Raw genomic sequence first — 72089 nt, 5'->3', positions numbered from 1 at the left:
GGTAAATACCTAGGAGTGGAATTGCTGGATCATATGGAAGCTCTATGTTTAGTAGGTCCAGAAATCTCCACACAGCTCTCCATAGTGGTTGGACCAGTTTGCATTCCCACCAACAGTGCAGGAGAGTTCCTTTTTCTCCACACCCTCACCAACATTTGTTGTTGCTAGTTTTTTTAATATGTGCCATTCTCACTGGTGTAAGATGGTATCTCATGGTAGTTTTGATTTGCATTTCCGTGATTACAAGTGATGTTGAACATTTTTTCATATGTCTGTTGGCCATTTGCATTTCCTCTTCAGAGAAGTTTCTTTTTAGCTCTTCTGCCCATTTTTTGACTGGGTTATTTTCTTTCTTGTTGTTGTTGAGTCTCATCAGCTCTTTGCAGATTTTTGTGATCAGTCCTTTATCATTAGTGTTGTGTGCAAAAATGTTCTCCCAGTTGGTGGGGTTTCTCTTTGTTTTTGTTATTGTCTCTTTTGCTTGCAGAAGCTCTTTAATTTGATGTAGTCCCAGCTGTTTATCTTTGCCTTCACTATCACTGCTTTGGGTGATGTGTCTGTAAAGATGTCTTTGATATGCAGATCACGTAGTGTTTCACCTATATTTCCTTCTATGCATTTTATGGTTTCAGGTCTTATGTCTAGCTCTTTAATCCATTTCGAGTTGATTTTTGTGTATGGTGTGAGGTAGTGGTCAAGCTTGATTCTTTTGCATGTAGCAAACCAGTTTTCCCAGCACCATTTATTGAACAAACTTTGTTTGCTCCAATGCATAGTCTTTGCTCCTTTGTCAAAGATTAGTTGACCATAAATCTGTGGGTTTATTTCTGGATTTTCTATTCAATTCCATTGGTCTGTATGTCTATTCTTGTTCCAATACCATGCAGTTTTGATGATTATGGCTTTGTATTATAGTTTGAAGTCTGGGAGTGTGATGACTCCATTTCCTTTTTTTTTTTTTTTTTTTCAGTAGAGCTTTGGCTATTCGGGGTTTTTTGTGATTCCATATGAATTTCATCAATAATTGTTCTATTTCTCTGAAGAATGACATTGAAAGTTTGATTGGAATAGCATTGAATCTGTATATTGCTTTGGGTAGGATGGCCATTTTAATAATGTTTATTCTTCCAATCCATGAGCAGGGGATATCTTTCCATTTCTTTGTGTCTTCTTCTATTTCTTTTAACAGTGTTTTATAATTTTCTTTGTATAGGTCCTTTACCTCTTTTGTTAGATTTATTCCCAAATATTTGATTTTTTTTTGTTTTGATAATAAAAGGGATTTTTTTATTTCTTCCTCTTCAGATTTATTGTTTGTGTATAGGAAGGCTACTGACATTTGCGTGTTTATTTTGTATCCTGCCACTTTACTGAATTGATTGATAAGTTGAATTAGTTTTTCTGTGGAGTTTTTGGGGTTCTCTATGTATATTATCATATCATCTGCAAATAGTGATAGTTTGACTTCTTCTTTTCCTATTTGGATTCCTTGTATGTCTTTCTCTTGTCTTATTGCTCTGGCTGGGACTTCCAGTATTATATTGAAAAGCAGTGGTGAGAGTGGACATCCTTGTCTTGTTCCAGATCTTAATGGAATTGCTTTCAGCTTTTCACCATTGAGGATGATACTGGCTGTTGGCTTGTCATAGATGGCCTTTATGTTGTTGAGGTATGTTCCTTGTATCCCAAGAATTTCAAGGGCTTTTATCATGAATGGGTGTTGCACTTTGTTGAAAGCTTTCTCAGCATCTATTGATATTATCATATGGTTTTTACATTTCTTTTTGTTGATGTGTTGGATAACGTTGATTGATTTTCGGATGTTAAACCATCCTTGTGTCCCTGGAATGAATCCTACTTGGTCGTGGTGAATTATCTTATGGATACATTGTTGGATTCTGATAGCTAAAATTTTATTGAGGATTTTTGCATCCATGTTCATTAGGGAGATTTCCCTGTAGTTTTCCTTTTTTGTGTTGTCCTTATTCGGTTTTGGTATTAGTGTAATGTTGGCTTCATAGAACGTGTTTGTTATTGTCCCTTCCTTCTCAATTTTTTGGAAGAGTTTGTGAAGGATAGGCACTAATTCGTATCTGAATCTTTGATAGAATTCATTTGTAAATCCATCAGGTCCTGGGCTTTTGTTTTTGGGGAGGTATTTGATTACCATTTCAATTTCGCTGCTTGTAATTGGTCTGTTTAGGTGTTCTATTTCTTCTTTATCTAGCTTTGGGTGATTGTAGAGTTGTAGGAATTTGTCCATCTCCTCTAGATTGTTGAACTTGTTTCCATATAACTGTTCATAGTAGTTACTGATTATTCTTTTGATTTCTGCTGTGTCCGTTGTGATTTCTCCTCTTTCATTTATGATCCTGTTTATTTGTGCTTTCTCCCTTTTTTCCTTTGTGAGCCTGGCTAGGGGTTGCTCTATTTTATTGATTTTTTCAAAGAACCAGCTCTTAGTTTCATTGATCTTTTGGATTGTTTTTTTGGTTTCAATTTCATTTATTTCTGCTTTGGTTTTTATTATTTCTTTTCTTCTACTGGTTTTGGGGTTTTTTTGTTGTTCTTTTTCTAGATCTCTGAGCTTCGAGATTAGGTTGTTTCTTTGAGTTCTTTCTTGTTTTTTGATGTGAGCTTCTATTGCTATATATTTTCCTCTTATTACTGCTTTTTCTGCATCCCATACATTTAGGATATTAATGTCCTCCTTGTCATTCAATTCAAAGAATTTTTTAATTTCTTCTTTGATCTCCTCGTTAGTCCAGTGGTCTTCCAGTAGTGTGGTTTTTAATCTCCATGATGTAGGATAGTTCCTTGCCTTCTTTTTATGGTTTATTTCTAGTTTGATGCCTTCATGGTCAGAAAAAATGGTTGGTATGATTTCAATCTTGGTGTATCTGTTGATGTTTGTCTTGTGCCCCAGTATGTGATCGATCCTGGAGAATGATCCATGTGCGCTTGAGAAAAATGTGTACTCCATTTTTTTTTGAGTTTAGTGTTCTATACATGTCTGTTAAGCCCAAATGCTCTAGGTCCTTATTTAGAGCTTTAGTTTCTTTACTTATTTTTTGTCTCGTTGATCTATCCATTGTTGATAGTGGTGTGTTGAAGTCTCCCACTATGTATGTGTATTCTCTGATGTCTGTTTTCAGAGAGGACAACAGTTGTCTGATATATTTTGGTGCTCCTTCGTTTGGTGAGTATATGTTAATGAGTGTTATTTCTTCTTGAAGTATTGTCCCCTTGATCATAATGTAGTGACCATTGGGGTCTCTTTTTATTTTTTGAGTTTGAAGTCTGTTTTATCTGATGTAAGTATAGCTGTTCCTGCTTTCTTTTTTGGTCCATTTGCTTGTAGGATTGTTTTCCATCCTTTAACTTTGAGCCTATTTTTATATTTTGTAGCTAAATGTGTTTCCTGGAGATAGCAAAAGGTTGGGTTTTGTTTCTTAATCCAGGCTGCAACTCTGTGTCTATTTATTGAACAGTTTAGTCCATTTATATTTAGAGTTAATATTGATATGTTAGCATCTTTATTTGCCATTGTGTTTGTCTTTCCTTTGATTTTATTTATTCATTCTTTTAATAACTTTTTTTTTGGTCTTCTTTCATTGTTATTCATCCCTCTGAGGTTCTGGCTTTAGGATTCCTTGTAGTATTTTTTGGAGTAGGGGTTTAGTCGTAATGAAATTCCGGAGTTTCTCTTTGTCTGGGAAGGTCCATATCCTTTCTTCATAGAGGAAGGAGAGCTTTGTGGGATAGAGTATTCTTGGTTGGCATCTGTTTTCTTGGAATCTGTTGACTATGTCCCTCACTCTCTCCTTGCCCGTAGTGTTTCTTCAGAGAAGTCTGATATCAGCCTGATTGGTTTTCCTTTGAATGTTATCTGTTTCTTCCCTCTTGCCAGCTTCATTATTTTTTCCTTGTCCTGGATTCTTGGGAGCCTTACTATTATGTGTCTTGCTGTGTTTTTCCTTTCGTCGTGGAAGTTTGGTGTTCTTCTTGCTTCTTGTATATCAATTTTCAGCTCCTTCTTCACATTTGGGAAGTTCTCTTCAATTATCTCCTGGAATATTTTCTCTGTTCCTACATCTCTCTCCTCTCTTTCTGGAATTCCTATAACTCTTATATTTCCTTTCCTCATGGAGTCAGATAGTTCCCGAAGTCTTTCTTCGTTCTTTTTCCTTCGTACTTCTCTTTCCTTTTCTGTTTTGGTTCTTTTTATTTCTGTGTCTTCAAGAGTACTTATTCGTTCTTCCATTTCATCTATTCTGCTTTCATTGCTTTTCCCAGAGTTCTTTAGTTCCTCCATTAATTCTTTGATCTCTTGCATTTCTTTTACTTCCCTCTTTAGGGACTCAATTTCATTCTTCTGACCATTGTTTTCCCTCTTTAGGGACTCAATTTCATTCTTCTGACCATTGTTTTCCCTCTTTTGGGACTCAATTTCCTTCTTCTGATCGTTGTTTTCCTTTATGACTTCTGCCACTTTTTTAATCAGGGCAATTTTAAATTCTTTTTCTGGAAGGCTCAGAAGTTCTTCCAAGTTACTGTCATTGCAATCTGGAGGGTGGTTTTCTTTTTGTGGTGTGCTTCTTTCCTGAGGCGTTGTTAGGTTGCGTGTGGTTCTTCTACTCCCTACTGTCTGTTTTCTAATTTGTCGTATGCATTGGGACACTGTGTTGCTCAGACTGGCCGTCATCTTGGGTGAACTTCTCCGCTCCCCTCTGGCTCCTCCAGGAACCATATCTGGCTTCTGGGGGAGCTTTCTGCTGGTTTTAGGCAGTCTTTACTGAATAAATGTCCCTGTTTTAAACTGGCGAAGCAGGACGCAGTCCCTGCGCATCTGGTCTCAGGCACACTCTTCTGCGTGCCCGGTCTGCCCCGGACGTGGGTGCCTGCTCCCTCTGTGGGCTCAGACTGTTGGTTGGAAGGGGCCTGGAGTGGGCTAACTTCCCAGCTGGCCACTGGGTCCTCCAGAAACCTTCTGCCCTTTTCAAGAAGTCTTAAGAAATTTCCCTGTTCTATGGGGTGTTAGTGACTTTTTTCTGGTCACTAGGTGGCGCCAGTGATCTTTCCTATTGTCCTTGGGGGGCTGTTTTTCAACCCCCCCACCCCCAAGGGACAGGGAACAGAGAGCGAGAATGGTAGGGTAAACCTCAACGGCTTTGGGGTGCTGTGTCTGCCTTGTGCCCCACCGTCGTGGAGAACCCACGCCCAGAATTTCGTGCCCTGGTCTCAGTTCAAAGCCCTCAGGTCCAGGACGCGGGCTGTAGCCCAGTTCATTGGCACGGGAATGGCGCCTTTTGCACCCAGCTCCTGTGCCTGGGCGCCTGGTTCCTGGTTACTCAGTGAGGGACTTTCACCCCTGTGAGAGTCTCTGCGCTTCTCCCCGCAAGCCTAGGTCGCAGGTGCGGGGACCTGGGCAGCCAGGATCCCGGTCTGCGTTTGCTTTTCAAGCACGCCAAGCGCGCCGCTTTTCCGCACAAGCTTACCAGCAGCCCGGGCCGTGTGCGCGTCTCCTGGGTCTTTGTTCTTATCTAATGGCGCCCAGAGCCCGTTCGCTCACCGCTGCAGCAAATCCTACAGGGTTCTCCACAGCTCCTGTTCACGGGGTGTGGTGGCTGCAATAGTTCCTTTCCACTCACAGTCCCACTTGCTGCGTAGTTTGTTCTTGTTGGTCGTTTTAGTTTGTTGTTTTCCTCCTCTCTGCTGGTCGGAGAGTGCCGATTCTGTGGGTGGGGGAGGGGAGCAGGGTTCTGCACTTCCCTCCCTTCTAGTCCTCTTTTATGGCAACTTTCTTCTTTGGGCAGTTTGCTGGCGTCACCCGTTTATCTTCCGTGTCCCACTTCTCACTGGGACCTGCCGCTTTTCCTCCCTATTAACTTTTTTTTAATGGGAGATCTTACTCGCAGCGTCTCCTTGCTGCCATGTTGCTCCACCGGGAGACCTGCTTATCGTTTTTATTTTAATTCCACACAACACCAGAGCTATATAAAATCTAATTTTGCCAATATAAATATGGATTCCAGACCACTGAAAAAGCTTTTTCCCTAGGCTACAACATTTTTTGAGTTGATTTTTTTCTTGTTCTCATTAAATTAGCTGGAATTGTTTCTCTTATATCTTATAGTAAGTATATACTACTACATTCTCCTAAAAATCTTACAGTCACCAGGACCTGCTCCTCTGTCACCCCCACAGAGGGAGGAGAGGGTGAGATTGGGGGGAGAAGGAGAGAAAGCAGGGCTGCCCCGTGTCCAGACGTCCCCACTAACACACTGTCCTGAACAAACCTGCACATGGAGGGAGAACAGTGGGGCTGGGGCCACAGGGAGAGGCTGTCGCTCGACTATGAGATTCAACCAGAGCAGAATCCTAATATCAGCTGAAATGTCCTTCATTTCCCGATCCCAGATCCTGTGTGATAAAGGTGCGTTTCTGGAGCTGAACACAAAAGTCTCATCAGAGAGCGAGAGACACAGAGCTGCTCAATTCCACACCCTAAGAGTGACCTCTGGGGCACGCCTGTGACTTACCTTGCAGGTGTCATGTTTTATTCTGCTCAATATTTTTATGCAGATGACATCTCCAAGGGTGACCAATCTCACAGCCCTGACAGAAAACGTGCTCCTGGGGTTTCCCACCCAGGGGACCATGGGCTTCTTGCACACGCTGCTCTTCTCCCTGGTCTACCTGTGCACCCTCTGGGGAATGGGATCATCATCCTCATCACCACCCTGGACCGGCACCTCCACCCCCCCATGTACTTCTTCCTGAGGAGTCTGTCTTTCTCAGACCTCTGCCTCATCTCAGCCATGGTCCCCAAGTCCATTGTCAACTCTCTGAGGCACAACAGTTCCATCTAGTTCCCGGGCTCTGTCCTCCAGGTCTTCATGCTGATTCTTTCAGGGGCTGCAGAGTTTCACAACCTTGTAGTGATGAGCCTTGACCGCTATGCTGCCATCTGCCACCCCCTGCACTATGAGGTCATCATGAGCAGGGACAGGTGTTTGCAGCTGACAGCTGTGTTCTGGCTGGGTGGAGGTATCATCTCTTTTTTTAAAATAATAAATTTTATTTTTATATTCCCCATACAATTGCAACCCCCCCATTCTGACCCCAATCCCTACCCTCCCGCCCCCCCACCCCTAAAAAGTGTCTCTGGTTCATAGTTTTTTGTTGATTTTGATTTTCACTTTCTTATAGTTATTCAAGTCAACACGCAGGGGGCGGTGCGAGGCCGAACAAGGAGAGGCGCTTGGGGGAACCAGTGCTGTAGCAGCAGCGCGTGCCACCTGGTGGCGCGGAGGGCCTGGGCGGGATGCTGGCAAGCAGAGGCGCAGCAGTGGCGGAAGGCGCAGCCTGAAGGGTCGTGGGGCGGTCAGGAAGCGGGGTGTGTGTGACGTGAGAGCCCTGAAGATGGGGAGACGGAATGACGTGGAGGCAAGTACCCGCTGAAATAGGGGTTCTCCCTCATTTGGAGAAGAGAACAAGTTGGTGTTGGCCTTCTGCGGGGACTCTGTATTTAGGGGTCAGCATTTGGAAAATTATACATATGTGTGTGTCTGTATTAAAATAAATAGTAATTCAGTTTTTGAGACATGACCTAATGGGCCGCTTTGAACACACACAAAAAAATCTTTATTTGTGAAAATGATAACCAGCACTTTATTATACTAACAAATATTTGGGAACAATCTCAATCAAAACTCCAGGAGACAGTCAAATATAGGACAAATGTAACAATTAGGTACAATAATCCTGAATAGTTTTCAGTGACTTGAAAAACACTTATGTTAGAATGTTAAATGAAAGAGACAATATAAAATTGTAAAGATAGTGTCATTCCAGCCTGGATATAAAATATTTACGAAATAATATACTGTGCAGATAGAGCAGTAGGGAGAACTTACTTTGCATTTGGTGGAATACTATACAACTGAAAATACAGAGACTCTAGCAAATTCCAATATGTGGGTCATCTTGCCTACATATTGTTGAGTGAATGACTCCAGATATAAAATGAACATATTATGACTGATTTAAAATTTGAATACCTGACAAAATTGCTATCATGTGCTAAGTATACAGTTAGTGACACACACTTAGGTGATGAATTCTTATGACGGGCAGGGGAAATACTAATAATGACAGCCACACATTTGTGCTTACTCAGAGTGACAAGATTGTGATAAAGTCTGGGCTTCATGGGCTTTATGTGACCCCATTAGATGGAGACACTTGGTAGGTATTATAAATATTTTCATTTATTTATACTATCCAGGCCGAACTTGCACTGGGCGGGATGCTGGTGTTTGGGGCGTGAGTCTTACGCTGAAATAGGGGTAACCCCTATGGAAGGGCAGCTCCATTAGTAATTTAAAATGATAAAAATGCTAATCCAGTGACTCTCAATCATTTGCTCATATTTACTGACAGTTGCACACATGACTTATGATACAGCCACACATTTGTGCTTACTCAGAGAGGAAGATTGTGATAAAGTCTGGGCATATTTATACTATCCAAACTTGCACACTGGTGTTTCAACAGTGAGTCTTCTCTTAACCCAGGAAGGGCAGCTCATAAATTATAATTACTCTTATTGCCTCAACTAACCATGTGACTCTCGGCCATCAATGCCCTCCTGTTCAATGTGCTATTTACACAGTTGCACACAACAGATACAGCACCCACAGCAAACCTGGAAACTGTCTCTCCTTCTTCACTGACATCCAACCACCTGCCCCTGTCCCATGGGAACTTGTGATCACCCCATAGGAATGGAGGATATTACCACATATGACACAGACACCCACTAATAGAGATGCCCCAGACACACTGAAAGTGATGGAAGGTCTGTCATTATCTTACTGGAATCAGGTTATGTTCAAGTGTGTGAATGTTATAGATCCTTTCTGGTGATTTATTTTTCCTAAATACACTCTAAAAATATAATTTAATAAAAAAGATAGCTAGTTGGATTTTGGAGTTGATTTTGTTTGAAAAATTATGTTTTATTTATCCTTTGTGCTAGGCTATAATTTATAATATTTTTTTAAAGATTCATTTTATTTATTTATGCTATAAGAACTGGGATGTAGGCCAGCATTACAGGGGGTGAGAAGATTCACCAGAGACAGAGTGGGGAGCAGAACAGGCAGATCCACTGAAATACACTGCTGAGGACAGCAGTGGGAAGACAGGAGAGATACGCTGCACCATGGGTCACCTTGCAGAGGTATGCTGTGTCACCTATGGGTCAACTCCCTGTCTGGTGATCAGACCCCTGATGTAGTAGCTATGGATTACATCATAGTGCTGACCTTTAACCCCTTGTGAAACTAGGGAGGCCCCAAACTCACGTTTTCTAAATTGAAGGAGAAACTAAAAAGTAATTTCTTCCAGATCTAATCTGATGGTGTTGCCACAACTCCCAGGGTTTCAATCCTCAGCCCTAATGAGTGGTAAGTGGGGAATTCCTGATGCTGTCACAGAGCCCCCATGAGGTGCACAGGAACCAAGGATGAGGTCATTTGGGCTGTATCAGGACAAAGGAACAGCATGGCCTGATCTGTATGGAGGACACTCACCCCAGCTGGGGTGTCTGCCATTTGAGGGTACGTTATGATGCAAATCTACTCAAGGGAAGACATAGTTTATTTACATTGAAGGCACCTGTTTCCCCAAGGTCTGTGATTGAATGTCTGATGCTTCAGCTAGTGTTTAGTTAGCAGCGTCCCAGATGTTCTTCCTAATTACTTCTCACAATACTGGGTCTCTGGTGTTCCTGCTCCCTGTCCAGTGTGTACCCCCATCCTGCTGTGCAGACCGGAGGCTCCCCCACAGGAAATCTAAAAGCTACTCTCACCTGAGTGCCCCCCGAACCCAACTGGAATCCGGGATCCCAGTGCCCCCGCGGGGTGTCACAGGGAGTGCTCCACAGTCGGTCATTCATTCCAACCTACTCAGGCCACCCACTCTCTAGAATCAGAGAAGGGGAGGAGGGGCGGCTGTATTTGCATTAAGTGCTTGTGAGGTCGGCACATAGAAAAGGTCAGTGAAAGTGCAGACGGGGATAAAAAGACGATATGTGACACTGTTGAGTGGACCCTGGAAGATACTGACACTGGTCGCTCAGGAGCACCTGCCTGCAGAGAGGACCCGGGACTGGTACAGGGACAGGTCTCTCTTGGCGCCCCCCCAGATGAGCACCCCGATCTCTTGCCTATGACAAGTCTGCCTCCTGCACTGTAGCGGAGAGAGAATATTCCTGGGACGACGCGGGATTCCCAGGGCGTCAGGACAGGGTCGCACCTGCCGCTCGCTGACTCGCCGCCCCCCCCCCCGCAGCGGCCCCCTGGTGGGACGGGCCAGAGACCCCAGCGCACACCCGGCCTCAGGGTCCGGCCCTGCCTTTGTCTGCGACGATCCGAGGCGTCCAGGGGGCTCAGGGCAGCCGACGCGGGGTCCCTGGGGTCTCTGAGCAGCGACCGCAGTGGCTGCGGCACCATCCTGCGCCCTGCAAAGGTGCGAAGCAGGTGGGGCTTGGCTCCCCACTAACCTCCACCTCTGGCCCCTCCCCCTCCCCACAGTCGCCCCCCGCCCCCCTCCGTCGACGCCAGGGGGCGCTGCCCCCCTCGCCAGCCTTGGTTGTGCCCAGGCCTTTCCCCTCGCCCCGGCGTCTGCACCCACTGTGCCTGTGGCCTAGTGCGTAGATGGGGCGGCCGTGGGGGGGACCGAGGGCATCGTCGGGGACTGGGTGGGGCGGGGATCGACGGGTTCAGAAGCCATGGGGTGGAGCGGGCGAAGGGGGTTGCTTGCTGTGGGGTGGGGGGCGCCAGAGGGGCGATGGACCAAGGTGTAGAATGAGGCTTGGGGGCGCTGGAAGTCCCCCCTGGACACCCCGCCCCACCCCCGATGCTGACGGGGTGGCAGGGACGGACCCGAGGGCGCCGGCGCGGGGGTTGGGGGGCGAGGGCGGCCGTGGGGACAGGCAGGAGGCCCGGGTGGCCCAGCAGGGCGGGGGCGGGTGGGCGTTAGGTGGGGACAGGTCGTGTCAAACCCGAAGACGCATCTGGAGGGGGCGACATGGCGCGAGGAGTAGCCAGACCCCGGCTCTCCCCATCCCGAGAGAGTCGCTGACCGGAGGGCGGAGTCGACCAGGGTTTGGAGTGCGACTCGGAAGACACACAAACACCTTGATTGGCGAAGATGTTCCTGGCTCTTTACTCACAGTCACCAGCGATGGGAACCTCCTCAGTGACAACCCAGGAAAGTCCACTCCCTCTCACAGACACATCAACTGTGACCGTGTTCAGTGAAGAAAGTGGACTATGTATGGGCATGTGGCTACCTCTGGAGCACAATAATGCACTGTGTGTGTGAGAGCATGTGTGCATGCGCGAGTGTGTATGTGTGAGTGTGTGTTAGAGGGCAGTCAGTTGAGTGAAGGCGGTGATGAGCATGTGGGTGAGAACAGCTGGGAAGAGAAGTGATGTTGGGCATCAGGGAGAGATAAGGTGGGAAATGAGAAAATGTGTGGGCGTGGGTGAGCAGGCAAGGCCCAAAATCCGCACCGTGTTTGCCTGGTTGGCATGCAATGAAGGGACCGATTGTGTGTGAGATTGTCTAGCAAGGGGATGTGATAATAAATTCTCTGTGTGTGTGTGATCTAGTTGATACATGAAGTCATGAAGGCATAAAGTGCTGAGAAAAGGACACTATCAGGGTCATGACTGGAAGGCTGGGCATGGCTGAAAGGCAGATCAGCATGAGTCGGAAGAGGGGCCCATGTACAGATCAAGAAGATCTTTCCTGTGTCAGAGAAACTGTGATGCAGTCACTAATGAACAGTCTCTCAGATAAGCATTAACAAGGTGGTCTCTCCCATATTTCTTGCAATTCCGCCCTTGTTTCACAGGTTTTGCCTTCTTGCATCCCAAGGAGTTGAAAAAAGCAAGCTGGTGCCCACCGGACTCAGTGTGGGCCTTTATCTCTCCCCTTTGCAGACCCTCGCCCATCTCCCCCTTTTCCCCCTTGGTAGAAACACCCCTGCTCTCGGCCCAAGAGCAGGACCGTGGTCTTTCATACATGAGTCTGTTGCCCTCCTCGTTTCTCAACAAATTAAACTACTTTCTGTTTCCTTCTATTGACAGAGGGAAACTGAGGCCATCGTTCACTCACAATTGGGAGGGCCAGAGCCAGGAGCTGGATGCCACCTGGGCTCTGCCAGTCCCAACTCTGCCTTCCCAGGGAGGGAGCAGTAGCCCAAGGCGGCGTGCCAGGCCTTCCCCACCTGCCATCAGAGTGGAGCCTGAGCATCCTGGGTGGCATCTCGGGTGGTGTCCTGACCCCCGTACTCAGAGGGAGCACCCTCTCTCCAGGGAGTGGGAGAGTCCCAGCAGCTGTGGATGTTTTTCCTCCTGCTTCACCCGCTGCTCCTGTCAGCAGTGTAGTTTGATCATTCTGGCTCTCAACCCCCTCACCTCTCACCCCAGCTCTCACCCTCCCATGCCTCTGTCCTGTACCCCAGCTCTTGTATAAATAAATAAATCTTTAAAAAAAAACAATAAAGGAACTTAGGAAACTATAATGGTAAAATCAAAATAATAGCTTGTGGACTGCACAATATTCTAATATTTCCAGGAACAGCTGAGGAACTGCACTCACAACATCACACCGCACTTTATGCATGTGATTATCCACATTTATTTAATTACCTAGAACACCTGGGAATTTGAGGACACTGTCCTTCTTGCACCTTAGTACAGGGATCTCACCCACAGTGTTTGTGTTTCCATGTGGAGTTCTTCAAACAAGAAACTCATCAGATTTGCATATCATGAATGATTTTATCATTTAGTGTAGACGTAAAGACATAAATAATTCGAGGTTTAAATCGGGGCAGTGAAAAGCCCCTGAGTTCACTTACTGTCTGGCCTCAGCTCCTTTCTGCTGACTGCATCCACCTTTGGTTTCCTGTTGTGATGTCCGATGTTTGAAAATTTCACACCAAAATATTTCAATATAAAATGTAGTCCCAATTGGACTTCAGGCCCTTTAACTGTTTCTCAAACAGGTCACCCTCTTAGGGAATCAGGCTGACCTTGCCTTCAGCCCAGGTGAGTCCCACAGGGCACATGGCAAATTTGGAGGCAGCCAGCAATGGATAAAAGATGACATCATCTTGATACATAAACATCTGGGTTGACACCTTGCTACTGTTATTTTAAATCATTGGCATTTTTGGCGCGCAGACCTCTCCTGCCTCCCGCTGCTCCTCTCAGCAGTGTACTTAGGTCCTTCTGTCTGCTCTGCTCCCCTCTCTGGCTCTGGTGAATTCTCTCACCCTCCCGCGCTTCTGACTGTACCCAGTGCATGTATAAACAAAAGAAACAACAAATAAATAAATAAAACATGCCTCTATTAAAAACAAAAAAAAAATCATTGGCATTTTTATTTATCTGATGATAAATAACTTTGTTAAAATTAATTCTTGATACTGTCATTGTTTACTGGTCAATAAAATTTATGGAGTATAATGACAATAAAGTTATGAGATATAAGGAGAATTCAATATGTGTATGGAATTAAGAACCTGAATATGGGTATTATAAGCATATGCTGAGACTACTCATAGCCTACATTTTGCCACTTGTGTATAAAATAAATAAGAATTTAAATGAATAAAATATTAAGTGCCTCAAGATTGTATGAATTTAAACATTTAAGCACATTTTAAACAGTTGTACAACATAATATACAATAAGAACACTAAAGAGTCCACTGAAAACAACAAATTAATTCAATGAGCCACATCATTTTAGTTGTAAGCTGACACAATCAACATACGAAAGTCAATTGCCTTCTATATGCAGAAAATGAACTAGAAGAGAAGTGAAGAAAACAACCCACTTATAATGATGAGACTAATTACCATGGAGTAAATTAACAGGGGAGGTGAAGATAAAAGAAAAGACATTGTTAAAAGAAATAAAAAGACAAAGAAATGGAAAGAAATTCCCTGTCCTTGGCTTGGAAGAATCAACATAACCAAATACACATCTGACCCAAAGCAATTTACAGATCCAACGTAATCCCAATAAGGACTTCAGTGGCATTGTCCAAAGATATATATAAAAAAAAATATACTGAAATGTAAATACCCCAAATACCCAAAACAGCCCTGACAAAAAAAGGAAGAATGGAGGCAGCTCACTCCAGATGCCAGTCCATACGATAAAGCTCTAATTCTTAAAGCAGCATGGCACTGGGACAAAAACAGACAGGCCGGCCACTGGAATATAACGAGGGCCAGGAATCCAACCTCATCAGGACGGTCAGCGACTCTATGGCAGAGGAGCCAGAGCAGGCACTGGAGCAGGAAAGTGAGGAGATGGTGCTGGGAGAAGCAGACAGACACATGCAGCAGAGTGAAGCAGGACCTGCCCCACCTCCTACAGAAGAGTAAACTCAAGCAGATAAATGCCTGTTTCCATGTGTGACGTCACCGTTGTCATGAGGTAAACCTAAGTATATGACATCATGAGCAGAAACCTAAAATTTCCTACAAGATTAAAAGCAAATTATCCCAACAAAAGGACAATTCTAATGTAAGTGCAGGGACGGTGCTGGGGTGGAAAAGAACCACAGGATAAACAATTTCAGAGACAAGTAAAGTTTCTCTTCCCACAGGGCTGGTGACCCCCGTGGTCACTCACTTCTGCTGGATGTTGATTGTCTTTCCGCACCACTCCCCCTCCCTTGGCTCCCTCCTGCATCTCGCCGTGTCATTTCCCTCCCACCTCAGGCCTTCCCGCATCCCCCTCACACCCATCCCCAGGGCCTCTCTGTGAAGGGCACATGGGGGGTGACAGGAGACTGTCCAGCTGTCTAGACAGGGACTCAGGGCACTGTTATGACTGATGGTGCCCACCAAGGCAGACATGACAGGTGGGGAATGGAACATGGAAGTGAGGATTTGCCTGTTCACGTCCATAGAGGCATGAGCCTGATACAAAATCACATCTGCACACCAAGTGTGATAATTACTCGCTGAGACACACTGCAGGACGCTCCAATTAACACAGTCAAGTAAACACGCACTTTCCCTATGGAGGAAGGTGCCTGAGGGCTGGAATGTGGACCGTGTCCAACACTCAGAAAGCAGCTCCGGAGCTCAAATAGCCCAGCCCTGAGGCCCTGCTCTGTCCATGAGGTGGTGCAAGACGGGGTGGAAAATCCTGTGAGTCCTCAGAGGCTCCCCACGACCCCCAACCATGGAGTGAGAGGCCGGGACGCCCTTTGTCCTGCCATGGGGACAACCTCAGGAGAGAGACTCGACCCAGCAGCGGGAACTTCCCCCCAAAATGCAGGTATTCTGTTCTTAGACAGTTTTCAGAGTGGAAATCATTCAGACTTGACTGTTTTTAGATTTCAAGCTTCATGTTAGATTTGAGAAAGCACAGTAAATAAAACTTTTGTTTTACAAATCACAAAAACTAATAAATTCTGAAGGTGCACAAGTTTCTCAGTGCCCCACTGCCTTATCATGCTGGATGAGTCTCACCCAGAGGAAATATTCTCTCCTGGAACTTAAAGTGTTCAAAGGATTGTGATGCATCTTATATGTGACAATTAATGTTTCATAACTGGCATTTGAGCATTCAGCACTCTGAGTGGTTTTGGGCACTATGTAAAAGCACAATTAATGGAATTACATTGTGAAGAAGAAATTCCAGGAAAAAGTTAATATAATACTTATTGTCAGAATGTTGTGCCTTTTGCCTACATATTATGACAGACTAAGAGTTAAATTATGTCACGTCTACGCAACATTGTTTCCCGTTTCAGGCTCTGGCACTAGAGAGAAGATGGGTGTGGACTCCTGTCTCTTCACAGACATGGACTTGGGGTTTTTCCCAACTCCACCACTTAGGTGTCGTGTGACTGATACTGCACAGGAAGAGAATATGTCAGAGCTTCTGTCATCATGACAGAGATGTTTCTTATCAGTCACAAGGTGTCTATATCTTGGACCTCCTCATATTCTGATTTATTTCCTATTTTTATTAAATTATTAGGAAGATTCCACCAATGTGTTGTAATTATATTATGTTACTATGTGACCTTAAAAATCCTGCCTCCCCAGGGCCTGCCTCTGAGTCACTGCACAGAGGGGGGGGGTGAGATTGGGGAGGGGGGAGAGCGGGCAGGGCTACCCCGTGTCCACGCATGGGACTGGGGTGAGGAACAAACCTGCACCCAGGGGACCCGGGGCCCTGGGACCGGCAGTGACAGCCACACGCACAGACCGTCTGGCTCAGTCCGGGAGCGGCCTCCTCCCTGCACAGATGTGCATGAGTCTGAGGGGGACAGAGGGGCCAGGAGGGACCTGGGGTGGACGAGCCCATCCTGCAGGAGGGACGTGTGGTTGTGACCCAGGAGGAGACTATGCGGGAAACGTGGTCTCTGGGTCCTCAGATGTGGGGAGTGAGGGGCAGGGAGATGAGGGGACGAGGGGACAGACCAGGAGGCAGCAGTGAGGCTACAGGGGCAGGAATCTGACAGAGGAGGCATCAGGACACACCGCATGGGGACATCGAGCCCAGATCATTCAGTTCCAGGACAGTGTCAGGTCCTGGCGAGCAGGAAAATGGGGACCTGCACACCCCATCACCCTGCACACCCGTCCCTGTGGGGCCTCCCCAGACCAGGGCTGGAGGAGCAGGGACAGGCTCTCCAGCGTGGGGAGGGGCTGGGCATGGTCACGTGTCCTCTGGGGCTGTGCCCTGGACAACCTCTGGGGGGATTGCTGGGCGGAGACGCTGGGGCCTTTGCAGGACTGGGAGCCGCGGGCCTGGGAATGACTGGGCACTGGTGGTCTGTCAATTCAGTTCACTGAGAGACCTGATATTCAGATTTTATCAAGGCGGTTTAAAATTTTCATTTCTTCATGAATTTATGGACACATGTTAGGACAATGCGTCAATAGCACATTCACATGAGATAAAATATGAATAGATTGTGTGATTGTATATGTTGAGAACCCATTTTGTGTCCAATATTGGAAGATATGACAATGTTTTTTTCCTCTTTTTTATTTATACAGATGACGGCTCCAGGAGTGACCAATCTCATGGCTGTGACAGAATTTGTCCTCCTGGGGTTCCCCACCCAGGGGACCATGGGCTTCTTGCACCCGCTGCTCTTCTCCCTGGTCTACCTGTGTGCCCTGCTGGGGAACGGGCTCATCGTCCTCATCACCACCCTGGACCGGCACCTTCACACCCCCATGTACTTCTTCCTGAGGAGTCTGTCCTTCTCGGACTCTGCCAGCCCTCAGCCACGGTCCCCGAGTCCATTGTCCACTCTCTGAGGCACAGCAGCTCCATCTTCTTCCCGGGATGTGTCCTCCAGGTCTTTATGGTGGATTTTTCAGGAGGTTCAGAGCTGACCCTGCTCTCGGTGATGAGCCTTGACCGCTATGCTGCCATCTGCCACCCCCTGCACTATGATGTCATCATGAACAGGGACAGGTATGTGCAGCTGACAGCTGTGTCCTGGCTGGGTGGCTGTCTTTTGGCTGTGGTGAACACAGCTGGAACCTTCTCCTTGTCCTACTGCGGGTCCAATGTAGTTCTCCAGTTCTTCTGTGACATCCCCCAGTTATTGGCTATTTCCTGCTCAGGAAATTTAATGAACGAACTTGTTCCATTCTCTTTAGTGCGGTGATGGATTCTCCTTGTTTTATTTTCCTCATCATTTCCTATGTGAACATCTTCTCTGCTGTCAGGAAGATCCCATCCACAGAAGGGAAGGCCAGGGCCTACTCCACCAGTCTTCCCCACCTGCTGGTTGTGGTGCTGTTTGTCTCCACTGCATTCTTTGTTTATCTGAAGCTGACCTCAGGGACCTCATCCACGTCTGACCTGGTCATTTCGATGTTCTACACCGTGGTGCCCCCCACCTTTAATCCTGTCATATACAGTCTGAGGAACCAAGCCATGAATGTGGCTGTGGGGAGACAGATGAATGGGAGACACACCAAAATGCAATAGAGAAGATGACTTCATGATTCCATTATGAGACACATATTTTAAAATTTAACATAATACTGGCCTTTATGTTTTTCTAAGTTCATACAATTCCATTGTAAAATTTAAAAATATATGCTCTTTGTTAAAATACATTTACGATGACTTCATATATTCTGCTGCTCATATAGTCTTACTAGCATTGATTGTTCCTCTTTTTAACTTAGTTGCACTTTGATATTCTCTGTACGATGGAGGTCAATGAGCTTCAGCTACTGACTGCTGTTCTCCATTCTGTGCTCCAGCCCGAGAGAGTCGATGGTTGGGTTTCATCACAGTGGTCAGCAGATCTCTCACTGGGGCAGTATTTCCATTCTCTAAAGCGGCTTCTCCTTTCATGTCACTGACCCTCGTGGTCAATGTGGGATCAGGGGCCATGGGTAGGACAGAGGCCCCTGTACTTAGAGGCCTTCACAGCATAAATAAGACCTTTGATCCAAGTTGGAATCTAAGTAGTCACGACCTTATGTGGACAAAGACCCACACGCATGACTGGGTAGAGACACCCCCCCAGAAGCTCTGGTGTTTACCATAAACTCACTGAGTGCATGGTGGACACCAGAAATAAGACAGTGGCTGTGAGAGCTATTACTTTCATGTGCAGTGTAATAACTAAAAATTTACTAAGATACAGTGGGTAGAGTTTTTCAAGAAACAATAAAGGAACTTAGGAAGCTATAATGGTAAAAACAGAATAATAGCTAGTGGACTGAACCAAGTTCTAGTATTTGAAGAAATAGTTGAGGAAGGACACCCACAACATCATGCCACATTTTCCTTGTGTGTTTATCCACATATATTTAATTACCTAGAATTTCTGGGAATTTGAGGACAATGTCCTTTTGGCCACATTATTATGGGATCTCAGAGTGTTTGTGATTCCATGGGGAGTAGGTCAAATGAGAAAACTCATCAGACACACATATCATAAATAACACTATCATTTAGTGTAGACGTAAAGAAAAATAATTTGAAGGAGATTTAAATTGGGAAAGTGAAGTGGCCCCATGATTGTCACTTGCTGTCTGGCCTCAGCTCCTCTCTGCTGACTGCATCCACCTTTGCTGTCCTGTCTGTGAGGACCAATGTTTGAAAATTACACACCAGAATATTTCATGGTAAAATGTAGCTCCCATTGAATATCAGACATTTAACTCATTCTCAAGCATTCACTCTCTGAGGGTGCTAATCTGGCTGACTTTGCCTTTAGCCAGGTGAGGCCCATGTGGGCACAATGTCAATTTGGAGGCAGCCAGGAATGGTTAAAAGTGGCAACATCTCGATCTTTGAAGTTTTGGGTTAACAACATGCTGCTGTTCTTTTAAATTATTGGCATTGTAGTTCTTTCTGATGATAAATAACTTTCTTGATATTAATTCTCGATACTCTCATAGTTTACTGTCAATAAAAGTTATGGGATGGGCCTCCCCGGTTCCGCAGCATTTGAGCATTGGGTTGCGAAGCTGCCCGCAGCCTCTGCGGTGCTGGTTCGATTCCCAGCTGTTCCCCGGCCACCGGCGAGGGTCCCGCATGGCACACAGACCTCTCCTGCTGTCCAGACCTCTCCTGCTGCCCGCTGCTCCCCTCAGCAGTGTACTTCGGTCCTTCTGTGTGCTCTGCGCCCTGCGCTGGCCTGGTGAATTCTCTCACCCTCCTGTGTTTCTGACTGTACCCAGTGCTTGTACAAATAAATAAATAAATCTTAAAAAAAAAGTTATGGGCTATCAAGAGAAGAAGGTTATGGAATATAATGAGAATTCAATGCAAGTATTTAATGAAGAAGCTGAATCAGACTATTATGAACATATCCTGAGACTATTCATTGCCTCCAATTTGTCAGTTTTGTGTAACATAATTAAAATTTTAAAATAATAAAACATTAACTATCTCTCAGTTGTGAGAATTTAAACATTTAAGCACAATTATAACTGTCGCAGACAACATAATATACACTAAGAAAACAAGAGATTCCACTGGAAAAATAAAACAATAAGCCACTTCAGTGTGGTTGGAAACTTAAAAAATCAACATACAAAAATCAGTTGCCTTCTTATATGCAAAAATTGAGCCAAATGAAAAGTTAAGAAAACAATCCACTTATAATCACAACCCTACATACCATGGAGTAGACATAACAAAGGAGGTGAAGACACAAGAAAAGGGTAAGGCATTGCAAAAAGAAATAGAAAGTACAGAGAAATGGAATGAAATTCCCTGCCCATGGCTTGGAAAAATCAACATTACCAAATGTGCATCTGACCCAAAGCAGTTTACAGATTCAATACAATCACAATAAGGACTTCAGTGGCATTCTCCAAGGACATAAAAAAAAAATAATAATGAAATGTAAAAGGCCCCAAACACCCAAAACAACACTGACAAAAGAGGAAGAATGGAGGCAGATAACTCCTGACTCCAGTCCATACGATAAAGCTCTAATATTTAAAGCAGCATGGCACTGGGACAAAAACAGGCCGGACAGTGGAATATAACGACGGTCCAGGAACCCACCCTCATCAGGATGGACAGTGACTCTACGGCAGAGGAGCCAGAGAAGGCACTGGAGCAGGGAAAGTGGGGTGATGGTGCTAGGAGAAGCAGACAGACACACGCAGCAGAGTGAAGCAGGCCCTGCCCCACCCCATACAGAAGAGTAAACTCAAGCAGATAAACGCCTGTTTCCATGTGTGACGTCACCATCGTCATGCAGCAAACCTAAGGATATGACACCATGAGCAGAACCCCTAAAATACTATTTCCTAAAGATTAGAAGCAAATTATCCCAACAAAGGACAATTCTAATGTAAGTGCAGGGACAGGGGCTGGGGTGGAAAAGAACCGCAGGAAACACAATTTCAGAGATGAGTAAAGTGTCTCTTCCCAAAGGACTGGTGATGCCCGTGCCACTCACTTCTGCTGGACGTCCATTGTCTTTCCGTACCACTTCCCCTCCCTGGGCTCCCTCCTGCCTCTCGCCGTGTCCCTTCCCTCCCACCTCAGGCCTTCCCACATCCCCCTCATGCCCATCCCCAGTACCTCTCGGTGAAGGGCACATGGGGGGTGATGGGCGACTGTCCAGCTGTCTAGACAGGGACTCGGGCACTGTTATGATTGATGGTGCCCACCACGGGGGACATGACAGGTGGGGAATGGAACCTGGACATGAGGATTTGTCTATTCACGTCCATAAGTGGTGTGAGCCAGACACAAAATCACATCTGCACACGGAGTGTGATAATTACTCACTGAGACACACTGCAGGACACTCCAATTAAAACAGTCAAGTAAACACAGCACTTTCCCTCTGGAGGAAAGTCCCTGAGGGCTGGAATCTGGATGGTGTCCAACACACGGACACCAGCTCCAGAGCTTAAATAGCCCAGGCCTGAGACCCTGCTCTGTCCATGAGGCGGCGCAGGCTGGGGTGGACCATGCTGTGAGTGCTCAGAGGCTCCCCACGAGCCCCAACCATGGAGTGAGAGGCCGGGACACCCTCTGTCCGTGCCACGGCACAACTTCAGGGCACAGATGGACATGGCAGCTGGAACTTTCCTCCCCAATTTGCAAGTATTAGGTTCTTAGGCAGTTTTCAGAATGGAAATCATTCAGACTTGAATATTTTTACAATGCAAACTTCACGTTAGATGTGAGAAAGCAAGGTAATTAAAATACTCATTTTATAAATCATGAAACTAATAAATTCTGAAGGTGCACAAGTTTCTCAGGGCCCTACTGCCTTATCATGCTGGATGAGTCTCAACCAGAGGAAATATTTCTCCTTGAGTTTAAAGTTTTCAAAAGATTGACTTGTCATACCTTTATATATTAGAAGATTTATTGTACATGACAATTAATGCTTCATAATTGGCATTTGCACATTCAGCACCCTGAGTTGTTTTGGGCACTGTATAAAATACAACAGCTAATGGAAATACATTGTGATGAAGAAATTCTGGGGGGAAATTTAATATAATACTTATTGTTAAAAATCAGAATGTTATGCCTTTTGCCTACATATTATGACAGACCTAAGAGTCAAATATAAATTCTGCAAATTTTACAGCAACATTGTTGATTATTTCATGGCTCTGCACTAAAGAGAAGTTGGGTGTGGACTCATGTCTCTTTAAGGACATGAACTTGGGTATTCTTCCCCAACTCCACCACCCAGGGGTCATGACTGATACTGCACAGGAAGAGAAAATATCAGAGTTTCTGTCATCAATAAATGCATGTTTCATATCACTCGTAAGATGTCGACATCTTGGATCACCTCATATCCTGATTTATTTCCTTGTTTTTATTAAATTATTAGGAAGATTTCTACCAAAGTGTTGCAATTGTTTTACATTACTATGTGAACTTAAAAATCCTGCCTCCCCAGGGCCTGCCCCTCCGCCACCCAATGGAGGGGGGAGAGGATGAGGTTGGGGATGAGGAGAGCGGACAGGGCTGCCCCATGTCCACATGTCCCCACTCACGCACGGACCTGGGGAGGAACAAACCCGCACCCTGTGGACCCCGGGCCCTAGGACCAGTAGGGACAGCCACACGCACAGACCATCCAGCTCAGCCCCAGAGCGGTGTCCTCCCTGCACAGATGGGCAGGAGTCTGAGGGGGACAGAGGGGACGGGAGGGAGGGACCCGGGGTGGACGAGCCCATCCTGCAGGAGGGACGTATGGGTGTGAACCAGGAGGACACTCTGCGGGAAACGTGGTCTCTGGGTCCTCAGATGTGGGGAGTCAGGGACAGGGAGATGAGGAGATGAGAGGATGGACCAGGAGGCAGCAGTAAGGCCACAGGGTCAGGAATCTGACAGAGGAGGTGTCAGGACATGCCGCACGGGGACACCAAGCCCAGATCATTCATTTCCAGGACAGTGTCGTGTCCTGGGGAGCAAGAAAACAGGGACCCGCACACCCCATCTCCCTGTACACCCGTCCCTGTGGGACCTCCCCAGACTAGGGCTGTGCTGGAGGAGCAGGGATGGGATCTCCAGGGTGGGGAGGGGCTGGGCATGGTCACGTGTCCTCTGGGGCTGTGCCCTGGACAACCTCTGGGAGGTGTGCTGGGCGGAGATTCTGGGGCCTGGCAGGAGGACAGAGCAGAGTGACTGGAGCAGTAGGGAGGGGTATAAGTCGGGTTTGTTGAGAGATATGATATTTTAATTTACGCAAGATTTGAAGGGGATAAAGGAAATTTTTAATTTTCACCAATTTTCAGGTCTTCTGTAGAAAAAGTACTAATGCACATTAACATGAAGTGGAAATAAATGGGCTGAATAATGAAGTTTATGCAGATGATGATTTTTGACTCAAAGGACCTAGAAGGAGTAATTATGTAGAAAATACATTGAATCATTACTCTATTATGATAACAATATGCTCCACATTGAAAGTTTGGCATTCTCTTTCCTTCTCCTTTCCCAATACAGATGACGGCTCCAGGGGTGACCAATCTCACGGCCGTGACAGAATTCGTGCTCCTGGGGTTCCCCACCCAGGGGACCATGGGCTTCCTGCACCCTCTGCTCTTCTCCCTGGTCTACCTGTGCGCCCTTCTGGGGAATGGGCTCATTGTCCTCATCACCACCCTGGACCGGCACCTCCACACCCCCATGTACTTCTTCCTGAGGGGTCTGTCCTTCTCGGACCTCTGCCTCATCTCAGCCACAGCCCCCAAATCCATTGCCAACTCTCTGAGGCACAGCAGCTCCATCTCCTTCCCGGGCTGTGTCGTGCAGGTCTTCATGGTGGTGGTTTCAGGAGCTACAGAGCTTTACCTGCTCACAATGATGAGCCTTGACCGCTATGCTGCCATCTGCCACCCCCTGCACTATGAGGTCCTCATGAGCAGGGACAGGTGTGTGCAGCTGTCAGCTGTGTCCTGGCTTGGTGGGGGTCTCTATGCTGTGATGTTCACAGCTGGAACCTTCTCCTTGTCCTACTGTGGGTCCAATGTGGTTCACCAGTTCTTCTGTGACGTCCCCCAGTTACTGGCTATTTCCTGCTCTGGAAATTTGATGAATGAACTTGTCCCCATTCTCATTGGTGTGACATTGGATGTGTGTTGCTTTATTTTCATCATCATTTCCTATTTCCACATCTTCTCTGCTGTCAGGAATATCCCATCCACAGAAGGGAAGGCCAAAGTCTACTCCACCTGCCTTCCCCACCTGCTGGTTGTGGTGCTGTTTCTCTCCACTGCATTCTTTGCTTATCTGAAGCCAACCTCAGAGACCCCATCCATGTCTGACCTGGTCATTTCTATGTTCTATACGATGGTGCCCCCAACCTTCAATCCCCTCATATACAGCTTGAGGAACCAAGCCATGAAGTCGGCTGTGGGGAGACTGTTTAAGGGGAGACTCACCAAAATGTAGTAGAGAAGATGAGTCATGACTCCATTATGAGACACTTATTTTAATTTTCACATCAATCTCCCCTTTATATTTGTATAGTTACATGTAATTCCATTGTATAATTAAAGATATATTCTTATTTTTAAATTATATTTAGGATGACTCCTTATACCCCTATAGCTTTAATTGTTTCTCTTGTTAACACTTAGATGTTCTTTGATATTCTGTGTGTACTGGTGTTTGAATTTCTAGCCACTCTTTGCTATTCTCCATTTCTGTGCTCCTGGCTGAAGTTTTCTCACTGGGGCAGCATCTCCAGTCTCTAAGGCAGCTTCCCCTCTAATGTTACTGACCCGCAGGGTCATATGTGGGATCAGGAGACACGGGTAGGATAGAGTCCCCTTCTGTTGGTGAGTGAGGCCTTTACAGCATAAATAAGGCCCGAAGATACATAGTGAATCAAGTAGTCATGACCTTCTGTCGATAAGGACCACACTTGATGTGGTGGAGGCCCTCCTGGAAGCTCTGGTGTGGGTGCCTCTGGCATTTACCATAAACACGCCAAGCATAGTGGTCCCCAGAAATAAGACAGGGACTTGAAAGCTGTTATTTTCAGGTGCAGTAATTACTAAAAACTGACAATATGTAGTGGGTAGGGATTTTTAAGAAACAGTAAAGGGGGAGTCCCTGGTGGTCCAGTGGGTACAGCACAGTGCTGTAGAGCTGTCTGCAGCCTCTGCAGCACGAGTTTAGTTCCCGGCCAGCCAGGGAGCTACCCACATGGTGCGGCTGACCTCTCCTGCCTTACCTGCTGCTCCCATTAGCAGTGTTTTTCGGTCAATCTGTCTCTCACCCCCTCACACCTCTCACCCCAGCTCTCACCCTCCCATGCCTCTGTCCTGTACCCCCGCTCTTGTATAAATAAATAAATCTTTTTTTTTTAATAGAGGCATGATTATTTATTTATTTATTTTTATTTGTTTGTTTGTTTTGTTTATACATGCACTGGGTACAGTCAGAAGCATGGGAGGGTGAGAGAATCCACCAGAGCCAGAGCGGGGAGCAGAACAGGCAGACCGACGAAATACACTGCTGAGGGGAGCAGTGGGTGGCAGGAAAGGTCTGCACGCCATGTGGGACCCTCCTCCCGTGACCGGGAACAGCCGGGGATCAAACTGGCGCCGCAGAGGCCGCGGGCAGCTTCACAATCCAGCGCTCAACCGCTGCACCGCCGGGGAGGCCCAAACTTTTTTTTTTTAAAAAAACAATAAAGGAACTTAGGAAACTGGTAAAATCAATATAATAGCTCGTTGACTGCAAAATATTCTAATATTTTCAGGAACAGTTGAGGAACGGCACTCACAACTTTACACCACACTTTACATGTGTGATTATCCACATTTATTTAATTACCTAGAACATCTGGGAATTTGAGGACAACGTACTTCTGGGCACCTTATTACAGGAATCTCACACAGAGTGTTTGCGTTTCCATGTGGAGTTCTTCAAACAAGAAAACTCATCAGATTTACATATCATGAATGATATTATCATTTAGTGCAGACGTAAAGACATAAAGAATTTGAGGATTTAAATTGGGGAAGTGAAAAGCCCCTGAGTGCACTTGCTGTCTGGCCTCAGCTCCTCTCTGCTGACTGCATCCATCTTTGGTTTCCTGTCGTGACGTCCAAGGTTTGAAAATTTTGTGCCAAAATATTTCAGTATAAAATGTAGTCCCAATTGGACATCAGACCCTTTAACTGTTTCTCAAACAGGTCACCCTCTGAGGGAATCAGGCTGACCTTGCCTTCAGTCCAGGCGAGTCCCGTAGGGCACATGGCATATTTGGAGGCAGCCAGCAACGGTTAAAAGATGACATCATCTTGGGCCTCCCAAGTGGCTCAGCAGTTCAGCACTGGGTTGCGAAGCTGCCCTCAGCCTCTACAACACCGGTTCGATCCCGGCTGCTCCCCGGCCACTGGAGGAGTGTCCCACATGGCGTGCAGACCTCGCCTGCTGCCCGCTGTTCCCCTCAGAAGTATTTCGGTCCTACTGCCTGCTCTGCTGCCCGCTCTGGCTCTGGTGAATTCTTTCACCCTCGCATGCTTCTGTTTGTAACCAGTGCTTGTATAAATAAATAAATAAATAAATAAATAGATAAATAGATAAACTCCTACAATTAAAAAAAAAAAGATGACATCATCTTGATACATAAACATCTGGATTTTCAACTTGCTACCGTTATTTTAAATCATTGGCATTTTTATTTATCTAATGATAAATAACTTTGTTAAAATTAATTCTTGATACTGTCATAGTTTACTGGTCAATAAAATTTATGGGGTATAATGACAATAAAGTTATGAGATAAAGGAGAATTCAATACGTGTATTGAATTAAGAACTAGTATCAGGTTATTATAATCATATGCTGAGACAATTCGTAGCCTACATTTTGCCACTTGTGTATAAAATAAATAAAAATTAAATTAATTAAATATTAAGTGCCTCAAGATTGTATGAATTTAAACATTTAAGCACATTTTAAACAGTTTTACAACATAATATACACTAAGAACACTAAAGACTCCACTGAAAACAACAAATTAATTCAATGAGCCACATCATTTTAGTTGGAAGCTGACACAATCAACACATGAAAGTCAATTGCCTTCTATATGCAGAAAATGAACTAGAAGAGAAGTGAAGAAAACAACCCACTTATAATGATGAGACTAATTACCATGGAGTAAATTAACAGGGAGGTGAAGATAAAATAAAAGACATTGTTAAAAGAAATAAAAAAGACAAAGAAATGGAAAGAAGTTCCCTGTCCTTGGCTTGGAAGAATCAACATTACCAAATGCACATCTGACCCAAAGCAGTTTACAGATTCAATGCAATCCCAATAAGGACTTCAGTGGCATTCTCCAAGGACATAAGAAAATAAATTACTGAAATGTAAAAGACCCCAAACACCCAAAACAACACTGTCAAAAAGAGGAAGAATGGAGGCAGCTCACTCCAGACTCCAGTCCATATGATAAAGCTCTAATACTTAAAGCAGCATGGCACTGGGACAAAAACAGACAGGCCGGCCACTGGAATATAACGAGGGTCCAGGAACCCACCCTCATCAGGATGGACAGTGACTTTATGACAGAGGAGCCAGAGCAGGCACTGGAGCAGGAAAGTGGGGAGATGGTGCTGGGAGAAGCAGACAGACACACGCAGCAGAGTGAAGCAGGTCCTGCCCCACCCCCTACAGAAGAGTAAACTCAAGCAGACAAATGCCTGTTTCCATGTGTGACAGCACCATCGTCATGCAGCAAACCTAAGGGTATGACACCTTGAGTAGAAACCCTAAAATACTATTTCCTAATGTTTAAAAACAATTTATCCCAACAAAGGACAGTTCTAATGTAAGTGCAGGGACAGGGGCTGGGGTGGAAAAGAACCGCAGGGAACACAATTTCAGAGACGAGTAAAGTTTCTCTTCCTGAAGGGCTGGTGACCCCCGTGTCACTCACATCTGCTGGACGTCCATTGTCTTTCCGCACCACACCCCCTCCCTTGACACCCAGCCCTGACACCCTGCTCTTTCCATGAGGCGGCGCAGGATGGGGTGCAACATCCAGTGAGTTCTCAGAGGCTCCCCATGTGCCCCAGCCATGGACAGGCCATGGCGCCCTCTGTCCTGCCATGGGAACAACCTCAGGAGAGAGACTCGACACGGCAGTTGGAACTCCCCCCCCCAGACTGCAGGTATTCTGTTCTTAAACACTTTTCAGAATGGAAATCATTCAGAAGTGACTGTTTTTAGATTTCAAGCTTCATTTTAGATTTGAGAATTCACAGTAATTAAAATATTTATTTTATAAATCACAAAAACAAATAAATTCTGAAGGTGCACAAGTTTCTCAGTGCCCCACTGCGTTACCATGCTGGATGAGTCTCAGCGAGAGGAAATATTCTCTCCTGGAATTTAAAGTGTTCAAAGGATTGAACAGAACATTGTGCTGCATCATATGTGTGATGATTAATGCTTCATAACTGCCATTTGAGCATTCAGCACCTCTGAGTTTTTCTGGGCACTGTACAAAAGCACAACAATTAACGGAATTACATTGTGATGAAGAATGTCTCTTTACAGACAAGAGATATTTTTTTTTTCCCCAAGTCCACCACTCAGGGGTCATTAGTGACATTGCAAAGGAAGAGAATATGCCCGAGCTTCTGTCATCATTACCAATATCAGTCTAAACATGTCTATATCTTGGACCATCTCATTATATGATTTATTTTCCCATTTTTATTAAATTATTGGGACGATTCCACCAATGTGTTGTAATTATGTTACTATGTGACCTTAAAAATCCTGCCTCCGCAGGACCTGCCCTTCTACTGCCCCACAGAGGGGGGAGAGGGGGACATTGGGGAGGGGAGGAGAAAGGGCAGGGCTGCCACGTGTCCAGACGCCCCCACTCATGTATGGGCCTGGGGGGAGGAACAAACCTGCACCTGGGGGACCCGGGGCCCTGGGACCGGCAGGGACATCCACATGCACAGACAGTCCAGCTCAGCCCCAGAGCGGCCTCTTCCTTGCACAGACGTGCATGAGTCTGAGGGGGACAGAGGGGCCGGGGAGGGACCCAGGGTTGGACGAGCCATCCTGCAGGAGGGACGTGTGGTTGTGACCCAGGAGGAGCCTCTGCGGGAAACGTGGTCTCTGAGTCCTCAGATGTGGGGAGTCAGGGGCAGGGAGATGAGGAGACGAGGGGATGGACCAGGAGGCAGCAGTGAGGCCACAGTGGCAGGAATCAGATAGAGGAGGCGTCAGGACACGTGCAACGGGGACACCGAGCCCAAATCATTCAGTTCCAGGACAGTGTCGGGTCCTGGGGAGCAGGAAAATGGGGACCCACACACCCCATCTCCCTGCAAACCTGTCCCTGTGGGGCCTCCCCAGACCAGGGCTGTGGTAGAGGAACAGGGACAGGCTCTCCAGGATGGGGAGGGACTGGGCATGGTCACGTGTCCTCTGGGGCTGTACCCTGGACAACCTCTGGTTGGTGTGCTGGGCGGAGACGCTGGGGCCTGGGCAGGAGGGGGAGCAACAAGACTGGGGCAGTCGGGAAGGACAGTCAGTCGGGTTTGTTGAGAGCTTTGAGATTTTATTTCTTAAAGTTTTATAGGGTCAATTGAAATCTTCAAGCCTTCACCTTTTTTCAGGACATGTTTGGACGGTGTGATAAAGTCACCTCACATGAGATGGAAATGAAAGTTTGAACACAGCAGCACACGCAGATGAGGGTACTAGATGCCGTGAGATCTAGAAGGATTAATTACCTGGCAGATAGACTGAATCATTATCCTATGATGACAACCTATTTATGTTCAATATTAGAATATTTGACAATGGTTTATTCCTCTTTATTTTTTTAATGCAGATGATGGCCCCAGGGGTGGCCAATCTCACTGCCGTGAAGGAAATCATCCTCCTGGGGTTCCCCACCCAGGGGACCATGGGCTTCTTTCACCCGCTGCTCTTCTCCCTGGTCTACCTGTGTGCCCTGCTGGGGAACGGGCTCATCGTCCTTATCACCACCCTGGACCGGCACCTCCACACCCCCATGTACTTCTTCCTGAGGAGTCTGTCCTTCTCTGACCTCTGCCTCATCTCAGCCACGATCACCAAGTCCATTGTCAACTCTCTGAGGCACAGCAGGTCCATCTACTTCCCGGGCTGTGTCCTCCAGGTCTTCATGATGTTTATTTCAGCAACTGCAGAGCTGACCCTGCTCACAGTGATGAGCCTTGACCGCTATGCTGCCATCTGCCACCCCCTGCACTATGAGGTCCTCATGAGCAGGGACAGGTGTGTGCAGCTGACAGCTGTGTCCTGGCAGGGTGGGGGTAAATTGGCTGTGATGAACACAGCTGGAACCTTCTCCTTGTCCTACTGCGGGTCCAACGTGATCCACCAGTTCTTCTGTGACATCCCCCAGTTATTGGCTATTTCCTGCTCTGGAAATTTAATGAATGAAATTGTCCCCATGCTCATTACTTCAGTTTTGTGTATCTGCTGTTTTATTTTTGTCATCATTTCCTACATCCACATCTTCTCTGCTGTCAGGAAGATCACATCCATAGAAGGGAAGGCCAAGGCCTACTCCACCTGCCTGCCTCACCTGCTGGTTGTGGTGCTGTTTGTCTCTACTGATTTATTTGCTTATTTGAAGCTGACTTTAGAGACTCCGTCCATGTCTGACCTGGTCATTTCTATGTTCTACACAGTGGTGCCCCCCACCTTTAATCCCGTCATATACAGTCTGAGGAACCAAGCCATGAATTTGGCTGTGGGGAGACTCTTGAAGGGGAGACTCACCAAATTATAATAGGGAAGATTAGTTCATTACTATTTACAAGACAATAGTTTTAAAATTCACATTATACTATTCTATATTATTATAATTATAAAATGCATATTAATAATATAATAAATAATAAAATGAATATTAAATAAAATAAATAATAAAATATATATTAAGATAACTTCATATACCCTTGGTTTTAGTTGTTGCTCTTTTTACCTCTTAGGTGCCGTGTGATATTCCGTGTATACTGGGGTAACTGAACTTCCAGCCACTCTCTGCTGTTCTCCATTTCTGTAGCTCCCATCCAAGAGAGGAGATGGTCGGATTTCTTCGCAGTTGTCAGCAGTTGTCAGCAGCAGTTTCATCTGTTGTCATCTCAGTTGTCCCTGGGGCAGCATCTCCAGTCTCTAAGGTGGCTTCCCCTTTAATGTCACTGGCCCTCGCGGTCACGTGTGGGTTCAGGGGTCACAGTAGGACAGAGGCCCCTGTACTTAGTGAGTGAGACCTTCACAGCATAAATAAGGCTGTAGGGTCCAAGTTAGAATCTGAGCAGTCGCGATCCACTGTAGAGAAGGACGCACACACATGATGTGGCAGAGACCCTTCTGGAAGCTCTGGTGTGGGTGCCGCCACATTTACCATAAACACACTCAGCGCTTGGTGGACAGCAGAAATAAGAAAGTTAAGTTCCTGTGCAGTATTATTACTAAAAAATTACAAAAAATATTGGGGAGTAATTTTTGATAAACAATCTGTTCAAAACAAAATGGTAGCTAGTAACCTGCCTTGCATCTAATATTTCCAGAAATGTTTTTGGGATGTCATCCATGACCTCACACCACACTTCACAGTAGTGTTGTCCCCATTTATTTCATCCCCTAGAGTGGGCGGGTGGGAATGGCAGGAAAATGCCCTGGCTGGGCAGGTCATCAAGAGGAATCTCACACAGTGTCTGCATTTTTATGAACAAGTTGAATTAAAAAAGTTGTCAGATTTATGTGCAAAAAGGTAACACTATCATTTGGTGTGTTCATAGACGTGCTAAGGATTTGAAGAAGATCTCATTTGGGAAGTGAAGTGCCCTGTGGGTGAGGCTGCTGTCTGGCCTCAGCTCCTCTCTGCTGACTGCATCGTCCTTTGCTTTCCCGTCTGTGACATTCCATATTTGAAAATTTCACACCAAATATTTCATGATGAAATGCAGTTCCTATCGGATATCTGACATTCGGTCACTCTCAAATACTCACCTGGGAGGGGCTGAGTCAGGCTGACCTTGCATCCAGCCCTGGGGAGTTCCAGGTTGAACCAGGCAAATCCGGAGACCAGCCAGGGGCGGTAGAAGAGGTGGTGGAATCCTGACCTGTGAACTTCTGGGCTGACAATGGCCTCCTGCTCTGTTAAATGATTGGCCTTTTTATTTTTAGTGCTGATAAGTGACTCTGTTAATATTAATTCATGATGCTGTTACACTGGCCAATAAACGTTATGGAATATGACAAGACTCCAGTGTGTGCCTTGAACAAGAAACTGGATCAGACCATTCTAAACGTATGTGCTTCACTGCCAACATTTTTGCCAACCTTGTACAACATAATTAGAATATATACGTTAATAAAACATTAACTGCTCTAAGTTGAATGAATTCAAACTTTTAATCACAATTAAAACCGTTGATTTCTGATTTTTTTTTCCTTACTGGGAGTTACTAAATGATTTATATCACTGTTTCTTTATTTTTTAATAGAGGCATGTTTTATTTATTTGTTTGTTTGTTTGTTTGTTTTGTTTACACAAGCACTGGGTACAGTCAGAAGCACTGGAGGGTGAGAGAATTCACCAGAGCCAGAGCGGGGAGCAGAACAGGCAGAAGGACCGAAGTACACTGCTGAGGGGAGCAGCGGGCGGCAGGATAGTTCTGCGCACCATGTGGGACCCTCCTCCGGTGGCGGGGGGAGCAGCTGGGGATCGAACTGGTGCCGCAGAGGCCGTGGGCATCTTCGCAACCCAGAGCTCAACCACTGCGCCACCGTGGGGGGAGGCCCATTACTGTTTCTTTTTACCATGGTAACCTGCTGCTAGCACAGTTGTGGGGATTCAATAGCAACGGTTTTATAAATTCTCGATGTGCCAGAAGTCGTGCATTCCAACTGTTGATCCAGAAGGTCAAGAAATACATTACGAACTTAAATTCACCAGAAAGTATCAAAGGCCAAAAGGGAAGGAAGATAATCATTGACCACGAGAAGCTGGAACGCGGGAAGCAGAACTCACCTCTGGTTTCCTCACGTGCAGGTGCCCGGGTCACTGCGGAGACTGAGGCTGGAATCCCCTGGAACGCCATGCCACCCACCCCCCAAGGCTCTGCGCCCAGCAGTGCCCACCACCAGCTCCGCCTGCCGGCGTCCTGTGCTGACTCTTCTGCACCCGGTTTAGGAAAGGCCTGCACCCCTCGCCCTCTGCGCCGCCCCAATCCCGGGTCCACCTGAGTTCCAAAGGAAAACATAAGTCAAAATAAAAGTTTGAAAATCAACAAGTAAGTAAATGGGACCCTAAAAATAGCAGAGACAACCATATTATTACCAGAGAAAATAGATTTCTAGCTAAAAAAAGTTAACAAGAGACAGAGAAGGACATAATGTACTGAGTAAGAGTTCAATGCATTAGGAAAACATAGCACACACATACACACATCTGAAGAAGCATCAAAATATCTAAAGCAACTAATACCAAATCTAAAAACAGATATTGGCAGCAGCATAATTGTATTTGGGGCCTACAAGATTCCATTTTTTATCAATGAATGGATCAACCAGACAGAAAATGAACAAGGATGCAATAGCCTTAAAGAAGGAATTAGACCACAATGGGCTTAATAGACACTTACAGGGTGAAATAGCTGAGTACACAGTTTTCTCAAGTGTACATGGAACATTCTTCACGATAGATCATATCTTGAGTCACAAATCAGGAAACATCAATAAATTCACAAAAATATCAAGTATTAGGCCTCCATGGTGGCACAGGGATTAAAGCCTCAGTGCTATCAAACTGCAGCATGAGTTTGATCCCCAGCTGGGAAGCTGACCCAAATGACACTGAAGACCTCCACTATCTCGCCCGCTGCTCCCCTTAGCAGTGTATCTCAGTTTTTCTCCCCACCCTGTCTCTGGTGAATTCTCTCCACCCCCACATCTCTGGCCTATACACTCTAGCATAGATAAATAAATTTAAAAAAAATAAAAATCAAGTATCTTCTCTTATCATAATGGCATCAGACCAGTTTCTCTGGGTCTCTCCCATGAATACTGGAATCATACTAAACTCTTATTGCTAAAGTTTTTGTTTATTGTTCTCCTATCATTCTGCCTTTTGTTATATGTGGTGCCTTAGGCAATACCTTAAAATTGTAGAGGCAAAAATATTTTTCCTCATCTATATTTTTCTAGTCAACTGGGATATAAATAGCCAATAAACTATTTCTGCAAATATTTTCTCCTGCTAATCCAAATTTAGGAAAGTAGTTTAAGACATTTTTACTTTCCTATCCAAACTGGGCATCCACTCTAGAAATTTTATAAAATTACTAGGAATCAATGTTTTGATATCATGTCATTCATTGTAATTCTACTTAATAACCAAATATCCTTCTTAATTGTATGAAATCCAATTTGATCTTTCATGGATCTAATGGGTGTTTTTAAGACTTTCTGTAATTTAGGAAAGCTTCTGTATTACCCTGATTCTTTTGAAAAAGTGATTCATCCCAAATAGACCCATGGAAAGGACAGATTTCTGGTAAGCTGAAGATCATAAAACTGGGACCTCCCCTGGTGGCGCAGGCAGTTGAGCGCTGTACTGTGCAGCTGTCCGTCAGCCTCTGCAGTGCCAGTTCGATCCCTGCCGGCCGGCAAGGGTCCCATGGCACAGCAGATCTCTCCTGTCTCACCCGCTGCTCCCATCAGCAATGTGTTTCGTCAGTCTGCCTGTTCTGTTCCCCGCTCTGTCTCTGTTGAGTCCTATCACCATCCCATGCATCTGGCCTGTACCCAGTTCTTGTGTAAATTAATAAATAAATCTTTTAAAAAATCAAAAAACTGAACAGGGTAGGAATTTGCAGAACTTACAGTAAAACTGAAAAGTAGCAGAACAATAACCAGGATAAGCTGATGTGATTAATAACTTTTAGTTTTTAATAACTTGTCAAAAAATTGAAATTAGATCATTTAATTTCCTTTTTCTTATGAATTACTGTGTAATTTTAATCCATGATGTTCATAACATTGACTGTAAATGTAACAAAATCATACTGGGTCACAAAAGCTGACCACCTCGGGTCAGGTGATCACTCCTAAAATTCTGTGTCTGAGAATTCTGAGCCCAGCAAAGGCTCTTGGCATGGAGTGGAGGCTACAGATATGCTGGGTCTTTGACTCAGTCTTCCATGCTGATTGCTGGGGAATGAAGAGATAGTCACATTTTGATAGCCATTGTGCAAATAACAACACAAATGGAGAGAAGTCATCACCCTTCCCACAAGGGTAAACACAGCAACTTGGCAAGCTTTTCTTCCAAGGGATGCACCTTGGATCAAAAAAATGCATATGCATTCATTCAAGCTTCTCATGCCTTTCAATAACCCCTCATTCAAAGGCCTCCATATCCAAAATGGTAATTCTCACATTATATCAGCTCAGTCTAGTACCTTTGGGGCATCAGAGCCATAATCTTGCCTCTGCTTCTCCTCACTTCTCTCTCCCCCTCTTCCTACCTCTCCCCCCTCTCTCTCTCCTCCTCACTCCTCTCTCTCCCTTCACCTCTCCCATTTCTCTCCTTTCTCCTTCACTCTGTCTTTCCTTTCACTCTCCCCTCTCTGTTCCATTCACAGGAGCATGACAGAGCAGAATAATTTTAGGAGGGAGAGAACCTCATCAGGTCCTGACAAAGCCTTTATGCATTCATGCTTGACCACACAATCCCCTTTCCTCTTACTTGTGAACTCCAGCAGCAGTAATGGCCTCCATCCCTCTGGCCAATATTTTAGGGACCACTCAGCTGTGGCATCTCCCACCATGATCTGAGCAGAGAAGAAGCTGGTGCCCTGGGGCTCAGTTCACTCACCAGCCAGCAGTGGTCAAGCAGGACTCACAGCTTAGTGTGACATTCGTGTGTTGGGGTCACAGTAGGGCAGGCCTTGGTGAGACCCTGACAGTCCCACCATCTGAGCTGGACTCTCCGTGGCTCAGCAAGGGGTTCCCTGGCCTGAGATCGCATGTCTCTGGGTGTCCAGCAGGCACCAGGTTGGCCCTCAGGCGGGAGGAGCCACTTCGCAGGCTCTGGCCTTGAACCCCTCAGGGGTGAACAGGAGCCCCAAGAGCACCCATTCCCCACTCTCCATGTGCATATTGTCAGACTTACTGAGTGACAACAATTTTAACCTCCCTTCACTCCTTTCCAAGCATGCAAACTGGCCCTTTCTGCTCCCTGCCCAGCTCCAGGTGTCACCTCCAGGACTGCCTCTACCTGGGACTCCCTCAACCTGGACTCCCTCTACCTGGACTCCCTCTACCTGGACTCCCTCTACCTGGGACTCCCTCAACCTGGACTCCCTCTACCTGGACTCCCTCTACCTGGGAATCCCTCTACCTGGACTCCCTCTTCCTGGGGCTCCCTCTACCTGGGGCTCCCTCTACCTGGGGCTCCTTCTACCTGGACTCCCTCTACCTGGACTCCCTATACGTGGGGCTCCCTCCACTGGGACTCCCTCTGTGAGTCCTTCCTTCCTTCCTCTCGTCTGACCAGCACAAGTGTCTCAGTGAGACCCCACGGTCTTCATGCCCATTCCGCCCTCTGGCCGTGTCAGCCAATGCGTCTCAAACACAGAACGCGGCACTCTGTGCTGTGTCATCTGGTGTCTTAGTTGTTAGGACGTGGGGCTTCCCTTGGGTGTTTTTTCTTGTCTTTGCTCTTCTTGGTAGAACGTGAGGCCCTACGTGCTGGACACAGAAGACCCGCAGACACAGGCGCCTGCACCTCAGGAGTTGCCGCAACAGCCCACACCCAGGCCGCATGCTGGGTGGTCCCGTGAAGAGTACCTGGCAGGAGGCTGGGCCGGCAGAGCCAGCAGAACCAGTGCCTCTGTGATGGGGAGGGGGTCGGGCAGGGCCCTGGATCCCCCGTCGCTCTATGACTAAGAGGTCAAGCCTAGCATAGGTCCTCAGTTTCCCCAAGCTGCAGTGCTCCCTAGTTAGGCTGCAGTGCTCCCGAGTTAGGCTGCACAGAAAGCCACAGGCACAGAAGACTGGGTGCATTTTCAGATCACAAATCTGATTATTCCCCAGGCCCCCTAGGGGCCCACATGGCCTGCTGGGAGGCAGTGAGGAGGCGCCTAGAGGGAGAGATCTGGGAGGCTGGTGGGCTGCACAAAGCCAAACAGCTCCATTCCAGGAAGACAAAGCAGGCCACGGGGAGTGGGGTTCTACTCTCAGTGTCCCGAGGGTGAGAGAGCAGGCGCCCTGGGCTTTTTTAAATCCACCTGCTCGGAGGCAAACCATCCCTGCACCTCACCTGTGCCTTTCTCTTCCTGTGGATCTTCTGCTCTCGCAACTCAAGGTGACAGGCCGGAGTGGCGCCGTCTGCACATCCACAGCACATATACTCTGTGAACCCACAACTGCTACATGTTCGCTGCACACAAATTTCTCTGCTCCCTGACTCTGCATTTACATCCATTCAGAAGTACCCCAGGAGTCATTCTGATGGATTTCCAGGCCAGTTGATTCAAACTTCTCTAATTCCAACCCCATTGATTCAAAACTTCTCTGCTTTCTCCCTAATGTTGTGCTGCCTTCCCTCTCCTTTCTCTTTGCCTTCAGCTTGTGATGTTTCTTCTGCAAGAACCTAGGGACATTGTCACATGGACATGGTCCAAAAAATCAGGTATGTGTGATGCAAAAACTTGCTATCACTGAGTTTTTGAAGCTAAAGAATAAATTGATATACACTGAAAACTTCCCTGAAAGCCCACAATTAAATGAATTAATAAAGCAAGTAGTTCAGTGCACCATCACCAAGTTTTAATAAAATACTTTCTATCACCCCCCACAGCGAAAAGGCTTCTCCACTGTTCAGGGCAATGGATTTTCTCTTTTGCACACACACATGTCTTGGCTTAAAGAAGTCAAAATTATTTTGCTCTATTTTCAATAGCCCAAATGAGGAAAAAAAAAAAAAAAAAAACCTCCAGCTGTGGGAGGACCGAGCCTGCCTCAATTAATTTTCTCCTCTGGAGACCTGGGGGCTGGCTGCCCTCGGTGACTGTAGCTTCAGGACAGCAGTGGACTGAGCCCTGACCTGATACCCTGAGGTAAGCCTCTTACGGATGTGAGGGATGAATTCTCAGGGGACCCAATTACCCGCGGAGCAGGGCAGGCCCTGGGGAGCGAAGGGAACCTGCCTGGGACACTCCTTAGTGCCGGCAGTGATGACCTGAGGGACCCCAGTGTCCCTGACACCTGGGTCTGCTGACGAGCTCTGACCACCCAGGGCTGCTGCTGTGTCTTCTTAGGAGACCTGCTGACTTCAGCGTCTCGGCACAAATACCAACATCCACCCGATGCCAGGGGAGGCCACTGGGAGAGGTGCCGTCACACCCTCGCACCTGTGCGCCTGCATGACCCCGGGGTGCTCCCAGGAGAAGACGTGTCCAGCCCGGGGGCTCTGCCCGACCTGCACCCAGACCTTGATGGTGACCGCGGGCAGCAGCGGGAGGAGGTGAGCAGGATGCCGGGTGCAGTCAGCTCCAGGGCTGCGCTGCAGGTGGCGGTGACAGCAGCAGCCCACGGGGAGCCCCCAGGACAGGAACAGGGAGGACACGTCTGCACCCCGACAGACTCCCCTGCCGAGGCTGCACCCCTTAGGTGTCGTGGGCCCCGCTACTCCACCCTGAACAGCACCCAGTGCCCACACAGGCCCTCAGCAGGGAGGCACCCGAGGGAAGCCAGGCTCGCGCAGCGAGCACGGCCGTGGGTCAGCGCTGGCCTGGCGAGCCAGGAGAGAGCGGCTCCCCGCAGAAGGCCCGGGAGGGAAGACTCGGTACACACCAGGGCCGGCTCCTGCGGGTGGCCTGGGAGCCGGGGTATGCAGGGGAGCTGGGGCCCACGCCCATGGGGCGCCCGGGCAGTGTGGCCACGACATGTCTCAGCCCCAGGGGGCCTGCGCTGCGGGTGGCTCCTCCTCACCACACGTCAACACAGAATTTCTCTGCCTGGCTCGACTGGACACTTTTCCCAGCCCCTCCCTGGATGGAGGCCAGATTTCATGACACATTCACAGAGATTTCCACATCCACAAACTTTCTCTCACATAAAAAAAATCTCCAACGTATCTGGGAAACAAGGTTCTCTGATGTGCCCCGTTTTCAGAGAGAAAAGCAGGGAAAGGCAGGCGAGCTGTGCAGTCTGCTGGGCGCAGGGCTGGGCTGGGCTGGGGGCTGGGGTCAAGATCTGTGTATCTGTACCTTCCAGTGAGGCAGGGGTGCAGGTCCTCCAACATGTGTTGGTGTGGATGCTGCATGGCAGAGATGGAAGGTGATGGAGGTTCTGTGCACAGCTGTGAATTAATTCAAAAACAAAATCATTTCTATACAAATTTTGCAATTTATTTCTCCTAAGCAATACAGAATATACTGGAAATGTAAATCTAATTTCTCCAATATGATGACTTTTGTGTGTGTGTCGCATGTGAACACTGTGTCTCCTCTGGAACGGGACGGTCACCCCAGTGATGAGGAGGGCATGGACCAGCAGGGCATGCCTGGGGGGAGGGTGAGCAGACAGCATGTCCTGCACCATGGACACAGCCCGCACCTGTGCAGGGATGGCTGGGTTCAGGGGTTGGGGCTCAGAGGAGCTCCAGGACGGAGTCTTGGGAGGGTGGATATCTGGTGGCAGCAGGGGCCTCTCCTGTCACTGGGGCCAGGGCAGTGACGTGTTCCTGGGCTCATGTCAGCTCTGCACCCACCCCCCATTCAACACACCACTGCCTCGGTGTCCCTTGCTGTAAATGGGGTGGAGCAGGGCAGCACCTGTCACAGCAGCCCGGGAGACATGGCCAACATCCAGAAGCATAGAAGCACATCTGACTCGCAGTGAGTGTCCCTCAACTGTGCCACCAGCACCGCGGCCACAGGCCTCAGCCACCACCGAGGGGATGGAGGCAGCCAATGACAGCACCCAGGGCAGCTTCGTCCTCTTGGGCTTTTCCGACCGACCCCGTCTGGAGAGGGTCCTCTTCATGGTCATCCTGATTGCCTATCTGCTGACCCTGCTGGGCAACACCACCATCATCCTGGTGTCCCGGCTCTAACCCCAGCTCCACACCCCCATGTACTTCTTCCTCACCCACCTCTCCTTCCTGGACCTCTGCTTCACCACAACCTCCATCCCGCAGCTGCTGTACAACCTCAGGGGGTGGGACAAGACCATCAGTTACACGGGCTGTGCCATCCAGCTCTGCCTGTTCCTGGGCCTGGGTACTGTGGAGTGCCTGCTGCTGGCCGTCATGGCGTATGACAGGTTTGTTGCGGTCTGCAAGCCCCTGCACTACATGGTGATCATGAACCCCTGGCTCTGCCTGGTCTTAGTGTCCGTGGCCTGGGGCTGTGGGGCAGCCAACTCCTTGGTCATGTCCCCAGTAACCCTGAACTTGCCCCACTGTGGTCACCGAAAATTGGACCACTTCTTATGTGAGATGCCTGCCCTGATCAGGATCGCTTGTGTTGTTACAGCAGCGGTGGAGGCCACGGTCTTTATCCTGGCCATGGTCATCGTGCTGACGCCCCTGATCTTGATCCTCATCTCCTAGGGCTGTATCATGAGGCCTGTGTTAGACATTCGAGCAACATCAGGGTTACAGAAGGTCTTCAACACCTGTGGCTCCCACCTCACTTTTTTCTCTCTTTTCTATGGAAACTTCATCTACATGTACATGCAGCCTGGAAACAGCTCTTCCCAGGACCAGGGCAAGTTCCTCACCCTCTTCTACAACAATGTCACCCCGCTCCTGAACCCCCTGATCTACATGCTCAGAAACAAAGATGTGAAGGGGGCACTGAGGAGGCTTCTGCTGCGTGACAGAGAGGCAGGGCAAGGCTGAGGTGGGGCGCAGCATCCCAGCCTGGGTGTGCTCCCAGGAGGACTCGGATGGCACCTGGCTGGGCCGTGTGAGGACCTGTGCTTCAGCTTGGTGTCCTCCCCGGAACTCACAGACGGCATTGCTTGCAACATGCTGACTGTTGTTGAGTGACCGTCATGAACCAGACCCCCCAGAGCCCCCAGATGTCTGCCACGCTGGCCCAAGGACAACACTAAACAAGGAGCACCAAACAGGCTGCCTCACCGGGACTGGGGTGCCAAATCTACAGCCTCCCTTGATCAATGTTGCCTCTGCGGTTGTTTGTTTTCAAGTTGTTGATTTTCTGGGAACTTCTGCCTACGGTCAGCCCGTGGCAGCCATGTGGGTGGAATCAGCACTGATGTGCCTTTGCTCCAAATCCCACGTCATCTTTCAACAAGTTATATGGGCGTTTCCTTTCCTTTGTCCCAACCTTTATTTATTTTCCCAAAGCCATGATGATTCTGGATGTTGACTGAAGTAAAAACCTCACTGATCCTGGGGCAAACAGTCTTTTCCATAAGCAAAGTAGGACTGCACCCCGGAGGAGTCTAGTGTCTCTTGCACCGTGGAAGCTATTCCAGAAGCCACAGGGTCAGGTCAGTGTGTAGATCCTGCTACAGACTCAGAAGAGAACGAGTCAGTCCTCACGGGGATTTCTGGTTCCTCTATAAGTTTAGAGCTTTTGTTTCCTCAGCTCTCTTGACCTGGAGGAATACCAAGGCTCTCCGTAGGCAGAGCCGGGCAGATGCTGGGCTTCCAACACATCCTGCCATCTGAAGACCCCCAGTGGACCGAGGAGGCTGGGACCCATGGCTCGGGCCTCTTCCACTTCTCTTTCCAGGACAGCCAGGACATTTAATTTTTGTCTCATCTTACTCTTCTTTTGTTTAATCCCCCTGTGCCCCATTGAGCATACTTTTTTCTTGCTCCACTAATGCCCATTCCACTACATTGATGACTAGAGAGAACTTCAAGCAAAATCATCAGCCATCTCACGTGGAAATGAACCCGTATTAAAGAGCCTGTTTTGCGCGCAAGACGGAGTCAGTAAGGAAGACACATCCTACATCGACTCAATGGACACATCAAGCCAATTCAATTTCCTGAGGAAAGGAATGCTGAGCTGGCTTCTCCACTGGAAGTCATCACATCTCTAACAGACCCGGCAGAGCTGTCATGTTCTGAGTGGGCTACAACTTACAAGTTTGTAGGTCACACCCAAAGCAAGGGGTCTGGAACCTGCCAGCATAAGTGCGTGGCAAACGTAACACACAGCTTCCCCGGGAAATGTGGCCTTTGGTCAGCAGTGCTGGGACAGTGCTTTGGTGGTCTTTGGTATGTGCTTGCCACTCTTGGGGTTTTACTTGAATTAACTTGTCCAGGCCTCAAGAATGATGATGGGTGATGACACATTGAGGGGACTAACACGTGACCCCGAAATATACTGTGTCAGCACGTGGACTGTCTTAAACTGATGGTAGTTAACACCCAAAAGACTCAGCAAGAGCTTTTTTTTTTAAGATTTATTTTTTTTATACAAGCACTGGGTACAGTCAGAAGCGTGGGAGGGTGAGAGAATTCACCAGAGCCAGAGCAGGGAGCAGAAGAGGCAGATGGACCAAAGTACATTGCTGAGGAGAGCAAAGGGGAGCAGGAGAGGTCTGCGTGCCATGCGGGACCCTCCTCTGGTGGCCGGGGAGCAGCCGGGGTTCGCACTGGCACTGCAGAGGCTATGGGCAGCTTTGCAACCCAGCTCTCAACCGTTGCGCCACCGGGGAAGCCCTCAGCAAGAGCTTTTTATCCACCCACCCATCCACGACCTAAATAAATTTAGCTAGAAGGCGCTTCCATAAGCAAGCTGTCACCAAGGCTAGTTCCTGTGAATGTGACCATGTGTGTGGACAGAGAGGATCTAGCAAAGCTGCTGCTTACAATCCCTCTGTCCCTCTGTCTTCTGAGGGGCACAGCAGGTATTGTTGGCTGCGGGGGGGGGTGTCTTTTCATCTCCCCATGAGATACCATCCTTCCCTCTGATGTCCCGACTGCTAACTCCTCTCCTTAGTCCACGCTGACACATCCTTCCCAGCTGTCCAGCTGCCTTCGGAGTCTCTGTGCCTGCGCATGGCCCACACACAAGTCAATTGACTTTTGTGCTAATCTGTCTGATGATACCATGATTTTGTCGACCCAGGAGGGGTCAGACTGGCTGGATGGACCCAGGCCCTGGCTGATTAAGAATCAATCTGAACTTGAACATCCTTCCTCTCTTCAGAAGGGAGCCTAGCAGGGAGCCTGCCAACTCCAGAAATCAAAAGCTCTGCAATGCAATTCCTTTCAACACTAAGAATCAAACTCCTTGCGACTGACCAAAGCCCCACCTCTGAGAGAGGACGTGGGCGCGCCCTGGACTAGCTCACATGCAAAAGACCACAGGTTGCCGATGACGGGCAAGCTCAGCTTGCGCAATGCTAACCGGTGTGCGAAGTCCTGCTCACAGCCCGCCCGGAGCCTGCAGGAGGCAAGAGCCCAGCAGAGAGCAGCAGCCATGCCCACCCTGGCTTCCTGCCCAGGCAGCCGCCCACCAGGTCCCCCACAGCTTGGCCGCTCACCCCTTGGCTCAATCGCTGACCGTGGGCACCTCACGGGCACTGCTGTCTGCATGGGGACACCTCTCCATCCCTGCCTAGAGGCCCTCAAGAGCCAAAACCGACAAGGTTCCCACCTTGTCTGATAACAAAGTTGGGTGGAGGCTGCTCCCCCGCAACAAGCCAGGGCTGAGAGATGCTGCACGGGCCTGGAAGTGGGTGCAGGGGTGTGCTGATGGCCTCTCTGCCACATTACGAATCAGAACCCCAGGAAGACTGAGGGGGCCCAGGACGCGCCAACCCAAACCTGGTGCCCAGGCCTGGCGCACGCTGCAAGCTGAGGAGTTGGGGAAGAGGCAGGAGGAAGGTCCCCCCCATGCAGCGCATGGGACCCCACAGCCTCCCAAGGGAATGGAGCCTCCCAGCCCCACAGACGGGGCACAGAGAACAGGGGCCATGCAGGCCCAGCCAGCCCCAAGCTGGCCGCATGAGCCTCGCTCCTGGGCCTGCCCTGTCCCCACATGGCGCGCTGGCCACCGCGCCCAGCATGCAGGGCTATGAGGGAGATAGGCAGTGTGGCTGCCGGATGCCCTGGCCCAGACCCACCATCACTACCACCATCTAGGACCCAGCCGCAGCTGCAGTATCGCCCCGGGTCACCCACAGACATCAGTCGAAAGCATCTTCCTGAGGCTTTAGCTCCCACATTCTTGCCTTTCTCACGTACAAATTACCTACCAGAGAACATAAGCTGCCCGTGCCGCCTCGTGGGGATGCCAACATGCCCTGGAAGATGACAGAAAACCGGCCTATTCCCACCCCACGCCTGTTCCCTCACGCCCTCCTCTCTTGAGACCCGCCGCCTCACCCTGATGTATGTCATGCCCCTGCCCCCCGCCCTGGGAGCTGGAGAAGCCGCTGCCCGACCCCTTTCCACCAGTCTTGCCTTCCAAGGTAATCAGTTTGATTCCAAGACTAGACATCCTCGCCCTGCACAGTGCTGCACAGCGTTCTGTCAGCACCAGTGCTGTACCCAGGCCTCGCTGTGCCCTGGGTCCCGTCCTTTCTGGAAGGTGGGCATGCCTCGCAGAGCATATTAAACACAAGTCCTTACTTTCCTCCCCGGTTCGATTGCAGCCTGAGGCGCCAAGAGGGGCAGGGGAATGACCCTCCTTTTAAAGGCCGAGTCCCAGTAGGTCCTCAGGCCCCAGGACAGAGGAGAAAGGAAGGATTGCTCTGCCTGGGAAGTTGGTGGTCGTTTTCCCTTTTTTAGCCATAAAAATGTTTCCTCCTCTGTTAAAAAAAAAACAAACAAACAAGCAAACAAACAAACAAACAAACAACACAACACAAAGTTCATCTAAATAAAACATTGGCGATCTTACCGGCTTTTTTGAAGAACTCATGAGCAGTCCGAGCAGTGGACCGGGGGAGCTCGGGGGCTGCAGGGCAGGAGAGGCGGCCCCAGCAGTGGGGTTAGAGGCTGCCATACAGGATTGGTGCCTCAAAACTGTTCAGCTACACCTTTCCCTAGCAAATGGGGCTTTGCTCACATGCTGACGGGAACCGGGTTAATCATCTTTTCAACAGGTGGGGGATTTGTGTGAGGCTGAAGCTGTGGTTGGTTCAGAAACAGTATTTTTAGGACATCATTGTTTATTTTGAATCTTTTTTTTTTAAATCCAAGAACACGCATGACCACAGAGGATGAGACACAGACTGCCCTTGTGCATCACTCAGGCCTTCCAGACGGTCAGCCTCTCACGCACCAGGGACGCGGGCTGCTCGAGGGTCTCAGGACAGGCAGAATGACTTCCCGCGCCTGCTGGGCAATCTCTTAGCAACCCCAAGCCCGACAGCATCTATGTTTATTGAAGGGGGAACAGTGAAATTGTTCTTAGTTGAAGTAAATAACGAGCAGGAATAAACTAAGACGGCAGGCTGATAGAAAGAAATGTCTTTGACAGGAATAACTCCTACAAATACTTCCATTATTTTAGTTCTACATTTAGTTCTATATCCAGAGTTTCTCCTTAAATGATCTTTACTCCAGAAAATTCCCACAGGGCTAGGATCTTCCAGTTAACAAGCCATGGGGGTTGTTTGTTAAAAATACAAGCAGGTATAAAGGCAACAGAATATCAGACTACATTATAAGCCCCATACGTGGCAACCCGGGGTGTGACTGCAGACAGCACCACAGGTATCCCAGAGAGGCTGTGGGCCCATCACACTGGGAACTTGGTACCTGACTGACCAGACTGTTCCGAGACGACTTACTCTTTAGTAAGCACCCACTGTGAAACCGCCTCTCACACAGTTTAGCCTTATGTTGGCTAAACTTGGGGTTTTAATTTAAATGCAAAGGGCAAAAAACAACCATTGAAAAGGAGAAATATAAAACAAATGATGTGGCGTGATAAGATTTCCCATACTCGGTCTGCAGAGTGAGGGTCTCAGCAGCTCCCAGCCATGCAACATGACAGCCGGATATGGCAGGTGGACCAACCGGCAGCTTTTCACTCACTGCTGACCTAAGAGATCCCTCAGATAGATACGGAAATGTGAGAGCCAGGACTAATGTGTGTCTGTTGTAATGAAAAACCTCTCAAACAAGAACGCTGAGATAGCAGACAGCGAGAAAGGACTTGAGTGTTAGTTGTAATGATATAAATCAGTATTTGTTGCAAAATTAACAATTTCTACTTTTAGTCTACTAATATAAATGTAGATAATTTATCAATTTCATAAAGAAAAATATCAAGAAAATCATTGGCTTGAACCTACTATTTTGCCTTTGAAAAGTTATCAAGAAAAAATATTTCCTAGAAAAGGGAATGCTATTTTTTACAATATATGGATGCTAATTATAATTAACTAGTTATAACTAATATCTGTTCATTATGTTAGCAAAAGATATAATATTTGTGATTCTAACAACCAGTTAGAAGTATATTAAGTTTAAAATAAAATAAAAGAAAAAGTCAAAATCACAACAATCTAAAGGAAGAGGTCAGGCCCTGCTGCCGCTAAGTCCCCTGCTGGGTCGGCATCTGGGGCCAGCCGGCCGGACACTCACTGTGGCTGTGGGACAGGACACTGGGTGTGCCTGTCTGCCAAAGGCCAGGAAGGCCAGGCTGTGAGGAAACATCACGGCAAGGCTTCCCCATCGCTGTGTCCTCCTGAAGTGGAGTCCAGGTGTACGCAGGAGAGGCTACAGGGTCACAGTGAAGGTGACAGCGAGCCACACCTAGGGAACCATGGTGGTCTGTGCACACTCTGGTGACTGCTGTTTGAGCAATGTTCTGGTTTGAGGACATTGGCTACCTGGAGAGGTGAGAAGGGTGGGCCAAGATGGCAGCCTAGTGGCAGGTGATCCTGTCACTCGCCTATTTCTGAACATGCTTCCTCCTGTTCTTGCGCCACACTCACTGCATGTCTCATTTGTCCAGTGTGGCTGCACTGTAGGGTGCCCCCTCCAGGGAGTCACTAAAGGTTTAATTCATGCAATTAATAAGCCACAAGCTGTTTGTTAGTAATTTAAGCAAGGACAAGCAATGCCAAGTAGATCAGGATATATTATAATTTACCAAAAATGGACTAAAGCTCATTAGGCAAACACTATCAAAGCTATAATATTGTGCTTCCCGCAGTTAGTAAAGCAAACCCAAAGTACAATGTCACTTCTAACATGAACCAGCAAGTGCGGGAGGGAAAGCCTGTCGTGGACCACAGAAGAATAATATTTTCAATCCTAGGTATTTACCCAAAGGACACAGAAACATCAATTTCAAAGAACACTTGCACCCCTATGTTTATAGCAGTACCCCTATGTTTATAGCAGCACTGTTTACAATAGCTAAGCTTTGGAAACAACACAAATACCCAAAAATAGATGGCTGGATCAAAATGTGGTACATATACACCATGGAATATTACTCAGCATTCAAAAAAGACAAACACATGGAATTTGCAGCAATATGGATAGCGCTGGAAGGGATCATTCTTAGCAAAATAAGCCAGAAAGAAACAGAAAAATACCAGATGGTCTCACTCATAGCAGAAATCTAGAAAACTTAAATAAGGGACCAGGAAAATGAATAACTATAAGAAAGTGAAAATCAAAATCAACAAACAACTGTGAACCAGAGACAATGCATGTGGGGTGGAGTGTGGGGAGGGGAGGGATTGGGGTCAAAATAAGGGGGTTGCTATTGTATGGGGAATATAAAATATAAATATATATATATATATATATATATGAATAAAATACTCAAAGTTGAACATGTTGCCTTAAGAACTGGAAAGCTTATGTTTCAAGCGGGTGTTGGGTTAGAAATGCTCCCTAATGTCGACAGAAGACTGACCAGGGAGAACTAGCACAAAGTCAGACACTGTCCGGATCACGGACCTTCCTGTCTAGTAATGAGCCGCCAAGTCTCCAGTGGGTGCTTTTGGCAGGTGCACCTGCGTCCTCTGGGCACCCGTGGAGCCCTGCGGGTGCAGGACAGAAGGCAGGTTGTAGGCTCTCAGGCTGGACACCCCAGAGCTGTGCCCACTGCGTGGCCACCTCTGTCCCCGCAGGCCTGGCCCCAAGGCTCCCAGCTGGAAGGCCCTATATCTTCCCAGGACTTTGCCGAGGGCTCCCGCCACGTCCTTGTTGTGCAGGCTGTAGATGAGCTGGTTGAGCGTGGGCGTGAGGATGGTGTAAAACACAGAGACCACCTCGTCCTGCTCGGCCAATTGGTAGGCTTTGGGGAGGAAGTACTTGAAGATAGCTGTCCCGTAGAAGAGAGACACCACAATCATGTGGGAAGAACAGGTCGCCAAAGCCTTCCTCATCCCCAGCTTGGACCCTAAGCCCAAAACTGTGGAGAGGATCTGCCCATACGAGGCCATGATGGCGGAGATCAGAAGGAGGAGAAACACCACCCTGCTGACATAAAGACCCTTCTCATAACGAGAGGGGTCGGCACAGACCAGTTTCAGGAGCGCTGGGATCTCACAGAAGAAATGATGGATCTCCCTGGAGGCGCAGTAAGGGAGAGTCAGAGTGTAGGCCACGTGGACGGAGGCGTTGAGCAGGGCGCTCAGCCAGGTGCCGGTCACCAGGAGGGCACAGACGGCCGGGCACATGAGGACCGAGTAGCGGAGCGGGTGGCAGATGGCCACGTAGCGGTCGTAGGCCATGACGGCCAGCAGCAGGCACTCTGCCCCCACGAGAGTCATGAACAGGAAGAGCTGAACCCCACAGCCGGCGTAGGAAATGCTGTTTCTCCCAGACAGAAAGGCACAGGCTATCTTGGGGACAAACGTGGAGCTGTACAAGAGGTCCATGAGGGAGAGCTGGCAGAGCAGGAGATACATGGGTGTGTGCAGACGCGAGTCCAACCAGATGAGAATCATCATCATGACGTTGCCGATGAGGATTACGAGAAACATCAGGCAGATGAGAGCAAAGAGAGCCCGGGGTGCACGGATGTGGTGGAACAGCCCCAAGAGCACAAAGTCAGTGCCAGTGGACCGGTTACCCCAGCTTTCCATCTCCCCTGCCCAGGTGGCCAGCCAGTCACAGGTGCCCTGCAGCCCTTGCCCGTCTAGCCCGACACCTCCCTCCCCCTGCCGCGTGCTGCTGTCATGTCCTCCTTTCAGCCCATCGGGGCAGGGCACCGCACCCCCGTCCTCCGGTACCCCTCCCCTCTGCCAGCAGTCACTGCCGACACGTCAAGACTTGAGGTGCTTCATGAGAACCATGGAATCACCGATGGCCTCTGGTGTGGGCCAGCTGAGAAAGCCCAGAGTGGGTATTTGGTCCCATGAGCCCAGAAGAGCAAGTCAGCGTGAGGGATGGCAGGCATGGCCCACACGGCTGCCTCTGTGTCGCCGGGACATGCTAGCTCACCTTCTGTTCTGTCAACAATTCTCACAAATAACATTTCATTATAATAGTCCATCGCTGGGTGAAAATCTGTTTTTAATCTCTCCGTGCATTCTATGTCCTAAGAACTTTTAAAAAACACATTTAGAGACGTGACTGGCAATTCTCCAAGGGGCCCAGGTGGTTTTTAACTTGAAAGAGTCGACTCGCTCAACTGAAATACCTAGGGGGCCCCGACGCCCACATGGGCAGCCGCTGGCCTGTCTGTGTGGCCAAGGGTGACAGGCCCGTCACTGCCCCAAGGCCTGGAATAAAGTTTCCATTTCCTCTGAGTAGCTCTTTCCGATGTAAGTATCTCAGGTGGTGACACAACAGCCTCTCTAAGGCCAAATTTCTTCCACTTACAGATTTTTAAAATGATTTCTAATCTGAATCCTCAGACACACAGAAAGAAGTAAATATGTGGATAAAATCCACCCTCTGCAGTAAAAGCCATTCTCTGCCTGCCCCTCCAGTGGGTGTGCCCCGTGCCCTTCTTGGAGATGGTCTTGCTGGGCCCTGGCCTGCGGTGAGGGTGCCGTGGCCCACAGGCCTGTGACAAGCACAGTGAAGATGCTGCTCGCCTGACACTGTCACACTGAGCCAGGATCCAGCACCTCCGGCCCGCCCTGGCGGTTAGAAGGCAAAGCTAATGCAGCTGATGGGAAGAGGCCCTCGCCAGGCTGTTGGTCAGGGGCATGTTTGGCTGAAGAGACCCAGGGTTTTCCCGAAATGCTGCAACAAGCCTTATGTCCCTTCTGCCCCTCCGGCCCTCTGTCCCTCTGTCCCTCTGTCCCTCTGCCCCTCTGCCCCTCCTCCCTTTGTGGGTGGGGGGCGGGGGCGGGGAGGGGGGTGCTAAATAGCCCAGGGAGCTCAGGCTCCACGCAGCGTCCTCAAGGAAAAGGCGCCTGCTCGTCCCCATGCTCGTCCCTCTGCTGAGTTAGACTGGGGGTGCTCCCCACGCCCTGCCCCCCCCAGTAAGCGGTGGGAAGAGCCCCTGCACTGGCGGCGGCCCGCAGAGCCCTGGGGAGGGCTGCGGTGTCCGTGGGGGACGCATCCCTTGGAAACAAGCCAACAAAAATCATTGCTCCTCAGACCCTGCGCCTGCACCCTGAGGACCCAGATGGCTGCGCCCAAGCCCGGAGAGAACCTCAGCCAGGCCAGCACAGCTGGTGCCAGGGGCGGGGCTGGCGCTCCCTGACCACTGGCGAGGGCTGGACCTGTGCTCCCTGACCACCTGCGGGCCTGGATCTGTGCTCCCGGACTCCCTGCGGGGCCTGGACTGGCGCTCCCTGACCGCCGGTGGGGGTGGACCGGCGCTCCCTGACAGCTCGTGGGGGCCTGTGCGTGAGTCGGGCATGAAGGGAGGCACGTGCGGTCTGGGGTGTGAAATTCGTTGATTGCCACAAATTTCATGAGGCGGCGGCATAGGCGCTGGGGTGCCGGACGCGTCGCCCTGTGGACTGGGCCGGCAGGAGCTGGCGGACTGAGCGAGGGTGTGCGGCTCTGCTGCCCATAGACAGTGCGGGGCTCGCAGGGGGCGGCACCATCCTCGGTGCCCTCTCTGCCCCCTCCCCGCCCCACCAGGGCCTGTGCCCCCACCCCAGGGCCCGGTCTTTGAAATGGACGCGGATGCCGCCCTGGGCCTCCCTGCTCCCCGGGTAGCCCCGGCTTTCCTCGCTCCTCCCGCGCAGTCGGGGCACGCCTGCCAGGCTGGGTGCGCTGGGGGCCGCCGGGCGAGACTAAGGGGCCACGCTCCGGCCCCGCTCAGCGAGGACCCCTGAGTCGGGTGTGGTCCACCCCCAGACGCCCACCAGCTTCGGGGTCACGAGCAACAGGGGCTGCTGGCCAGGCGCGCCAGAGGCCGCTCCCCGAGAAGCCCCGACCCCGCGGCCAGGGCCGCGCCCAACGCCCGTGTCCCCACGACCAGGCGGCCCCCGCGACAGCACCCGGGCAGGGACCGGGGCCCACCCAGCCGAAGCGGGGCCCACCCAGCCACTTTTGTTCCATTCACCCCGCGCCGCCTCGGCTCCTCAGGCTTCAAAATATATTTAATAGAAAAAATTACTTAATTTAAAGAGCGCGTGTGGGTACTCTCGGAGAACTGGAGATCTCAGCTCTTTGTTGTCAGCGAAAACCACGGGCTGCAGGAGCAGCTTTCCGGGTGCGGCCGCCCCCTGGGCACCCGCGGGGCCCGCGGGGTGCTGGGTCAGCTGCTGCAGAGGGGCCCCGGGGCTCAGCCAGCGCAGCGGGCGGGATCGGGGGACAGACGGGGCTAAGGGGGGCTGTTCTCTGACCACCGAGGTGTGACTTGGAACCCGCTTTTGAGGCGCCTCAAGGAGACACGTGGGCTGGCGAGAGGCTCAGGCCCGGGGTCACTGGTCCCTGAGCCGAGGCCGCCCCGCCCCAACCCCACCCGCACCTGTGCTGTGTCCTCAGAGCTGGGGAGCTCATGCTCCAGCCTCAGCGGCAGCCACGGGGACACTTGGCCTCTGCCTCCGCATGGTGGAGGGGGGGAAGGGGAGGGAGGAGGGGGCAGGGGGAAGGGGAGGGAGGAGGAGGCAGGGGGAGGGGGAGGGAGGAGGAGCGGGGGGGGGGAGGAGGAGGGGGTCAGGTGTGAGGGGGAGCGGACACGGGGGCAGGAGCTCGGGAGCCTAGTCCCCAGGCACATGCGGGAGACACGGAGGCCAGGGGCCCGCGCCACAGGAGCAGCTGCAGGACGCGCAGCCGGGGCGGCACCCACGCCACGGGGACACGCCGCCAGGAGAGGCCGCGCGGGCGGGAGTGGCCCCTGTGCTCTGCGGACAGCGCGGCACACACAAGGACGCGGGGGGTGGGGGGGACGCGCCTGACAGGGCAGGAGGACGTGGGCGGGCGGGCGGGCAGGGGCCGCGGGTGCGGGGGGCGAGTGGCAGCGCAGGCCGCGCCCCGGGAGCATCCGGGGTGCCCGCGCCGTCTAGGACAAAGAAACCCTCTGCAGCCGCAACTTACATGAAGCCTCAGGAAGGCCATAGGCAGCAGAGCCCCGCCTGCGTGCCCCCCGCATCCCTGCCAGGCGAGCCCCTCGCGTGCGCCCCCACGCAGCGCGCCCCGGGAGCGCCCGGGAAGGAGGAGGCTGTGAGGAGCCGGCTGGGGAAAGAAAGCGCTGGTCCCTCAGCAGGGAAGGCCAGGCGCCCCTCAGGGCTGTGGAGGCCTGGTCCACGCAGGCTCCGCCCTCGCGCTGGCTCCGCCCAGAGATCCTGAGGGAAGGGGCACCTGGCCTCCTCTGAGCCCAGTGGGGCGCCCTCCGCACAGCCGCGCTGCAGCCGGGATGCGAGGACTGACACCCCCGGACATGGGGCGATGGGACGATACACACGAGACAACAGTCTGTTCACTGTCACAGCTCAGGAAATAAACAGGAGCACGCTGGGCAGGAGGAGAAACGACTGTGCAACCAGAACGAGGAGCTCATGGACTGGCAGGAGCCCTGCGGACACGGGACGGCAGCCCCTGCTCGTGGGCTGGAAGAAGGAACATCCCCAACACACCGCATTGCTGAGAGAAACAGAGTCGTCGTGACCCCTGCCGAGAGTCCAGCAGCGACCTTCCAGGAGCAAACCTGGGAGCGCGGCACACCGATCCGCGAAAGACCTGCTGGCCAGAGCCACCCCGCAGACAGAAGAGGCATCACTGCCCAGCTCCCGGGACACCAAAGATGGCCCAGCAGCGGCTGGCAATGGGGTAGAAAAGGACACACGGATGGGGAAGCAGATTTCAGGGCCCAGAGATATTCCCGCAGTGTGGACAGCTGGGCCACAGCGTCAGAGTCAAGAGCAGGTAGGGAGGAAAGTTTCTTCCATCATCAGGCTGGGGACCGTCAAGCCACATGCAGGAGAAGGACAGGACACTGACCATCCCCACATCACACACAAACTTGGCTCTGGACGGACAAAACGCGTGGCTGGAAGGTCTGAAGCCATAAAATGTGTAAAGAAAACACAGGCAAACACACTATGCCTCTGATTTGGGAATGTTTGGGGACTCCGCTGCAACCACAAGGAAAACAAAAGCTAGAAAATGCAAACAGCGCTGTATGCAAGGCTGCACAACAAAAGAAGCTTCCGTTGAAACAAAGGGATGGCCACAGAGTGGGAGGAAGGTGCTTCACATCACTCATCTGAAAGCCAAGCTCTCTACAAAGACTGATACAACCCAATAAAAAGAGAGCAAACAGCCTAATTAAAAAGTGGACATGAGATCTAAGTAGATACTTTTCTTGACATGCAGATGCCAATGTGCACACGAAACCGTCCACCCTGTGTCCCATCAGGCACACGCAGACACCACTGGGAGTGCCCACCTCACACCTGGGCGAATGCCCAGATCACTAGGGCCAGAGACAAAATGTTGTTGGCAAGAATGTGGACAAAAAAGGAACCCTCTCACCCCGTGGCAGGAATATAAACTGACCCAGCCCCTGTGGAAAGCAGCATGAAGGCGCTCAAGGGAACACAAGTGAGTCCACCACTTGGTTCAGCAACTCCGCTCCTCCGTAATCCTGAGGAGCACAGCACTGCTCAGACGGACGTGTGCTCTCCTGGTCATCCATGGTCATCCGGCCTGTGTCCAGTAGCCGAGTTTTGGAAGCATGTGTCTAACAACAGACGAGTGGATGAAGAAAAAGTGGCTGAGATACACAGTGAAACACCACAAAACTCTAAGAAGTCTTGCCATGTGTGACAACACACATGGAGCTGGAGGGGACTGCTAAGCTTTATTACTTACAGACGGAGAAAGACGAAAACCGGACCATTTCACTCAATCACTTGTGGCATATGGAGAAAGAAAACAAAGGAACAGAGAAAACTAAACCAAACAAGCACGAAAACTCTAACTGTAAACTGAGGTTATCAGACGGGGAGGGGAGGAGAGGGGCAGAAAAGGAAAAGGGCTTCCGTGGGCCAGGGACGAGGATGTTGCACATTCTGTTGCTGGGTGTGGCCACACACATCTGAAGATGTTCGAACCCGCAGATCTCAATCTCACACAGTTGTGTAAGCCAACATAAGTGCAAAAAAATACAATATAAAATAAATGAAAACAGAACGATAAAATATTTAACAGCAAAATAGAACACTTGTATTCCAAAGTACATTGTCAAAAAGAATATTATTTGAATTATCACTAGTAACTGTGTAAACCAGCACATGCATTTGGAAGAAAAAGTTTCTCATACAAATTAGTTATGAATAAATAAGGAGTCCATTATTTGTGGAGTAAATTGTGTTTTCTGACTACACTAATTAAATTGCAAGAAGAAAATGACAAACACAATGTTTAAATGCCCAGCTCAAAGCAGTCAGAGAACCAGAGGACTGATTTGTTTTTAAAATCCATCTTATACTTGAAGCAAAGATTTCTGAACCAAAATAATATCTGGTCTTGAAAGTGAATGTAAGTATAAAATTAATATGCTCCATTACTAAGTCTCACAAACAATTAGAAGACTGACTGGAAATAGAAATCAGAATTGAAATGTCTACTTAGATGATATAATCTGAATGTCTGGAACAGTAAAACCCCCTGACCTTTCCTTGAGAGCAAAGAAACAATTACAATTACATTGGTAGAAATGATTTAAGGTGTCAAGATCCTCCTTTAAATAGCTTTGCATTTACCAAAAAAGGGACAAATATAATTATGTTGGGATAAAAACTCTATTTCATCTGCTACCTGAATAACCAAGTTCCTTAGTTATGTCATCAATGACTATCAGAACATACATGATTGAATGTACAAAGAATGACCACATGATACTTACGATTAGGTGGAAGAGTATATGTTTCACTGTGTTCTCTATGTCTCAAAATATGGTTTCTATAGTTAAATGTAGACAAATGTGTCCTTATTAATATATGCTGTATTCCATTTTAGAGTAAATTTTGTCCATTGCAGATTTGCATTGGGTGAGCAAACACTTCACATTCCTCACACTCTGAAAACTTTCCTAAACACTCTAGTGATGTCCTTGTTCCGCAGGCTGTAGATGAGGGGGTTGAGCATGGGTGAAATGATGGTGTAGATCACAGAGGCTACTTCTTCCTGCTCGGGGGAGTGGTAGGACTTTGGCAGAAGGTACGTGAAGATGGCAGACCCATAGAAGAGCAACACCACAATCATGTGAGAGGAGCAAGTAGCCAAGGTTTTCCTGAGAGCCTGGCCTGATCCCATGCCCAGAACAGTGATGAGTATCTTTCCATAGGAGCACAGAATAGCTGAGATGGGAGGGATGAAAAAAATCACAGCACACACAAAAACAATCTTTTCATATCGGGAAGTGTCAGCACAGGCCACTTTCAGAAGAGCTGGGATCTCACAGAAGAAATGATGGATTTCCCTGGAGGCGCAGTAAGGGAGTGCCAGAGTATAGACCACATGGAACAAGGAATTGATCAGAGCACCCAACCAGGCCACAAGGATTAGACCTTGGGGCACATGAGGATGGGGTAGTGTAGAGGGTGGCAGATGGCCACGTAGCGGTCATAAGCCATGACCGCCAGCAGCAGGAACTCTGAGCCAGCAAGGAGATAGAAGAGGAACATCTGGAAGCTACACCCAACAAAGGAGATACGGTGGTCCCCAGACAGAAAGATCAGGGCCATTTTAGGGACAAACGTGGAGATATAGAGGAGATCCATGATGGACAGCTGGCTGAGCAGAAAGTACATGGGGGTGTGGAGAAGATGGTCGGCCCAGATAAGGATGATTATTATTGTGTTGCCCCACAGGGCCACCAGGAAATCAAGCAGGGTGAGTGTGAAGAGGACCCAGGGCACCGGGGTGCTGTGGAACACATCCAGGAGGACAAAATCACTGCCTGAGGTCTGGTTGCTCATGCTCATGTTCCAAATTTGTAACTTTGGAGAGTTTCAAAATCATAATGTTCATATCTATAAAAATTTTACAAAATAAAGTCATAATCACTTTTTAACAACTCAAGCCCATGTACCTTGGTACCTCGCATCTTTTAATTTTAGTAAATAAATATATTTTTCATCCCCAAGACTTTACTAAGGAGTATAAAAGACCGCCAAGAAAACTTGTCCCATTAGTGTAAAGCCATATTATTGTTCATGTTAAATATATAGTTTAAAAATTTTTATTATAAATTGGAATTCTAGAAATTGAAATTCTCAGGTAGTAATACTCAACTTCCACTTTATATAATAGTCTGTAAAACTAGACATGTATTCATAAGTTAGCAGTACAATTTTATCTGCATCAGTATTTTCTAACAACTTTATCAATAAATTTTATAGAAGAAGTGTGGAAAATCTGGAGAAAATAATTCAGAGTCAAAAAAAAAAACCTGTCATACCTATAATCAGTAACCTTTTCTAGAATTACTTCTTGAAATCTCACATTGGCAAAAAGAACAAAATAGGTTTTCAAGAAGCTATTATAAAAAAATGCAATTAACTAAGTGCTATTCCTTAAAGCTGCATGTTTCTCTTTTAATAGACCCAGTGAAATAAGCCCACTCATGGCAGGAGAACGGTGGCATCTAGTCGCTGTGCAGCTCCTGTTGCACATGGCCACATGCTGACTCCGGACAGGACGAGGCATAGAACCCTGGCTGGCAGAGCAGACTGCATTCTGGACATGCACTTCTTCTGGGGAATAAAGGGGAGTCACTGCCCTCAGGAGGGGGTGCAGCAGCAGCCTCAGGGCTAGAAAATCCCCAAGGATTTTCTTTCTTTTCTTTTTTTTTTTCCTTTTCTATCCTTCTTGGTACTGGTCCAAAGAGCACTTAAAGTAACTTCTGAAGTGACAGGACAGTAGAGAGAACACATTCATGGCATTATTTTGAGAATGAGTGTGAGATGCTGGTATGTTTTCATTACCTCTCAAGTTACACTTTCTCTTTGAGGGGATGCATAATGAAACTTTAATTGTCAGTAGTAATGAGACTTAATTTATAAAACATACCTTAAATATATTAGAACATGTTAGTGGTTTAATGAAGAAAATAGTAAAAGTAGCTAATGCAGGTGTAGAAAATTCTGTTCAAGAACGTTGGAAGCACCTTCTAACATGCCACAACAGTGAATTCACAACATTCTAAGACAGTGACAGGATAATCTGTGGTCCTTACCTCAGTACTCAGCACCTGGAGAGACATAAAATGGAGGCCACAGGATCTGGAATTGTTAGGGGGAAAGGATGTCCTGAGATAATCTCATACAGGCTTTGTGGACTCCACCCCCACTCCAGACTAAAGCCATCAGGACATTGGGAAAGACAAATCCCATCACCACCAAGGGGAGGGTGGCTGGGACCTGAGGGTGGAGTTGGGCAGCCAGGTTGGATATAAAAACCAAACACGTGGGCCTTGCTCTCTCTCTGGCTCGTGATCGCTCGCCTCCTGGCTTCACCGCTCCTGGCTGGCGGCCAGCTCTCAGAGCGCCATTTTGGGATTCCTGATCGGCGGATCGGGTAGGACTCATTTAAAACTTTGTCTCCCACTTTTCTCCCAGAGCTATACATTTCCTCATTTCCCTTTCCCTTGTAAATAAACCTTTTATTAACCTTTCACGTGTGCCTGCAGTAGAGCATTGATAAGTCCTTTTAAGCGCGCGGGTGAGGACCCACAGTCAGGCACCCCGTTTTGTATCGGGGTTACTCTACAACAGAATGAAGGGTTGAGCTCACGGGGGAATCGATGCATAAACTCCCTACAATCCTAACATGCACGTGTACAAAATAAGAATTTTACATTAGTCCTTATCACTAAGAGGACATAGCACTTGTTTCTTAGCTTCCATCGAGAGCTAAAGAATGAGTCATGGTCATTCGTTAAGTTTTTCTCATTTATTGAAATAAGTACCCCCAGGAATGTAACATTCCTCCTTCTAAATAACTTTCAAAAACCACCTGACAGACAGTTCCTGTACGTTTACTAATTAATGCATATGAATACCCTCAATCCAAAGTTGTACAGCATAATTGAATAAAAAGATGTTAGTATTTTGACATTTATTTATCTTGTGATGCTCAAAGACAGAAAATAAGAATTAAAAACTATACATAGAGTCAAGCAGTATCCTAAAGACCAGTGTGTAACAACTTGGAGCCACTTTCGCCAATTGCAACCTAAAAAAGCTAACAGTATTTTACTCAGGAACATGAATCAACTAGCAGGATGTTTGAGTATATCCTGGGGGAAGTAAACAAAAGCACAGATATCAGATATCATTACAACGATTTCACCAGAGATTCATGCTCATTTTCTTTTCAAAAAGAGCCTCAAGGAAGGCTTTGCACATGTGAGACAGCACCTCTGGAATAGTTCAACTCCTAACGTACCTTTTGTACAGAACTGACTGCTGCCCTCAACCCTGGAATTAGGAAGTTACAGCTTTTAGCAAAAATAATGAAACAAAATAATTGATCTGGGCATCAGAATTTGCCTTCTCATATAATATTAGATTATGTAAAATAATGTAACTGCCAGCAGCCCCCGGCTATAGGTCTTGTTCACAACCAATAGAATATATCAGCAATACTATGTAGATGTGTAGCTAGCATTAAACAAATGGTGTTGCTTAGGTTTTTCATTATAAAAGCTAGGTTACAGCTTCCTATGTTAAGTAGTTAAGCGATCACCTCTTAAACATATTTCCTGAGAAAATATTCTACTTACTACTAGGGAAATATCAATCCTGCTTATAAAGTGTTGTTGATAAATGTCTAATGTCTCACAGTATCAGAAACACAGATTGCCTAAGAGAAGGGGTTAAATAGCATCACCTTATTGCTTCATTAGTCTTTAGGCTATTTACCGTTCCATGGAAAGTCCTCAGAGGGAAGGTCCCCCATGGTAAAGGTGCACCAATTATCTCCCTGTCCTCCATGACCCCAAGGACAGCCTGCAGCCATCTCACAAGTGTGTGCTTCTCTAATCAGAGAAAATGCTTGTCAAGAGATGTGAGTTCAAAAGGCTGAGTGAATATTAACATTCAAGTTTACTTTTCAAGCTACTTGCTTGCAAAATAAGGAAATTATCCATATGCAAAGGAATAGAGCAAGAAAAAAATCAGAGAGGAACTACAAAGTCAGTAGGAAAACAAAAAACAAACGGAAAAAGGTATATACCTTCAACAATCACTTTAAATGTAAATGGTAGATTATACTTTCAAAAGATATGGAGTGGCTGAATGATAAGAGACAAAACATCTATTTGCTGCCTACAAGAGACACATTTCAGGTGTAGGGAGGCAAAGACAGAAACAGAGACTGAAAGGGAAGGAGTGGGAAATGATATTCCATGCTATTGCAAATGATCAAAACGTTGGTAGAGCTATACTCATACCAAAAACATAGATTCTGAAACTAAGGGCATAAAAAGACAAAGGAAAACAGTATTTGTTGATATATAGGGCTGAACCAACAAGAATATATAATGTTTTAATATATTTTCACCCTGCAAAACACAACCAAAATACATAAGGCAAATATTAACAAACCTCCAAACAAAATAACAATACAATAATTTGGGCAATGTTAGTAACCCAATTTCATCATGGGTAGATCATCCACACAAAAAATAGGGAAATACTGGCTTTAAATGGTACATTAAATCACACAGACTTAAAAAGAAACCTAGAACATAAAAAGAAAAATATTAAATAATTACAATTGCAATCATATCAAGCATCATTTTCAACTACAACTGCATGAAACATGAAATTGAGTACAAGCAGAAAACTGAAAAATCACAAAACTTAAAGATCAAAGAACATGTGTGAACAACTATTGAGTCTATGAAAAAAATCAAAGGCAAAAGTATACACACAGATGTGCAGATAAAAACATAATGGAAATAAAACATACCAAAATATATATAGACTGCAGCAAAGTTGTCTCTAAGAGAAAATTAGAGCAATACAGGCCTATATCAAAAACCAACAAAAAGTCTCAAAAACATAAAGGAACTAGAAAAAGCACAAGCAACATGCAAAGTGAATAAAATATTGGAAATAAATATCAAAGTAGCAATAAATGGAACAGAGTGAAATAATAATAGAAAAAGTTAAATGAAATTAAGAACAACATCTTTGAAATCAAAACTGACAAACCTTTGGCTAGACTCAAGAAAAAGAGAGGGCTTCAATAAATAGAATCAAAAATTGGAAGTTAAAAAGAATACTTGAGAAACACAAAGATCTATAAGAGATTATAAGAACACATAGATGACAACAAGATGGACAATCTAGATGAAACAGATTTATTCTTAGAATCATAAAATATCTCATGACTGAATAGTGAAGAGACAGAATATCTAAATAGACCCATCTTAGTAAGGATTTTGAAGTTGTAACCAAAAACCTTCCCCCAAATAAAAGCCAACTGCTTCATTGGTAAATTATACCAAAGATTTAATACATATCCTCCTGAAATGCTTCAAGAGCTTTAATAAGGGAACACGTCCATAGTGATATCACTATGTAAGTATTACCCTGAAATAAAACAAATGAGACCATGACCAAAAAAAAAAAAAAAAAAAAAAACACACAAAAAACTGCAGGTCAATAATCCTGATCCTGATGAACATAGATTCAAAAATCCTCAAAATATTAGTAAATGCAACTCACAATGATATAAAAGGCTTATATGCAAATTTTTTCATCTATTATAGGAATTCAAGGATGGCTCACCATCTCTCAATGAAGGATTAAAATCATTTTTTTTATTTTTTTATTATTTTTAAACAATATTTGCTTCCCCTCACCCCCTGAAATTGAGCACCCATAGAATTTCCTTCCCCAAGGCACCTGTGCACCATAACCACAGTCCCATGTGCTCCTCCCTCCCTCCCTCCCTCTCATCCCTCTCCCTCCTCCTTCCCTGCAGGATGTTTCTGATTTATAATTGTCTGTTTTTTCTTTGTTGTGTTTTGTACTGTTATTATGTTTTTACACTGATGTCTTATTTGGTCCCCCTATATTCTTGTTATAAGTGAAACCATCTGATATTTTTTTTCCTTTTCCTTCTGGATTATTTCACTGAGCATAATTCCTTCTAGCTCCATCCACGCTGCTGCAAATGGCATGAGTTTATCTTTTTTGACTGCTGAGTAATATTCCATTGTATATATGTACCATATCTTCTTGATCCAGTCATCTATTCTTGGGTATTTTGGTTGTTTCCAGGTTTTACTTACTGTAATAGTGCGGCAATAAACATTGGTGTACAGGTTCTCTTTTGAATCAATATTTTTGTGTCCATTGGGTAGACCCCTGGGAGCAGAATTGCTGGGTCGTATGGTAGCTCCATTTTTAGTAGACTGAGGGACCTCCAGACAGCTTTCCATAGTGGTTGGACCAGTTTTCACTCCCACCAGCAATGTAGGAGAGTTCCTTTTTCACCACATCCTCGCCAACATTTGTTGTTGATTTTTTTTTTTTTGATATGTGCCATTCTTACTGGTGTAAGGTGGTGTTTCAGTGTGGTTTTATTTTGCATTTCCCTGATTATAAGAGATGTTGAACATTTTTCATATGTCTGTTGGCCATTTGCATTTCCTCTCCAGAGAAATTGTCTTTTAAATTCTTCTGCCCATTTTTTGACTGGATTGTTTATTTTGTTTATGTTGAGTCATGTGAGTTCTTTGTATATCTTTGTGATCAATCCCTTATCAGTTGAATGCAGTGCAAATATTTTTTTTTTTCCAATCAGTGGGTGTCTCTCCATTTTGGTTAATGTCTCTTTGGCTTTTCGATTTGATGTATTCCCAGGTATATATCTTTGCCTTCACTCTCACTCCTTTGGGTGATGAGTCTTTAAAGATGTTTCTGAGATGTATGTCTTATAGTGTTTCACCTATATTTTCTTGTATCTATTTTATGGTTTCAGGTCTTATGTTCAGTTCTTTTATCCATTTTGAGTAGATTTTTGTGCATGGTAAGAGGTAATGGTGTAGATTCATTTTTTTTTTTTTTTTGCATGTGGAGGTCCAGTTTTCCCAGCACCATTTATTGAACAAACTGTCCATGTTCCACTGCATATTCTTTGCTCCTTTGTCAAAGATTAGTTGTTCATGTAAGTGTGGCTTTATTTCTGGGCTCTCTATTTGGTTCCATTGGTCTGTGTGTCTGTTTTTGTTCCAATATCAAACTGTTTTAATTATTATGGCTTTGTAGTATAGCTTGACGTTTGGAAGAGTGATACCTCCTTTCTCCTTTGTTTTCATCAGTAGGTCTCTGGCTGTTCATGTTATTTTTTTTTGTGGTTCCCTATGAATTTAATCAGTATATTTTTCTATTTCTTTGAAGAATGCCATTGAGATTTTTATTGGAATAGCATTGAAATGTATATTGCTTTTGGGAGGATGGCCATTTTAATAATGCTGATTTTTCCAATCCATGAGCAGGGAATGTCTTTCCATTTTTTGTGTCTTCTTCAATTTCTTTTAACAGTGTTTTATAATTTTCTTTGTATAGGTATTTCACCTCTTTTGTTAGGTTTATTCCCAAGTATTTGATTTTGTTTGTTTCAATTACAAAAGGTATAGTTTTCATGATTTTTTCTTCTTCAGATTGATTGTGTATAGGAAGGCTACTGATTTTTTGTATATTGACTTTATATCCTGCTACTTTACATAGTTTTGAAGGATTAAAATCTTATGTGAATCTCAATAAATGCAGAAAAGTCACTTCATGACATTTAGTGTACACTTATGAAAAAAAAAAAAACTCAACAAACTAGGTGTGGAGGGAAAATACACTCACCTAATAAAGGCCACATATGACAGACACACAGTCAGCTGTCAACTCAATGTTGAAAAGCTGAAATTTTTCCATTATGATCAGGATTAAGACAACACCACCCACGCTCCTCACCTTTATTCAACATAGTATTGAAAGTATTTGTGAGATCAGTTAGTCAAGAAAAAGACATAAAGGCATCCAAATTGGAAAGTAAGAAATAATAATGTCACTATTCTGGATAACATGATTTTATATTTAGGAAATCCTAAAGAATCCACCAAACACTGTCAAAACTAATAATCAAATACAATAAAGTTGCAAAATCAATATACAAAAATCAGTAGTGCTTCAATATAACTATTAGAAAAATAAATTGGGAAAAATATCACAATAGCAGTACTTTCAAAAAGAAGACAATACTGAGAAATAAATTTAATCAAGGAAGTGAAACATCTGTTCACTGAAATCTGTAAGGCAATGAGAATTGAGAATACAAATAAATGGAAAAATCTTCATACTCATGGACTGGGAGATTCAGCATTGGTAAATACCCACATTACCAAAGCAATATGCCAATTCAGTGCAATCACCATTGAAATCCCAATGCCATTATTCACAGAAATAATACCAAAAAATGCTAAAATTTGAATGGAGCAAAAGGCACCCCAAAAGCTGCAGCAATCATGAGTAAAAAAGAACAAATCTGGAGGCATCAAACGCCATGATACAAACAATTAAATCAAAGTATAAATCACAGCTATACTTGTCAAAACAGTATATTAGCAAAGAAACAGACACATAAATCTATTTAATAGAACAGAATCCAGAACACTCTTTCCAGATAAGATCAATTGTTTTATGAAAAGGAAGCAAGATTATGCAGTGTGGAAAGGATGGTGTTTTCAATTGATGGTGTTGGGAAAGTGAACATGACATGCAAAAAAAAATGAAACTACACCAGTATCTTAATCATACACACAAAATAGTTCATGTTGGAGTAAAGTTTGAAGGTAGCACATGAAACCATAAGACTTCTAGAAGGTAACAAAATTGGTAAGTTACTTAACATACTTCTAGATGTTGAATTCCTGTAAATGACCCCAAAGACGGACAATGATAGAAAATATAAATAAATGGGACTACAATGAATGTAAAATCTCCTGTACAACAAAGAATACAATGACAGAAAGTTACTGAATGAGAGAAAATACTTGTAAATTTATCTCTCTGAGGGATTAGTGTCAAAATATATATAAAGAACTCACAAACCTTAACAAAACATAAGCGAGCCAAATTAAAAATGGATAAACAGAAGGCATTTTCACAGACATACATATTGCCAGCAGGTACATGCAGATGCACAATATTACTCAACATTAGAGAAATGCAAAATTTAATAAGGCATCACCTCCCACATTTGAGAATTACTTTGATCCTAAAGAGATGAAATCAAAAGTGAGATAAGACAGAAAATACAAATGTACTATCATTTCACTTACATGAGGAAACTGAAAGAAACACAACTCCCAGATACTGAGAACAAATGGTGGTTACCAGAGGTGTTGGGACTTGGGGTGAAGAGGGACAAAAAGGTAAACCCTAAAATGACACTGTGTGGTGGTAGTAGGTAACTAGACTTTTAGGAATGAGCAATTCACTATTCATAAAAATATTGAATCATTAGGTTATACCCCTGAATCCCAATTAATGTATCCATTATTGCTCACCTACAAAAGGCCATGCTATTTAATGAATGCAAATTGAAACATACAATGAATCAATCAATATTTATTCAATAAAACTATGCCGAGTTTTAGAGCAAGGATTGTCTTAGGACATTTTCTTTAAAACTACGTATATAAATATTCATATTTATTCATTTACACTTGTACTTTGAGTATATTACAAATTTCTTTTTTTTAAAGATTTATTTATTTGTACTAGAACAGGGGTATAGGCTAGATGTGCGGGAGGGTGAGAGGATTCACCATAGACAGAGTGGGGAACAGAACGGCAGACTGGTGAAATACACTGCTGAGGGGAGCAGCAGGCAAGACAGGGGAGGTCTGATGTGCTACGTGGGATTCTCACTGGCCGACTGGGATCGAACTCACACTGCAGAGGCTGCAGACAGCTTCACAGTGCTATGCTCAACCGCCTGCACCACCAGACAGGCCCGAAAATATTACAAAAATCTTAATAAAAAAAGTTCTAGGGCCTCCCTGGTGGTGCAGGTTGTTGAGCACAGCACTGTGAGGCTGTCCGCAGCCTCTGCAGTGTGGGTTCGATCCTGGCAAGTCACAGAGATGCCCACATGGTGCGGCAGACCTCTCCTGCCTCGCCCGCTGCTCCCCTCAGCAGTGTATTTCAGTAGATCTGCCTGTTCTGCTCCCCACTCTCTCTGGTGAATCCTCTCACCCTCCCGCACATCTGGCCTGTACCCCAGTTCTTGTATGCATGAATAAATAAATCTTAAAAAAAATTCTAGCACTATTGGAAGGCAGTGTTTTCCAAAAGAATAATCAAAGGTGCTAAAAGTAAAACAATAAAAATACTAATGTATTATATTAATAATTAATATCATCATTGTTATGACCATTGAGCATATGGTATATTTGACCATTTTTATGTATTGCATGTGGTACAAGTTAAATGTTTGATCAATGTTGTATTTCTCATATATATGGAGTATGTAAATAAATGCACATGATGAATGCATATACATAAACATTGTATATTCCATTCCAAAGAAAAGTGTTTCACTGTTAAACATTTACAATTGATAGTCACACACTGCACATTTCTCATATTCTGAAAAATTTCCTAAAAGCTCAAGTGACATCCCTGTTCCACAGGCTGTAGATGAGGGGTTTGAGCATGGGTGAGATGATGGTGTAGAACACAGAGAGCAAACTCCTCCTGCCCCGGGGAGTGGTAGGACTTTGGCAGAATATACTTGATGATGGCAGGGCCATAGAACAGCAATACCACAGTCATGTGAGAGGAGCAAGTACAAAAGTTTTTTTTTTATTATTTATTTATTTATTTATTATTTTATACAAGAACTGGGTACAGTCAGAAGCGTGGGAGGGTGAGAGAATTCACCAGAGCCAGAGCGGGGAGCAGAGCAGGCAGAAGGACTGAAGTACACTGCTGAGGGGAGCAGCGGGCGGCAGGAGAGGTCTGTGTGCCATGTGGGACCCTCCTCCAGTGGCCGGGGAGCAGCCAGGGATCGAACTGGTGCTGCAGAGGCTGCGGGCAGCTTCACAACCCAGCGCTCAAACGCTGTGCCACCGGGGAGGCCCCCAAAAGGTTTTCTTGAGTCCCTGAGTGGATCACATGCCGAGTACAGTGGGCAGTATCCTTCCATAGGAGCACAGAATGCCTGAGATGGGAAGGATGAAAAAAATCACAGCACTGACAAAAAGACCTTTGTCGTACTGGGAAGTGTCAGCACAGGCCACTTTCAGGAGCACTGGCATCTCACAGAAGAAATGATGGATTTCCCTGGAGGTGCAGTAAGGGAGTGTCAGAGTATAGACCACATGGATCAAGGCATTGAAGAATGCACCCAGCCAGGTCACAAGCACCAGGAGCACACAGACATGGGGGCGCATGAGGATGGGGTAGCACAGAGGCTGGCAGATGGCCACGTAGCGGTCATAAGCCATGACCGTCAGCAGCAGGCACGCGACCCCCAAAGAGTGGAGAAGAGGAACACCTGGAAGCTACACCCAATGAAGGAGATGTGATGGTCCCCAGACAGAAAGTCCACCACCACCTTTGGGAGAAATGTGGATATATAGAGGAGATCCATGAGGGACAGCTGGCTGAGCAGAAAGTACATGGGGTGTGGAGAAGAGGGTGAGCCCAGATGAGGATGATTATTGTGGAGTTACCTAACAGGGCCACCAGGAGATCCAGCGCCGTGAGTGTGAAGAGGACCCAGGGCACCGGGGTGCTGTGGAACAGTTCCAAGAGGACAAAATCACAGCCTGAGGTCTGGTTGCTCAGCCATGCCATGCTCGTGCTCCTAATTTGTAACAAAAGTATTACATTCATAGTTTCTATGTAATTTTTTAAATAAAATCATGCATTACCTTCTAATATCTAAAGTTGCTTTACTTCCATTAAACTTTTAGTTTCAGTAAATAACTTGCCTTTTTGTCCTCACTAATGATTAACAAGAGATCACCTAATGGGAATGCTAACTGGTCCAACCACTATGGAAAGCCATGTGGCTTTCAAATTGCTAAAATTGGATCAATCATATGACCCAGCAATTCCACAATTAGGAATCTACCCAAAGGACACAAAATTTTAATTTGAAGGGATACTTGCACTCCTATGTTCATCGCAGCACTATTTACAATAGCTAAAATATGAAAACAAACTAAATGCCCCAAAACAGATGACTGGATCAAGAAGACGTGGTCTATATACACAATGGGATACTATTCAGCAATCAAAAAAGACAAACTCATGCCATTCACAGGAACGTGGATGGAGCCTGAAGAGATTACGTAAGCTCAGTAAAATAAGTCAGAAGGAAAAAGAAAAATGTCAGATGGTTTCACTTACTGAGGAACATAGGAAAATCAAATAAGGGACGTGGGGAAAATGCCCAAACTAGCAATGACACTATAAATTGGAGACATTCATCAGGGGAGGGGAAGGGAAAGGGATCAAAACAGAAGGAAGAGCACAAGAGTCTATGGGGACAGTGCACAGGTGTTGAGATGGTAGTAATTTTACGGGGACAACACCTGAGAGGAAAAACCAAACATTGTACAAAAATGAACAACAATGTAGAAATATATAAATAAGTTTTAAAAAAGAGACCACCTAAGACAATACCACATATGGAGAATGACATCATTCTTGCTGAAAAAAATATATGTGTATATACAAATTTTCTATCCAAGTTTTCTAGAAATGGAAACTCTCAGCAATTACAGTCAAATTCCACTGAAGCTATTGATGGCTATAGCGGGGCATGTGCTGCCCAATCAAATACTTCCATGTATGCACGTAGGTTGCCTGCTTAGTTTATCAAAGTGCAGAGAATATATGGAAGATGAGATGAAAATCTCAGAAGAACGGCACTGCAACAATCAACTATACCTTTTATAGCAGTTTAGTTATCTAGAGGTATAAATACTTTCCAGAGGAATTCCAATTCCTTCCAGAGCTCTCACCTGAGGAAATAAACTGTTCCTCTAAGAAGATATTTTGAAAACATATATTTAGATAAGTGCTGAACTAAAAATGAGACTATTTTATAAAAGAAGTTGTAATTAATAATATTAAAACATATGTCATTAACTTACTTGTTTATTAGAAATAGTTAAGCAGGTAGGTATGTTCACTTGTTGAAAACACTGCTATTCTTTCAAGCTACATAAGCACACTTTCTTGTGATTTAATAGCTCCAATCATTAAGTAAGCTCATGGGGAAGAGGAAACATGGAAGCTTCCATACATCTTATATCATGTCTGCAAAGGGAATCTCTCAGTGAAGAGGGTCTTGGTGTGTGTGAATTTGCATACAGATGTGAATCAGATAACAATGGCAGAAAAGGAATTCCAATGCCTGAGCAAAAATGAAAAATCATTCTCCTACTGAGGGTAACTCAGCAGCAATACCATTGCTAGAAAATCCCTAAAGGTTACACCTTTCTCCTGTTTCCTTTCCTTCCTTGCTTGTTCCAAAGGCAGCTAAAGTGATGCCTGAAGTGACAGAACAGAAGGCACAGAGGCATGAGAATTTGAGCATCAACTCTGGGGTGAAAGTAAAATGTGGAGCTACTTTTATTGATTTCTTAAACTGTTCTCTGGAAGGTTATTCATGAGATGGTTTTGTGAAAGAAGACACATTTAATCGCATTAAACATATGTCAACGACTTAATAAAAGAAAATGTTCACACAGTATGTTCACTTCCATTCACGAGCATCAGAAACACCCTGAGAAGCATCCTTACAGCTCAGTGCCCAAGGGAGATGAGCCGAGGCCAGCAGGGCCTGCTGTGCAACCGAGGGCTGATCATCGCATGAATTTCCACACAAACACCCTCAACCCTGAGCCCAGATTTGGTAGACTTCAAGATCATTATACATTGAAATTTTTCATAAAATCACAAAGGCTCTATTAATTAGTCCTTTGTCTATGCAAGGACAGTTATTGGTATATCTCAGTTATGAGAGAGAGAGAAATACACATTCTGAATCAGTGATATATTTGAATAATTTTTGAAAAAAAATTACTGGGAATTTCCCTTCTTTTCTTTCTAAAATGCATTTTGTTGACTCCCAATATCCCCTACTACATATTACCATCAATGCTTCTAATCATGTAATGAAACATCCAAGTCCAAAGGGATGTGTCTGACTTCAGTGGATTTTCACATTATATTTATTTTATTCAGTGTTAAAAACAATTTATAAAGCATGAAATTAAGGGATTTATAAGAAGTCACAAAAATATTAGCCAGTGATAAAACATTAATTTGGAGATAACTCCCCTCAATTACCTTCTGAAAAAATCTCTTTTGTAAGTGACGGTCATGAATAGCAGTAAAATCAACCAAAAGTATATATTTACTACATTTGCTCGAAAGGGCATTAATTGCAGTTAAGTGACTACTCATTTGCTTTTAAGATGATACAGATCTAAGAGCCCTCACTCATGTCAGTTTATGGAAAGACACTGAACACTAGACAGGCTCCTGGCATGGAAACACGCAGCCTGTCTTTCTTACGTAAAGCCTACACCTGTCCACCTTGGAGTTGGGAAATCAGACCTTTTTCAAAATGAAACCAAGTTATCAGACAGGAATCAAAAATTGCCTTTTATATAACAATAGATTTTGTAAGGCAAAAAAATGCCGGCAACTGTCCAACTCTATACCTTTTTGACTCAATAGAATGTTTCACCAGTATTTTATGAATTTCTAGATTGATGTGCACACATCGGGTTTTGTTGAGATGTCCCATTATATTCATTGGGTTAGAGCATCATATTTTAACCAGCTTAGGAATAAAAACACACTTCAAAACACTCCTACTTTACTAGAGGAATTGGACTGGTGCTGCTCCTAAAGTGCTGCTGACAAGCTTCCCGGCCCCACCAGCATCAGAAGCGTGCAGCCTGCCTGAAGAAAGAGTTAAATACCTTGACGCACTGTTTCAATAGCCCACGGCTAATTGACTGTTCACGGGCAGCCCTCAGAGGGACCGTCCCCATCCGCACTTGTTCTCTGAAGTAATGTGTGCAGAATTATCTCCCCGTCCTCCGTGACCCAGAGAAATACCTGCAGCTGTCTCACAAGGACATGCAGTCTCCACCTCAGGGAACACTGAGTCAGGTGTTGAGCATTCAAGAGTTTGAGTAAACACTGAATTTAAGCTTGCCTTATGTAAAAATTCGTGTTTCTAATGAGAAGCATTTTGGCTATGAAGTGGTCATATCTGCACTTCCCATAGAAGAAGTACTGAGCCAAAAGGAAAACTACTGACTTTTCATTAAACTGTCAGAGATTTGCTCTCTCAGGGTGAACGAAATGGTGTGTCTGACAGAGACAAATACAGACAACCATGCATAGTTCTGCTGATAACACGTGAAACGCCTCAGCCCCATAAGGGGAGGAGGAGCACTTAAAACGTCATGCAATTAGCAGGCTGCCATTCTGATGCTGGTCTGCGTAGCCCATGAAAGTGACAAGCCTCAGTTTTTGTGCTTGGTGTAAAGTAGTAGTCAAGCTTCATTCTTTTGCATGAGGCGACCCAGTTTTCCCAGCACCATTTATTGAACAAACTTTCTTTGCTCCAGTGCATATTCTTGCTCCTTTGCCAAAGATTAGTTGACCATAAATCTGTGGGTTTATTTCTGGATTTTCTATTCAATTCCATTGCTCTGTGTGACTGTTCTTGTTTCAACATCAGGCAGTTTTGATGATTATGGCTTTGTAGTAAAGTTTGAAATCTGGAAGTGTGATACCTCCATTCCCTTCATTTTTTCTTTTTTTTTTTTTCCAGGAGAGCTTTGGCTATTCGAGATTTTGGTGATTGCATATGAATTTCATCAATAATTGTTCTATTTCTTTGAAGAATGACAATGATATTTTTATTGGAATAGCATTGAATCTGTATATTGTTTTAGGTAGGATGGCCATTTTAATAAAGTTTATTCTTCCAATCCATGAGCAGGGGATATCTTTCCATTTCTTTGTGTCTTCTTCTATTTCTTTTAACAGTGTTTTATAGTTTTCTTTGTATAGGATCAAAGAATTACACATAAGACCTGAAACCATAAAATACAGAGAAGGAAATGTAGGTGAAACACTATGTGATATGCACATCAAAGACATATTTACAGACATATCACCCAAAGCAGTGATAGTGAAGGCAAAGATAAACAGCTGGGACTACATCAAATTAAAGAGCTTCTGCACAGCAAAAGAGACAATAACAAAAACAAAGAGAAACCCCACCGACTGGGAGAACATTTTTGCACACAACACTAATGATAAAGAACTGATCACAAAAATCTGCAAAGAGCTCATGAGACTCAACAACAGCAAAGAAAATAATCCAGTCAAAAAATGGGCAGAAGAGCTAAAAAGAAACTTCCCTGAAGAGGAAAGGCAAATGGCCAACAGGCATATGAAAAAATGTTCAACATCACTTGTAATCAGGGAAATGCAAATCAAAACTACAATGAGATACCATCTCACACCAGTGAGAATGGTACATATTAAAAAAAAAAAAAAACTAGCAACAACAAATGTTGTTGAGGTTGTGGAGAAAAAGGAACTCTCCTG

The 72089-nt window shown here is 46.3% G+C and overlaps 3 protein-coding genes and 1 pseudogene across 3 annotated transcripts; 2 read left to right on the top strand and 2 right to left on the bottom strand.

Moving 5' to 3' along the window:
- Positions 1-23561: 23561 nt before the first annotated feature.
- On the top strand, positions 23562-24488 carry LOC119250869 (olfactory receptor 14A16-like; the record flags this gene model as incomplete). Its single annotated transcript, XM_037518454.1, has 1 exon — positions 23562-24488. A coding segment is annotated over one exon (927 nt), but the record flags the coding sequence as incomplete, so codon positions are not given.
- Positions 24489-40050: 15562 nt separating this feature from the next.
- LOC119250868 (olfactory receptor 2W3-like) lies at positions 40051-40995 on the top strand (annotated as a pseudogene).
- Positions 40996-48020: 7025 nt separating this feature from the next.
- On the bottom strand, positions 48021-49145 carry LOC119250867 (olfactory receptor 2T27-like). Its single transcript, XM_037518452.1, has one exon. The coding sequence runs from the start codon at positions 49143-49145 to the stop codon at positions 48021-48023; it is 1125 nt and encodes a 374-aa protein (XP_037374349.1).
- Positions 49146-55488: 6343 nt separating this feature from the next.
- On the bottom strand, positions 55489-56402 carry LOC119250866 (olfactory receptor 2T27-like). The gene is given in 2 exon segments (XM_037518451.1): positions 55489-55982; positions 55985-56402. Coding segments are annotated over 2 exon segments (912 nt in total).
- Positions 56403-72089: the final 15687 nt, after the last annotated feature.

This window comes from Talpa occidentalis, unplaced genomic scaffold, assembly GCF_014898055.3.
Source record: "Talpa occidentalis isolate TD23 unplaced genomic scaffold, MPIMG_talOcc4v2.1 talOcc4.18, whole genome shotgun sequence".
Classification (NCBI taxonomy): domain Eukaryota; kingdom Metazoa; phylum Chordata; class Mammalia; order Eulipotyphla; family Talpidae; genus Talpa; species Talpa occidentalis.
This window is presented reverse-complemented; position numbering and strand designations above follow the sequence as displayed.

Coding starts and splice junctions, on each gene's coding strand:
- LOC119250867 (XM_037518452.1), bottom strand. CDS start 49,145: ATGGAAAGCTGGGGTAACCGGTCCACTGGCACTGACTTTGTGCTCTTG.